This window comes from Jaculus jaculus, chromosome 8, assembly GCF_020740685.1.
Source record: "Jaculus jaculus isolate mJacJac1 chromosome 8, mJacJac1.mat.Y.cur, whole genome shotgun sequence".
NCBI classification, from domain to species: Eukaryota; Metazoa; Chordata; class Mammalia; order Rodentia; family Dipodidae; genus Jaculus; species Jaculus jaculus.
In genome coordinates, this window is record NC_059109.1 from 135,665,210 (window position 1) to 135,736,108 (window position 70,899).

At 49.0% G+C, this 70,899-nt stretch overlaps 2 protein-coding genes across 2 annotated transcripts; both read right to left on the reverse strand.

Moving 5' to 3' along the window:
- Positions 1-4,258: 4,258 nt before the first annotated feature.
- On the reverse strand, positions 4,259-43,185 carry Ctcfl (CCCTC-binding factor like). The gene is made up of 14 exons (XM_045157073.1): positions 42,763-43,185; positions 40,664-40,883; positions 34,131-34,301; positions 32,716-32,849; positions 28,895-29,015; positions 27,717-27,866; positions 24,240-24,400; positions 15,949-16,131; positions 8,741-8,861; positions 7,187-7,248; positions 6,874-7,030; positions 6,353-6,500; positions 5,886-6,007; positions 4,259-4,407 (listed from the first exon to the last, which is right to left on the reverse strand). The coding sequence occupies exons 1-14, from the start codon at positions 43,183-43,185 to the stop codon at positions 4,259-4,261; spliced, it is 2,322 nt and encodes a 773-aa protein (XP_045013008.1).
- An 18,766-nt stretch (positions 43,186-61,951) lies between these two features.
- On the reverse strand, positions 61,952-63,845 carry LOC101617043 (NEDD4-binding protein 2-like 2). The gene is given in 4 exon segments (XM_045156907.1): positions 61,952-63,167; positions 63,353-63,444; positions 63,446-63,503; positions 63,505-63,845. Coding segments are annotated over 4 exon segments (1,707 nt in total).
- Between the last annotated feature and the right edge of the window lie 7,054 nt (positions 63,846-70,899).

Sequence of the window (70,899 nt, forward strand, 5' to 3'; positions counted from 1 at the left end):
GTATCCCAACCCAGCATTTTATTTTTTAAGTAAGGTCTCTCACTAGCCTAGGCTGACCTGGAATTCACTATGTAGTCTCAGGCTGGTCTCGAACTCATGGCACAACCCTCCTACCTCTCCCTTCGAAGTGCTGGGATTAAAGGCATGCACCCAAGACGAGTCTTTTCATTGCCAATGTTTGGTTTGTACTCACAGTCACGCGTGCTCTGGCTCGCAAGAAATGACTCCACAGCGAGGCGCTCTTTCAGCCCATTCTGCTGCTCTGGAGAGACCGTTTCCCTCTCCTTGTCCTCCCTCTCCCTCAGGTCGCCTTCCATCCACTGTGTGAGGGAGATTTTGACTGCACTTGGGATGTGGAGAAGGCAGGAGTTGAAGTCTTCCTCAGCCTCCTAGTGAGTTGCAGGATAGCTTGGTCTACATGAGACCCAGCCTCAGAAATAAAAAATAAAATAAGATCCATGGTTGTCAAAACAACCAAACCAAACAGTATCTGGGGAAGAAATTCTTGCCGTTTTTCCAGAAGCCCACAGTGCATCCCCTGGTCTCAGGTTTGCAGACTCGGGCGCCCTCTTCTGGCAACATGGAGGATTTACACTGGGCAAGAGGCGAGCGCTCCAGACCCACTTCCTGCCCAGTCGCCAACTCTCCAAATTGTTTATTTTTAAAAAATTTTTGTTTGTTTTTTTCGAGGCAAGGTCTCACTCTAGCTCAGGCTGAACTGGAATTCACTCTGTAGTCTCAGGGTGGCCTTGAACTCACGGCGATCCTCCTACCTATGCCTCCCGAGCGCTGGGACCTTTTTGTTTTTTAAAGAAATATTTATTTATTTAGAGAGAATGAGTGCACCAGGGTTTCTTACCACTGCAGACACATGTACCACTTTGTGCATCTGGATTTATGTGGGTACTGGGGAAAGGAACCCAGGCATTAGGCTTCACAAGCAAGTAAGCAAGTACTCTCCCGAAGGCAGGTCCGTTTCCAGGCATCCTTCCTTACTTAGAGCCAAGGAGAGCATGCTCACCCGCAGGTTCTGCGAAAATGAAACCCCTCTTTTAGCAACCTCAAGTGCAAGGAGTCCCTGTTACTGTCAACGCAAGGCCCCTTCATTTCTTTTATTAATGCGCAAAAGTTAGCTACAACTTTGGACCCGGCGTGGTCATGGCTAGTGAGGTAGGGAGCCTGCCTCTGTGTTCTGGAAGGAAACGCCTGCCATCTAGTGGGCAGCGCAGACACTGCTATTGTCTCTGCACAAATGCAGGGTGTGTGCATGGTGTGTGTGTGGACACGCACTCGTGTGCACGTGTTGATGTGGAACGAGATAAATGTCGATGATCTCAGCTGAATCTCTCTCCACATAATCTCCAGGTGTCACATTTGCAAAACATGCCTGGAGACCCTTCAACTCACTATGTAGCCAAAGATAACCTTAACTTCCATCCTGCTGCCTCCACCTCCTGAGCGCAAGGATTACAGACATGCACCAGCACACCCAGTTAACGCAGCGCTGCGGACTGAATGCAGGGATGCATGCTAGGCGGGCAGTCTACCCCTGAGCCACACCCCCAGCCCCATGGTAGCTCTAATGAAGGGTACATCGGGGGGTTAAGTGTGTTCACACAGGTGTGCAACCATCACCCCACTCGCCTCCAAAACTCTTCATCAAATACCATCAAATACCTCATCAAATACCAAGTGTGCTCCCCCAGTTCCTGGCCACCACTGCCTTGGCTCCCCGACCCCCAACAGCCCGTGGCCTCAACCTCCCCTGGGAAACTCACATGCTGTGCGAATGGCTCCTCCCACTCTGCAAGATTCAGCCAGGCTGTGTGGCACGGTCTCCCTCCTTGTCAGAGCTGCGCAGTGCCCTGCTGTGTGGCCGCGTTTCACCCCTGCCGCTGCTGAGCCGCCTGAACTGTATTACTTTCTGAGGACTTTTGTAGTGGCCACACCCATTTCCATTCCCATCCACAGTGCACCAGGACTCCAGTCCCTCCCCATCCTCCCAGGACAGAGAAGACATTTGCAAAGACCATGTGGGGGGGCGGGGGGCTGGTGGTTAAAGGTACTTGCTTCTTGCAATGCCTGTTGGCTCAGGTTCAACTCCCCAGAACCCATACAATGCCAGATACACAAAGTGATGCATAGATTACCACGTTGGGGAATTGCTCAGTAGTTAGAGGCCTTGGGTTCAATCTCCAGTACCATCAAAACAAGTAAAAGTAAAACAAAACAAAACAAAACGAAAAAAAGGCTGAAGAGATGGCTTAGTGGTTAAAATGCTTGCTGTGAAAAACAAGGACCCAGGTTCGAGTACCCAGTATCCACATAAGCCAGATGCACAAGGTGGCACACGTGTCTGGAGCTCGTTTGTAGTGGCTGGAGGCCCTGGCATGCCCATTCTTAATCTCTCTACTGGCCTCTCTCCCCACCCCACTTCTTCCCTCTCTCTCATAAATAAATAATTTTTTAAAGTAAAAAAAAAGGACACCACAGAGAACAAAGGTAGCCATTTAAAGTCAATTTTATTGAGTTATGCAAAACAACTTTAGACAACAGATATAAAACAGTATAAAATTCAGTCAATGACAGCACAGAGCCGACCACAGGGTCAAGGCTGCTGCACACTGTGTGTGTCACACTGGCCTTCCTACTGCGGTGCTTCCCGTCCACACGGGCCGTTTTGAACAGTGCCAACATTTCTGGAGCTTGAACACGGGGACTATGGGAGATTCTGAAATGTGGGAGTAGGGGAGGGTCCACAGGAAAGCTAGCAAAGCAAGGAGGTGGCTCTGGGCCACTAGGAGGTAGTAAAAAAAAAGTGCATGTTGCTCAAAAGTACGCATCTCATTATCAGACTTTCAAATTTCCTTTCATAACCAATTATCAAAAATGTAAAAAAGGCAGTTTAGCAAAAGGGTTATAAATTAAAATGCACAAAAGAAGCAGTACACATACATTACATTTTGCTTTTTTGGGGGGGAGTTAGGGAGTCTCATGTTCCCCAGGTTGGCCTCAGATTTGCTCTGTAGCCAAGGGTGACCTTGAACTTCTGATCCTCTTGCTTCCGCCTCCTAAGGGCTGGGAGCACCGGTGTGCACAACCACACCTGTCTAAGAAATAGTACTAATAATACAGGACATTTTCATATCCTCCAAAGAGCGTAATTAAGAAAGAATCCAACCCGGGTCTGATGATGCAGGCCTGGAATCACAGCACTGGGGGGACTGAGGCAGAAGAATTGCAAGTTTAAAACCTGGAATCACACTACTGGGGAGACTGAGGCAGGAGGATTTCAAGTTTAAAACTTGCTTAGGTTACAGAGTAAATATAAGGCTATGTAGTGAAAGACAGTCTCAAAATCAAAAGTAGGACGCGGGCTGGAGACGTGGCTCAGTGGTATAGCACTTGCCTAGCATGTGCGAGGCCCTGGGGAGGGGTGGGGTCTAAATTCTAAGGATGAGCCTTGCTGTACACCAAAGAAAGACATAGGACTTATTTTCTTCTGTCTAATATGTTGTTTATCAACTTTACTCTGTTTTCTCTTTTTATAACATTAAGGTCATTCTAGTTGAATTTAGAATTCACTACAAGCATTCTGGTAGCTTTATATTATATGAAAAATTCATATTTATATAAAATTCATATAAAAAAGATATAAAATTAATCTTTAAGCTTTGAAAAAACATATCATTAGGAATATCATGGGTTTGTATGATTCAATAAAAATTTAACTTGTTTTGTTACTTGTTTTTTGAGGCAGAGTCTCACTCCTGCTCAGGCTGACCTGGAAGGACCTCAGCCTCCCAAAGTGCTGGGATTATAGGTGTGAGCCACCACATCTGCTTTACAAAATTTTTTTTTAAGTTTAGAGAGACTTCATTTGTTTAAGGGAAGGAAAGAGGGCATAGTATTGAAGAGCTTCTGCCCATGAGAAGGCAGGAGGGTAAAGCCACAAAACATTATTATTAATATTATTTCAGCTGCCCAGCTTTGAGTGCTGTGGTACTCGCTGGTCTAAATGCTTACAGAAGTAAGAATTATCCAAAGATTGTCCCTCGTCATTGTAGGCCAGTATGGAGTGAATTCACAAGGTCAGGATAACCCCTTCAAGGTTTACATCATCTTTCCTGAAATACCTACACTTTTAAAATTTTTTGGCTAACAGTTGTACACACTACCTCAAACTCTGGGAAGATGGCAACGGCCATGCGGTGAATGAACTTGCTTTGAGGACTGATGCTGCAGCAGGAAGCAGCTGTCACTTATCCATCATGTTGAGGATCGCCTCACAGGTCATGCCTTCACAGGGGTCCTCGCTGCCAGCCTCGCCTTCTCCGTGGTGGGTGGGAGTCGGCTCTCCAGGGACGGGGGCCTGCCTCGCCATGGCGCCCTCCTCAGCAGCAGCATCTTGGGGAAAGACAGGGATAGAGAATGTTGAGCGAAGGCCACGGCTCTGAACTACCAGCCAGGCAAAAGTCGCCTGGAAACGTGCTTTACAGTTAACCCGCAGCCAGCTGGGCACACAGCCAGACTCCGGACGGAGCTCGCCTTGTGCCCTCAGACCCCTGCTCTGAGTCACGGCTTCGCAGTGCCATCCCAGGGGCCAGGGTCCTCTGTGGGACATTGTGGGACGCCAGCAGCTTCCTGCTCATGAGATGTTCGGGGCACACTCCTCCTCTTCAGCTGTGGCTATCAGACTCGTCCCCGGAGAGTGCCAACCTGTGGGGACAGGTTGGCTGAGAGGCACCGTGTGAGCAAAGTGTACAGGTTCCACAGAGCCCGTGTGGCTGCACTCATGTTCTGGTGCCTAGTGACACTGCCAGGTGGGAAGAGCCAGATGCTCGCAGGACGAGTGTCCCCTCGGCCATCAACACAGACGGAGGACTTACTCTGGTCAAGTGTCCTGGGCCGGGTGGCGACAGGGACAGATGCAGGTCAGGGGATTGAGTCTCACATGCGTGGGTGGGAAACGCTGTCAGTTATGGGCATGAGCCTGTCTGCAGGGGACAAGCAGAAGTCAGTGGGCAGTGGGGAAGGCCAGCTCGTGTTCTGTTTTGGATGGACTGAGGCCAAGGCATGGAGGCCAGAGGCACCCTGCAACCAGCATGCCCTGAGCCATGCCCAGGTCCCTGGCCCATCTGCACCTGCTAACCAGGCAGGCTTGCGAGCTTGGGCAGGGCAGAGGTAGAGACCGCCGCTGGAGACTGAGCGGTTCCGCCCTGCACCGCGGTACACGACCCACCCAGGACACACAGGGAGCCCACACTTCCGAGTGCTACTCCTCAAGTGACCTCCACGAGGCCAGTGGTCATTTCTGCCTGGGACTCCTTGAAGCACTGCAGGGCAGGGGACAGTACCATTTCAAAGGAATGCAGACAGATACAGGGGCTCACGAAAGTGGAGTCTTTAGGCGGTGATGCATAGAGCTCTGAATAGGCTAGTGAGAGGCCACCAGCGAGGGACTCGCCAGCGAGGTGAGAGAAGTGACAGCTGCAGACTGACAGCGGAGGTCACACAGCCCTTGGAGTGAGGACTCGGCTGTGGAGGTGGCTGACATTAGCCAAACCGTGCGATCCATGGGTCTCTCTGGCGCAGTAGTGGACCACCTGAGCGCCAAGACACTAGGATGTCCAGTCACATCGGTGTCAGTTTCCAACCCACAGGGGCTCTCTCACCCCTGCCCTTCTGGGACTGAGGACAGGACGAGGCAAGCAGCACTTCCTGGCACCTTTCTCACGGTCTGTCATAAGTGACACCCCACCCCACCCCCACACGTAGGTAGAAACCCAGAAGCAGCATCTCGGCCCGCCTCCCTCTGCTTCGTCCATGGCTCCATGCCAGTGGCCAGGATGTACACGCGGGAGCTCAGGGCACGCTGGACTCACAGGTGGAGGCGGGTACACCCCGCCTCCCGCTCCCACAGCTCCAGCCTGCCGCCTCTCCGAAGTCGTGCCGAGCCGCGTGCTGCTGCTTTCGGCTGCAGGGCTGGAGAGGACCCTGGGCCTTGCTTGTGGGAGGGCAAGCACCCCAGCACGGAGCCGGCTCACCTCACGGGGTTACAGTGCACACCTCCATATTTGGTGAATACCACCATCACAATCTCTCCAAAGGTTTTTAAGGCCTATATTAAGACAGAGACAAGCCAGCTATGCTTAGCTGGGTTCTTTGAGCTGCAGGAGAGCCCTTTAGGCGCCTCTATCTGCCCTACACGGGAACCGAAGGCCTAAGCCGGCCTCGGAATCACTGCTGTGGTGGCTGAGGGACGATACCGACTTCCGCTTGTCTTTTCCATTTAAGGGCTGACTCTCTTGTCATTTTGTGCTGCCTGGATGAGCAGACAATTCTGGGGCACCTGTAGTGGCCGGTGCTGTCAGCAGGGAACAGCTGATGGTTCAGCTCAGCACTGCGGGTCATGGGAGTCTGGAGGTGCCGGGACGGGCCAGAACCTTGTCTGAGGATAAGGGGAGCAGTGGCTGGGGGTGGGTCCTGGCCTTCAGATCCTTTCGTAGCAAGGAAGGTGTTGGTGGTAGTCAGGGAGGGTGCAGGGGAGGTCCCAAGACTGGGTCTTGCAACAGTGAAAGATGGGGTGAACACAGGTGCACATGAGCTGAATGAAGGTCCATGCTAGGGGACAGGGCAGGAAGGGGCTGTCAGTGAGTCATGTGTGGTCAGTTTGCAGGGTCCTGGCTGAGACCAGGGAACAGTGGGGAGAGTTTAATTCTAGATGGTCTGAGCCCCAGAGAGCGAGATGTTCCCCAGCCAGGGGCATTCTCACCAGCCTTCACAGCACTCCTGTGAATGTCTAGAGGGAAGAGCTCCGGGCAAGGCTGTGGTCACCTAAGGTGTGGGTGCCAGGCCAGCTAGGTCCCCTACGAATGCCTGGCTGGCGGTGGAGGCAGAAGACGTGGTGGCAGAAGAGGTGTTCCGGGAGGCTGGGCGGGGCGTGGAGGTCGGGGGAAGGGTGACAGCGCAGCGAGCGCGCGGGCGGCGCAGTGAGAGGACAGCTGGCGGCACACAGGCCACGGAGCGGCTGGAGGACAGAGGCAGCCGGGGACTGGCTCAGGCTGCCTGGGGTGGGCTCTGCCAATGATACTGTGACATGGTTGGGGTCGAAATGAACTGTGCCAGGCTGCACCTATGACATTACCCACTATGGTGACAGTCACGTTCCCTCTGCTGACCCTACAGGGCTGCTGAGAAGACCCCAGAGCTGGCGGATGGTAATGGGGAGGAAGAGGCCGGAAGGTCCTGGCAGAGGGAGAAGGCTGCACAGGGCGCCCAGGAGGGAAGGCATCAGGAAATCCAGGGACAGGTCATGGTGTGCAAACTCAGCATTAGGATTTAGGGCTCAGACACAGCTCATCCTCCTGGACCAGGTGACGCTGAGCCTCTGCCACCCAGTTCTATCCTGAACATGTGAGGACAGTGCCCAAGGCCCAGGGGCTTCTGTCAGCATGAAGGACGCCCTTGAGCCCTCCTGGTGAGTGTGAACTCCCAGGGAAAGAGGGTGCTCATGGGACTGGTGATGTGGCCCCTCTGACAGGAGACCCCTCCCTCACTCCTGTCTAGTACCCTCCCAGCAGGGCTGGCTGCACGGCACAGGAGGATCTGGGAGCCTCCAGGGTGAGTGTGGACAAGTGAACGACACTCAGGTAAGAGCTGGGGGCAGGGGCTGGCAGAGTAAACTGGGACCCAGGGCCTTATCACACCAGGTTAAATGCTGAGTAGTGTTTAAGGCAAGTATATTCCAAAGAGTGCCTGAGGCGCACTTATGCCAGCTGTTATTTGGTGTTCATCTGCAGTTCCAATCACGAGCATCCTGGGTGTGATGGGGCCACTCTGAAGGAAGGGCGGGGGGGGGGCGGGGCTCCGGGGACATCCCCGGTCGGGTTCTGAGCTTGCACTTTAGCCTGAGTGTACAGCTCGGGGAGGAGTAAGAGTCTTCTGTGTTAGGTCGCGTGCTTCCCGTCTCCTCAGTGCTAGGGTTCTCCCAGGAAAGGATCAAGGGAGAAGGGGACAGAATCTACGTGATGCCAGGCCTGTCCCCAGAGCAGTCACTCAGGGCACATGGGTGACAGGCAATCTGGGGCCACCATGGGGATCATATCAGCTTCCCGGGGCTGGAGGGCAGAGACTATGATGCCCAGAGTGGGCGCAATGGTATCTTATGACACGTTCCTCCACCCCACGACCCCATCCCGAGCCTTCTGCTGTGACCTTCCATGGAAAGCAGAGGTCATGTTGAAGTTCCCAGACAGGCCCCACTTCCAACGACAGACTGAAGACAGGACAGGCAACCCCCGTGCAAGGGAAGGAGAAGCCAAGTGAGGGAGATGGAGGTCAGAGCAAGGAGGCCACTCGCAAGGACAGCTGGTGGCCACTAGAAGCAGGGCAAGCCGGAGACGAGCCCTGTGCATCCCAGAAGACCTGCTCTGCTGGCCCGCGCCGTGCCTTTGCACTTCTGGCTGCTGGGCTCAAAGGACATCCACGTTTGTTACTTAGTGAGTAGATCAGAGAGGACTCTAAGGTGAGGGGGAGCAAGGGAGGGAGGGAGGAAGTGTGTGTATGCGTCACGCGCACACGTGGGGACATGCAGAGGTGTGTCTGTCACACACAGGGATGTGGCTCACACTCCCATGTGATGGAAGTTGTGCTCACTCTGACCTACTGACTTCCCGGCAGGAATTTACAACGAGGAAATTACTGTCAAGTTAAAACAGAAGTGTCTAGAATGGAGTACCGTGGTCCTGCCCCACGTCCCCCGGCGCTGCCTGCTCTCTCTCCTGTGTCTGATCTTTTTGGGGAGTGGCTGGTTCCTCTTGCTTCAGGTCACACTTCTTCTTGTGTCTCGTCAGGTTGCTCTGCGGGAGATGACAGATCACATGTGAACATCACCGCCCCAAATGCAGTTTGTAGCACTCTGTTAAAACATGGGCTTCTGGCCGGGTGTGGTGGCGCACACCTTTAATCCCAGCACTTGGGAGGCCGAGGTAGGAGGATCGCTGAGTTTGAGGGCAACCTGGCCAGTGAGCTTCAGTGATTTGCTGTCTCCTCCCCCCACAGTGTTTGGATCACAGGCACTCAGCACCACACTGGGATTTTATGTGGGTCCTAGGGTTCAAACTCAGGCCCCATGCTTGCATGGCAAATACTTTACTCACTGAACCATCTCTCCAGCCTGAAGATGACCTTTAAAAAATACTTTTAGGGCTGGAGAGATGGCTCAGTGGTTAAAGGCGCTTGTTTGCAAAGACTGATGGCCTGGGTTTGGTTCCCCGGTCCCTGTGTAAAGCCAGATACATAAATTAACACACACGTCTGGAGTTCGTTTGCAGTGGCAGGAAGCCGTGAACACCCATATTCACTCAAATAAATAAAAATATATTTAAAAAGTATTGATTTGTGAGGATGGATACATAGATATTGGGTGTGCCAGAGTTTCTTGCATTATTGCAAACAAATACCAGACATATGCACCACTTTGTGCATGTGGCTCTACATAGGTATTGGGAAATCAAACGCAGGCCATCAGGCTTTGTAAACGACATCTTTAACCACTAACCCATCTCTCCAGCTTGAAAATGCACCCCCCCTCCATTTTTTTTAAGGCAGGGTCTCACTCTAGCTCAGGTTGACCTGTAATTCATTACATAGTCTCAGGATGGCCTCGAATTCATGGTTATTCTCCTATCACTGCCTCCCAAGTGCTGGATTAAAGTGCAAAGATGACTTTTTTTTTTTTTTTTTTGGTTTTTTTGAGGTAGGGTCTCACTCTGGTCCAGGCTGACCTGGAATTAACTGTCATCTCAGGGTGGCCTTGAATTCATGGCAATCCTCCTACCTCTGCCTCCCGAGTGCTGGGATTAAAGGCGTGCACCACCATGCCCGGCTTGATGACTGTTTTTTTTTAAAGGGGATTATTTCTGCTGTAATTAGGACTAGCTAAAATCCAGCATGTTTTTTATTTTTTAAAATTTTTATTGGCATTTTCCATGATTATAAAAAAAATTTCCCATGGTAATTCCCTCTCATATTTTAAAATATTTTTTAATATTTTTATTTATTTATTTTTTAATTTATTTGAGAGCGACAGACACAGAGAGAAAGACAGATAGAGGGAGAGAGAGAGAATGGGCACGCCAGGGCTTCCAGCCTGTGCAAACTAACTCCAGATGCGTGCGCCCCCTTGTGCATCTGGCTAACGTGGGACCTGGGGAACCGAGCCTCGAACCGGGGTCCTTAGGCTTCACAGGCAAGCACTTAACCGCTAAGCCATCTCTCCAGCCCTCATATTTTAATTTTTTAAAACTTTCTTTATTTCAGAGTGACAGACAGGCAGAGAGAGGGAGGGGGGATGAGAATGAGTGTGCCTGGGCTTCCAGCCACTGCAAATGAACTGCAGATGCGTGCGCCCCCTTGTGCATCTGGCTAACGTGGGTCCTGAGGAACTGAGCCTCGAACCCGGGCCCTTAGGCTTCACAGGCAAGCGCTTAACCACTAAGCCATCTCTCCAGCCCCTTAATTCCTTTTATACTGAATACCATTGAAAAGAACAACCTTTTGTTTGTATTTTTTTTCCTTTTTAATTTTAATTTTTTTATTAACAATTTCCATAATTATAAAAAATACCCCATGGTGATACCCTCCCTCCTCCCACTTTCCCCTTTGAAACTCCACTCTCCATCATACCCCCTCCTCATCTCAATCAGTCTCTCTTACTTTTGATGTCATGATCTTTTCCTCCTCTTATGATGGTCTTGCGTAGGTAGTGTCAGGCTCACATTGTTTTTTATTTTTATTGATTTGAGAGAGAGAGAGAGAGAGAGGGAGGGAGGGAGGGAGGGAGGGAGGGAGGGAGGGAGAATGGGCTCGCCAGGGCCTCCAGCCACTGCAAACAAACCCCAGACGCGTGCACCCCCTTGTGCATCTGGCTAATGTGGGTTCTGGGGAATAGAGCCTTGAACTGGGGTCCTTAGGCTTCAGAGGCAAGTGCTTAACCACTAAGCCACATCTCCAGCCCCCCCTTTTTAAAGCAGTGAAGCTTGACACTCAACCAGATGCTCAGCGTGTCATCAGTTTCTATGTCAGCACACCGCGGAGTGGAGACTGACCTGCCCGCTGCTCTCCTGAAAGTCCTGAGCACAGGACAGGGTGGTCCTGCGCACACCACCCAGCACTCAGCGAGAAGGAAATGCTGGCGTGGTGCCTGTGCCCACAGTCCTAGCACCAGGAAGCTGAGGCAGGACTGCCATAGATCAAGGCCAGCTTGGGTTACACAGTGACACCTTGTCTCAAGAAAGAAAACAAAATGAAACAAAACATAAAGGAAAAATTAAGAGCTGGGCATAGAGGTGCACAGCTTTAATCCCAGCTCTTGGAGGCTGAGGTAGGAGGATCTCTGTGAGTTTGAGGCCAGTCTGGGCTGCAGAGTGAGTTCCAGGCCAGCCTGGGCTAGAATGAGACTCTGCCTGGGGAGTGGGGGGAACTAGAAGGAAAGCCAGGTTGCCTCAGCCACACTTGCCAGCCAGGACTTATGAGCAAAGGCAGACCGCCCCTGCTCAGAAACTCACCTGCAGCAGAGGCAGGCCAGCGGTGGGCAGAGCGTAGCAGACACACGGGCAAGTGCTCCCACTCCCTGTCGGAGCTGCAGGGTCTGTCCTGGCCAGCGTGTGAGGGAATGCTGACTCCCGTTTAATGCTTGGGCTGGGGTCAGCCTAGCTGCCCAGGGACCTCTACAAACCAAGATTCCTAGAAGCACAGCGATGTCTGTTCATTTGCAAGCTCTAGAGACAATGGAAGACTGAAGTTTGGGGGCAAAGGCTGGATAAAGCAGCTGAGGGCAATCTGAGGCTCTTCACAGAGAAAGTCCGCTGAGCCTTTACACAATAGCGGAGCGTAAGAAAGCTAAAACAACTGAATGAAGCCATACGGTGGTCCTTCTGGCCCAGAGTCCTACTATAAAGAAAAGCCTTTGTGAACATGGGGTCCTTTGCGGCCTTGTGAGGCAAACCAGCTCCTATGCTGCGTTTGTAGGTTGCAGCAGCTAAGTCAGTGAAAAACTGAGCGAGCTGTGTTAGGGACAGCCTTTAAAACAAGGCATGGTGAGGTCCCTTGTGCTGCTGAGGCACACTTTGCTGGCTACCCTCTTGGCCTGTGTCTGGCACCTATATCCTTAATTATTCTTTCTGATCCATTCTGGATTTAAAAAAAATAAAATATGGAAAGAAAAAATTAAAACAAGCTAGGGCTGGAGAGATGGCTTAGTGTAAGGGGCTTGCTTGCAAAACCAAAGGACCCAGGTTCAATTCTCCAGGTCCCATATAAGCCAGATGCACATGGTGGGTCATGCATATGGAGTTTGTTTGCAGCAGCTGAAGGCTGTGACACACCCGTTCTCTCTATCTGCCTCTTTCTATCTCTCAAATAAATAAAATAAAACCAGCTGCTTTTGAGGGGGATGGGTTCAAGGATTCCTGGGGATCTGAGACAAGCAAGGCTGCACTGGCTCAGTGCTTAGAGCAACTCTCCATCTGCTTGCAGAGCCCCTGAGGACCGTGAATCCCCAGACAACAACCCTTGTAGCAGCAGCAGAGCATAGCAGCTAAGCTAAGAAGTCAGGCTCCTCTGAGACAGAAGGTAAAATCTCCCCAGAAAGGAGCTGCCACCCCAGGTTGGGATAGGTGGGGGATAGCAGTGTTGACTGTTACCCCTGTGTGCTAAAGAAAAGCTTCTGGATACTTTTTAAAAGTCAAATTGGGGAGAGGTTCTGGAGAGATGGCTAGGAGCTAAGGAGCTCACCTGCAATGTCTAATGACCTGGGTTTGATTCCTCAGTACCCATATAGAGCAATATGCACAAAGTGGCGCACACATCTGGAGTTTGTTTGCAGTGGCTAGAGGTGCTGACCCACTCATTCTCTTATTCATTTTCTCTCTTCCTCCTTCCCACACTGCAAATAAATATTATATATACATATATATGGTTCTTTTTGTTTTTTCAAGGTAGGGTCTCACTCTATGTTGGGCCCTGAAAGGCCCGGGTGTGAGGCCTAGTGGAACTTCCTGAGCCTAGCTGAAATTTGGCGACCTGTCTCTGGCCAGCTAGGACTCAGCAAGACGCCTAATGGCTTCTTGCCTGCTATTTCTGCGCAGGAGTTGGAATTATCATTTCAATAGTCACAGTTTACTTACCTCTTCCCCCATCATAAAGTCCCCACCTTCGTCCCCAACATTATATAGGCAACTGCTTCAACAATAAAGAGAGTTCCTCTGAGTCCCTGCTTCCCTAAGACTCCTGACTCTGTGGTTTTTCTCGGGTGAATAGGAGAGGTTTCTGAGTCATCCGACGCTCATCTTCCTCCTCAACCCCTTGGGAGGAACCAGCGGGCCTGGTCCTTCCTTCAGCACTACCTACCTGCCAGAGAGGAGCCCAGCCACTCTAGCACAGCCTGACCTGGAATTCTTCAGTCTCAGAGTGGCCTCCAACTCATGGCAATCTTTCTACCTTTGCCTGGTCCCAAGTTCTGGGATTAAAGATGTACACCACCATGCCTGGCTGTGAACACATTTTTAAAAAGTCAAATTAGCCAGATGTGGTGCAAAAATGTCTTTAAGCACTCGAGAGGCAGAAGTAGGAGGATCACTGTGAGTGTGAGGCCAGCCTAGGACTATAGAGTGAGTTCCAGGTTAGCCTAGGCTACAGTGAGACCCTACCTTGAAAAAACAAAAGTTAGATTGGATCCACTTATCTAGATTTTCTTTCAGATTTTTTTTAGAGGGACAGAGAGAGAGAGAGAGAGAGAATTAGTGCACCAGGGCCTCAGCCACTGCAATTAAACTCCAGATACTTGCACCACCTAGTGGGCATGTGCGGCTTTGCACTTTGCCTCACTTTTGTTGGTCTGGTTAACATGGGATCTGAAGAGTTGAACATGGGTCCTTAGGCTTCACAGGAGTGGTCAGATTCAGGTGTCCCCCATAAACTTAGGTGTTCTGAATGCTATGTTCTCAGCTGTTTGGGACTTGACACCTCTTGGAAGCAGTGTATTGTTGGGGGCAGGCTTATGGGTATTATAGCCAGTTTCCCCTTGTCAGTGTTTGGCGCACTCTCCTGTTGTTATTGTCCACCTGACCAGGCCAGGGGGTGATGTACACCCTTGGCTCATGCCATTCTTTTCTCCTGCCAGGGGCAGAATGTGGTGGCTTGATTCAGGTGTCCCTCATAAACTTAGGTATTCTGAATGCTATGTTCCCAGCTAACTGGGAATTAACACCTCCTGGAGGCAGTGCATTGTTGGGGGCTGGCTTATGGGTACTATAGCCAGTGTCTGGCACACTCTCCTGTTGCTACTGTCCACCTGATGTTGGCCAGGGGGTGATGCCCATCCTGTACTAATGTCATTCTTTCCCCCTGCCATCATGGAGCTTCCCCCTCAAGCCTGTAAGCCAAAATAAATCTTTTCCCACAAGCTGCTGTTGGTTGGGTGATTTCTACCAGCAATGCGAACCTGACTGCAATAGCAGGCAAGTGCCTTAACCGCTAGGCCATCTCTCCATCTCTCAATTTAAAAAATATATTTATTTACTTGAGAGAGAGAGAGTGGCTGGTAGAAAAGGAATGGGTTTGGCAGGGTCTCCCGCCACTACAAATACACTCCAGATACATATGCCACCTTGTGCATCTGGCTTTATATGGTTACTGGGAAATGAACCTAGGTCTTTAGGCTTTGCAGGGAAGTGCCTTAACTGCTGAGCCATCCAGCACTTTCTTTCAAATCTTAATAACTTTGTGAAACAGAGTTCATCTACCATCTTGTGGGCAACATATGCCTTTTCTGACCTTGGACAGAAAGAAATGTCTTTTCTTTTTGCATGTGTATGCCGTGTGTGGTATAAGCATGTTTGTGTAGGTGTACACTGTTGTCCATCTACAATGTATGGTTTTTAAGCTTATTCAGAGCTTTAAGACCATCACCACCATCTGAGAACACTTCATCACTCCAAAGAGAGAGCCCACCCTTGGCAGGCCCCTGCCGCCTCCCTCACACGCCCTCCTGGCAGCCCTCAGGCCTAGTTTCCACCTCGACTGGGAAACAGAATCGTTCAACATGGGGTTCTGTACCTGGCTTTTCTCAAGGTTCATTCTGCTGAAAGCAGATGCCAGCTTTCCATTTACTTCTCCCAGCCGAGTAACACTGTCCCGCGCAGACAGACATGCGCACAGCTGTTTGTCCACCCAGGGCAGGGCGGCTGTCTGTGCGCCCACAGTTCTTCTGGGCTTATAGGGGCTCCAGCTGCTGGGTCATGGTGGGACACTGTTTGCATTCTGAGGACCTTTCGCTTCCCCAGGCAGCAGCTTCATGGTGAAAACCTAGCAGTGACCTAAGAGACGCCATTCTCCCATCTTCACCCTCCTTAACAACGAACTAAGGACTTACACTGCTGGGCTCGGGCAGTAGCTCAGTGGGTAGAGCACTCGCCATGAAAGCTTGAGGACCCGAGTTCAGATCCCCAGGGTCCACGTAAACTGCCAGGCATGGCGGCCTGCCTGTAATCCCAGAACAGGAGAGGCAGAGACAGGAGGACCCAGAGGGCTTTCTGGCTAGCGAATCATGCCAACTGGTGAGCTCTAGGATCTGCGAGAGACCTTTTCTCAAGTGGTGGCAACTGCAGAAGACCCTGACACTACCTCTGGCCTTCATGTGCACAGGCACACATCCACACTCACCACACAGCCTGCTGGAGCTCTGTGCTGAGGACCGAGAGTGTGAAACCTGGAGGGACCCCTCACTCAGGGCCCCTCCCTCAGCCCGAGATCAAGGTGTGCCACCATGCCCAGCTTTCTTGGCCAAGTTTCCCAGTTATGTCACCTCCTCCCCACTCCCTGGTGTGACCGTGGCTTGTGAGTCAGGCGCTTCTAAGGGGCTCTCTTGCAGCCTGGGATGCTCACCATGCGCGAGAAGCCTTTGCCGCATGCGAGGCATCCATAGGCGACGGGGACGTTGCCCGAGTCATGCTGCTTCCTCAGGTGCTCCCTGAGCAGCTGCTTCTGGAGGAAGCCCTTGTTGCAGGCGAGGCAGGTGAAGGGTCTCTCCCCTGTGTGGGTGCGCATGTGCGAGGTCATGCACCGCTCCTGGGGAGAAGGGGGACACAGCTGATACACAGGCTGGAAGGGTCTCTCAGACTGCAGGTTATTACGTAGCCTGTGCTCCCCTCACCCCATGGGGAGCACAGTGTGAATCACTCAAAGGTGGCCCTGCCATCCAGTTACAGAGTTCTCCCCACAAGCACCTGGCTGGTTCTCAGTGCCGTGAGGAGAGCGGGCCTCCCACATTGGGACCAACATGACCACCATCCATACTCTCCAAGAATGAAGTCTCTGGAGTCCCACTTAGGGACCAGTCTCCCGAGGTTACACAGGACGGGCAGAGCGGCAAAGGCTGAGTCTACTGCGGCGGACACGCTGGGCTGGAAGTGTGGTGGGACTTCCAGGCCTTTCCACTTCCCAGCAGAGGGACACTAGATGCCCATAATGACATTTTGTGTGCGTGTGCATGTGCGTGAGGGGGGGGGGAGGGGGAGAGAACTGGCACACCAGGGCCTCCAGCCACCGTAATCGAATTCCAGATGCATGTGCCACCTTGTATACATGTACATCCTTGAACATCTGAGTCACCTTGTGTGTCTGGCTTATATGGGATCTGGAGAGTCAAACATGGGCCCTCATGCTTCACAGGTAAGCATCTTAACGGCTAAGCCCTCTTCTCCAGCTCTTGATTTTATCTTTTTAAAAATATTTTTATTTATTTCTGAGCTGGGTATGGTGGTGCACACCTTTAATCCCAGCATTTGGGAGGCAGAGGTAGGAGGATCACCAAGAGTTTGTGGCCACCCTGAGACTACATAGTGAGTTCCAGGTCAGCCTGAGCTAGAGTGAGACCCTACCTCAAAAAATGAAAAATATTTTTATTTGTTTATTTCTACAAGAGGAGAGAGAGAATGTGAACAAGTGAATGAGGGCATGCCAGAGCCTCTTGCTGCTGCAGATAACTCCAGACGCATGCACCACTTTGTGCATCTGACTTCACGTGGGCACTGGAGACTTGAACCTGAGGTGGCAGGATTTGTAAGCAAGTGTCTCTGAATCATCTCCCCAGCTTTCAATACTGCATTTTAAGTATGATGGTGAGTGTTTTCAGTGAAAGAACCACCACCAGAGTTTGAAGGATGCATACAAGTAACGCTCTTGAGCACCCGGCCCCAAGTTGGTCTGTAACGCACATACTTGATGTTTCACTGAACTCACTGTGATTATTCTAATTAAGTGTGTGGTCACTTCCGTGTGACTCTGTTTCTGAATATTTAATTTTTATTTATGTGTGCATGGTGAGAGGTAGAGTATGGGCACATCAGTACCTCCAGCCATGGCAAGCAAACTTGAGAAGCCTGCACTACCTTGTGCATCTGGTTTATACGGGTTCTGGGGAATCGAATCTGGGTCCTTTGGCTTTGCAGGCACGCTCCTTAACCACTAATCCATCTCTGGAGCCCCTGTGTGAGTCTTAATTTACCCACTGTCCTCTCTTTCCTCAGGTCCTGGGACACCTTCTTTCCATGATATCTCCTGGGGCAGTTCTCCAGCAGCAGGGCTGAGAGCCCCCATCTGCTGCAGCCACAGCAGTATGCCCAGCTGCTTCCTGCTCCCCAAGTTCACAGGGTTTAGTTCCTCATCTTGCATCCCTCCTCCCTACCAGTCTCATCCATGTTTCAGAAAACCCTCCCAAGCTTACCTAACACACTGGTCTGTGGCCTCATGATAACTGGAAACTGAGACACTGTCTAAGCTGGGCATGGTGGTGCACACTTGTAAACCTAGCAGTTGGGAGGTGGAGGCAGGATAATCACGAGTTAACAGTCAGCCATAGGTATGCAGTGAATTGGAGGTCAACCCAGGCTGTGAGATTCTGTCTCAAAAAAAAATTTTTTTTCAAAGGTGGGGGATGTAGCTCAGTTGGTAGAGTGCTTGCTGGGGTGTACACATCTTTAGGCTTGGTCCTCAGCACTGCATGAACCAGGCATGGTGGCACACTAACCCCAGCACTGTGGAGGTGGAGGCAGCAGGGTCAGAGCTCAAGGGTGTCCTTGACTACAAAGAATGTATTAAGGCCAGCTTGGGATATAAGAGTCTGTGTCAGAAAAAAAAAAAAAAAGTCTCTTAGCTGATCTCAGTTTGAAGCACTATGTATGGAGTGGCACCTTTGGTGGCCAGCAGTCACCATGTCCCAAGACACCTTGGGGCTGCTACAGCAGTAGAGACTACCACAGACATCAAAGTGCTTTTGTGAGTGACACACCAATAGTCACCATGTGATAAATCCAAACTCAGGAATTTACAAACATTTTGAAAAGTTAAGCGAAAGCTTATCTCATTTAAAAAGAACAAACTAAGGGCTGGAGAGATGGCTTAGCAGTTAAGGCATTTAGGATCCTGGTTCGATTCTCCAGGACCCACATAAGCCAGATGTACAAGAGGGCACATGCATTTGGAGTGTTTGCAGTGGCTGGAGGCCCTGGAATGACCTTTACTCCCTCCCTCTCTCTCTCTGCCTCCTTCTCTCTCTCAAATAAATAAAAAAATATTTTTTTAAAAAATAACAAACTAGGGCCGGGTGTGGTGGCGCACACCTTTAATCCCAGCACTTTGGGAGGCAGAGGTAGGAGGATGGCTGTGGGTTCGAGGCCACCCTGAGATGACATAGTGAATTTTCCAGGTCAGCCTAAGCTAGTGCAAAAGAAACAACCAAACAACAACAACAACAACAAACCCCCTCAAAACAAAACAACCCACAAAAAACAAACTAGGGCTGGGGAGATGCCTTAGTGGTTGAAGCACTTGCTTGCGAAGCCTAAGGACTCATGTTCAACTCTCCAGATCCCATGTAAGCCAGACACACAAGGTGACAAGTGTGCAAGGTCACCTATGTGCACGTGGTGGTGCACACGTCTGGAGTGCGACTGCAGTGGCTAGAGGCCCTGGTGTTCCAGTTCTCTTTTCGCTCTCATAAAAAAATGCAAAAAACAACAAACTATATCTGTGGTAGTTTAAATAGATGACCCCAATATATTCAGGATTTTACTGAAGTTTGTAATTTACATCAGCAGCCACCTGGCTGGAGGTGTCACTGGGCGGATCCTAGGTTCCAGCCCTCAGGTGTGGGGGTGGATTTAGAATTCCACACTAAAGACAGGCAGAGTACCGTAGCTCTGCCTGAAGTTCCTGCAGTGTGTCGGCCTGTGCCGTTGATGATGCTGGTCTCTCTGCTTGGACCCGTGAAAGTGGGCGGCTGCTGCTTCTTCCATTACAGAATGTCCCCTGGGCCTGTAAGCCTGGATTAGAAGTTCATCTCAGCTGCCTGAAGCTGTCAAGTACATAATTATTGCCAAGAGTAGGGTGAGGTGCATCTGACCACCTGGATTTTGGTCATTTTTTTTTTAGTGTTTTAAGGTAGGGTCTCACTTTCTAGCCCAGGCTGACATGGAATTCACTATGTAGTCCCAGGGTGGCCTTGAACTCACAGAAATCTACTTGCCTCTGAAGGGACCAAACTGATGCCATGACAAGCTTCAATAAGGTGCTACCCTAACTAGGCCTAAGTTTCAGTTTCCCGGAGAGGCAGGCAAAACTTCTGGGAAAGGGCGAGCTGTTACTCAACAGAGACCCTGCATGTGGCGGAGAAGATAGCCGCCCAGGGGCTGCGTCAATTCCTGGAGACATGTCCAAATATGCCCAGACATGTCCTTTTTGCGCCTTTCGCCCCAACCAATCAAAGATGTACAAATGTAATTGCTGCCTGCCTAGCCAATCATGATAAAGGGTTACCCAATCTGCCTGGAATTTCCCCAGACCTAGCCCACCAAAACTTTAGGACCAATCAAAGAAATACAAGTACAGTTACTGTTCAAATTAGCCAATCACGTTAGAAAAGACTAAGCGCGCCAAAATTCCTGCAGCTGTGCTTAAAAGGAGCCTGTGGGCTCCTCTAAGGGTCACCATTTTGTATGAATGGTTGACCCCCACGTACTGTCTGATTCTGCAGAATAAATGCTCTTTGCTTTTACATACTATTAGAGTCCGGGGTCTTTCTTCAGTGATTTTCGGACCCTTATACCTCTGTCTCTCAAGTGCTGGGATTAAAGTCATGCATTATCATGCCTAGCGATTTGGGTCTTTTAGAACTTTGTTTTGGAGGAATGGGCATGGACTTGTTACTTGCAACTGAAGATGCCTTCTGGAGAGGTGATCCAAGTATTATGGAGTAGTCTGATGAGAGTTTGAAAATGCTAAGTACAAAGAAAAATGAACTTGCAGGCTTTGCTTACAAGCTTTCTAAGGGAAAGAAAGACTGCAGAAAACCTTGTTGGAACTGGGCTACTGGCATAACGGCTGGCTGCATTTGGTGGCCCTGGCCCAGAGAGTTTGATCAAGGTTAAATTTGTAATAGACTGATGTGCTTGGCTAAAGATATCAGACTGAGAGATTTAAGATTTTAAGTTGGGAAATCTCAAGCAAGTTAAAATTACTAACACAGAAACTGGCTGGAAGGTGCTATTGTCAAAAACATTAGCAATTGGAAGGAAGAAGGCCAAATTACCTGTGCAAAGACTATGGTAGACATGCAAATTGTTTTGTAAAGAGCTGACTGAAGAAGGAACCTGCTTTTGTAGATTACAATCTATTTCATCTCTGAATTAGGAATACGGCTGTGTCCTACACACCTGGTATTGGCTTCAGAAGCATGAAAAATGTATGGAGTGGGTCATGAATTACACATGATGCCAGGAGCCCCTGCTGAGATGTAGTATGAGGCAGGGCCTGATGACCCTGAGAAAGAGGCTGGCAAAGCCACTGAAAGATACACTGTGGTTTGCATGGACACCCAAGGATGTTCGGATATACCAGGACTGTGCAAGGGCTACCACGGAGGCTGGAGGGGTAGAACTGGAAAATCCAGAGACTGTCAGTCACTAGTTACATCGAACTTGAACTGGAGGTGTTTGATGAGTGCTTGGTGTTTACAGAGTTTGCATTGTTCCAGTCTTTCCTTGCTATGCCTTTTAGCAGTTGGAAATGTTTACTCTGGGCCTTTATGTGTTGAAAGTATATAACTTGTTTGATTTTATAGGAATCACAGCTAAGAGACAATCTTAAATCTCAGATGAGACTTAGGACTTTGGAACTATCTTAAGTTGGTAAAGACTGTGGGGGACCTTTGAATTTGACAATATACAATGTGAGATAGTTATGAATCTATTGGGGACCAGGGGCTGAATGTGGTAGTTTAAATAAATGGCCCCCAATATATTCAGGATTTTATGAAAGTCTGTAATCTACATCTGCAGCACCTGCCTGGAGGTGGTATTGCTGTGGGTGGATCCTAGGTTCCAGCCCTCAGGTGAGATGAGGAGCTGGAATTCCAGTCTGAAGATACTCAGAGTGCTCCAGCTCAGCCTGGGGTTCCTGGAGTGTGCTTGCTTGTGCTGGCGATGGTCTCTCTGGGCCTGTGAAGGCAGGCCAGCTTCTTCTGCCATTTATGGAACTTCCCCTGGATCTGTAAGCTTCAATAACTATCCCTTCCTCCATAACTGTGCCTGGTCTGGAAGTTCATCTCAGCAGCCTGAGACTGTCTACTACAACATCCTAACTTACTTATGTAAAAGATGTCATTTTTAAAACTGGTATTTTATTTTTATTTGCAAGATAGACTGTGGTTTGCATGGTGATCCAAGGATGTCTGAACATACCAGGGCTGTGCAAGGGCTACCATGGAGGCTGCTGGTGGGGGAGTAGGGAGAGAAAAATGGGTGTGTCAGGGCCTCGTGCCACTGCAAATGAACTCCAGATATATGCACCACTTTGTGCATCTGGCTTTATGTGGGAATTGAGCCCAGGCCATCAGGCTTTGCAAGCAAGTGCCTTTAACCACTGAGCCATTATTCCAGCTCCTGCAAGTCTATTTATTTGAAAGCAGAGAGAGATAGAAAGAAGAGTGACAGAGAGAATGGGTGTGCCAGGGCCTCTACTGCAAATGAACTCTAGCTGCATGTGCCACTTTATGCATCTGGCTTTACATAGGTACTGGGGAACTGAACCTCAGATGTTAGACTTTGCAGGCAAATGCCTAACTCCTGAGCCCTCTCTCCAGACCCCCCCCTTTTTTTTGAGGTAGGATTTCACTCTAGCTGAGGCTGGCCCTGAGCTAGCATTCACTATGTAATCTCAGGGTGGCCTTCAACTCACAGTGATCCTCCTACCTCTGCTTCCCCCAAGTGCTGGGATCAAAGGTGTGCTCCACCAAGCCTGCTTGCATGTCTATTTATATATATATATATATATATATATATATATATATATATATATATATATATATATTTTTTTTTTTTTTTTATCAGAGAAAGGGAGGGGGTGGAGGGAGGTAAGGAGAGAGAGATTGGGTGCGCCAGAGGCCCCAGCCACTATAAACGAACTCCAGACGCTTGTGCCCCCTTGTGTATTGGGCTAACGTGGGTCCTGGAGAATTGAACCTGGGTCCTTTGGCTTTGCAGGCAAATGCCTTAACCACTAAGCCATCCCTCCAGCCCCACATGTCTATTTTTAAAGAGCAAAACAAAGAAAAACTGAGTGTCTGCCTTAAAAATTAGTTTTCAATTGTGGCTGTAGTACTTGGGGCATACAAAACCATTCACTATCTTTTAAATAACATTTAATTTTTTAAAACAATTTTTATTAACATTTTCCATGATTATAAAAAATATCCCATGGTAATACCCTCCTCCCCCCCACTTACATTTAATTTAAATATACTTATTTGAAAGAGAAAGGGGGGAAAGAGAGAGAATATGGGTGTGCCAGGGCCTTCAGCCACTGCAAATGAACTCCAGACGAGCGCACCCACTTGTGCATTTGGCTAATGTGGGTCCTGAGGAATCAAACCTGGGTCCTTTGGCTTTGCAGGCAAATGCCTTAACTCCTAAGTCACCCTTCTAGCCCCCCATCTTTTTTTTTTTTAATTGACAACTTCCATAATCATAGATAATAAACGTAATTCTCTTCCTTCCTCCCTGAATGGTCAGGCTGTAAAAGCAAGTACCTTTAACCTTTGAGTCATCTCTCCAACCCCTAAAGCCTGGCTTTCTTGAAATGATCCCAGTCACCTCAGAAAATTCTTTCAGGATTAGAGAGCTGTAAAGCTCTGATTATAAATTTTCCAAAATCTTTATTTTCTTCTGAAAGATGAAATTCTAACAGTGATAACATGCTTTCTGTGGGTGGCACCACTCATTTTGTGAAGAAAATGTCTTCCCAATTCCCACAATCACATGCACAGTTTGCCTCCCATGTACTTGCTCGCATGAAAATGGTGGTCTGTGGGCAGTGGCTAGTTGAGCTGGTAACTCAAACCATCCAAAGTTCTTTTCCTCCTGACAACCCCAGGACTGCAGGATGTGCTTGATGAAGCTTCCATCTCATCTCACAGCAGTGTGTGTGTGTGTGTGTGTGTGTGTGTGTGTAGACTAGAGGACATCAGGTATGTCACCTGGTCTCTCTCCCACTTTCTCTTTGATACAGGGTATCTTGCTGAATATGGAGTGCACTAATTCAGTGAGACTGGCTGCCCACAATTCCTCAGGGATCCTCTTACCTTGGCCTCCTCAGCAGCTGGCATTGCAGGCATGCACCATTACATTTGGCTTCTTGGGATGTGAACTCAGGTACCCACTGCTTGCATGGCAAACTTTTTACCCACTGAGCCATCTCCTCAGTTCATGTCTCACAGAATACTAAAGAGAAGGTTTGTTGGCTCAGGACTTAGTGAGGGTGGAAACTTTTACCATTTACAGAAGACGTCCTTGAGCAGCGTGGCTCTTTGTTTCTGCTTCCTGGTGGGAAGACCTTGGCCACAGCCAATGGGTCAAGGCACACATCTGCTCCGACACCAGATGTGCTCCGAGAAGGGCAAAGGTCACCTTGGCATCACTGTAATGAGGGCCAGGCTGAGGTGACCTTGACTGGTTTCAAAGTCCTTGTGGGCCTTTGAACACTGTGGCTTCCAGCAGCGAGCCTGGAGCTGCTCTGGTCAAGCCTGAGACTTTCATGGTTTCTAACAGGAGGACCCCTCTCTAGCCTCCTTTCTACTGGCAACACCACCTCCTGTACTTCCCCAACCCACTCAAGCACCATACCTTCCTGCAGGTGTAGTCACACTGTTCACATCTGAACTTCTTCTCGTTCTTATGGGACTTCTGGTGCTGAATGAAGGCACAGCGCTCATGGAAGACGGCGTCACAGTAGCGGCACTTCAGCTCCTTGGCGGTGTAGGTGTGCATATTGTGCAGGTGGACGCCTGGAAGGGTGGCAGGGGACAGTGCTGAAGACTTGCTCCTGTTGGGCCAGGTTCAAGCTACATCTGGGTATCCCACCTGTGGTACGAGTTTCTGGAGCCTTCATGGGTGGGATGCACAGCAGGTGCTCTGCAACACCCCCTCAGGGACTGCAAAGAGTCTCCAAGCACAGGCGAGTGTCCCCTAGGGCACAAGTGTACCTGGCTGAGCACCACTGCTGTCAAGGAACAGATGGCTGAGACCTTAGTCCACACTCCATAAATACGGGGCTGAAGGCTACAGGATGGTCATGCCAGCCCCAAAGTGTATTCTGAGAACCTTAGCATGGTCCAAGTTCAGGCTAACAATGAGGGTTTGTGTACATGTTTGTATGTACGTGTATGGGGAAGCCATTGTGTGTACAAGCGCGCGCACGCATAAGGAGGCCATAGGTCACTGTTTGGTAGCTTCCTCAATTGTTGCAGATCTTATTTTTGTTTTTCAAAGTAGGGTCTCACCCTAGCCCAGGCTGATCCAACACTCAGTCTGTAGTGCCAGGCTGGCCTCAAACTCACTGTGATCCTCCTACCTCCTGAGTGCTAGGATTAAAGGTGTGAACCATCGTGCCCAGCTGGACCTGTTTTTTTTTTTTTTTTAAGAGTATTTTTTGTTTTAGTTTTTTGAGGTAGCATCTCTCTCTTGTCCAGGCTGACCTGGAGTTCACTATGTAGTCTCTGGGTAGCCCTGAACTCACAGCGATCCTCCTACTTTTGCCTCCTGAGTGCTGGGATTAAAGGTGTGTGCCACCACACCTGGCTGAAGATTTATTTGATTTAGAGAGAGAGAGACAGAGAGAGAATGGGCACACCAGGGCCTCTAGCCACTGCAAGTGAACTCCAGATGCATGTACCATCATGTACATCTGGTTTATGTGGGACCTGGAGAATTGAACCTGGGTCCTCAGGCTTTGCAGGAAAGCACCTTAACTGCTAAGCCATCTCTCTAACCCTTTTTTTGGTTTCTCGAGGTAGGGTTTCACTCTAGTTCAGGGTGGCCTGGAATTCACTATGTAGTCTCAGGGTGGCCTCAAACTCATGGTGATCCTCCTAACTCTGCCACTGGTTAAAGGTGTGAGCCACCACGCCCGCTGGACCTTTTTTTTTTAATGATGAGAGAGAGAGAGAGGGAGAGAGAATTGGCACATCAGGGCCTCTAGTCACAGTACTAACTCACTCCAGATGTATGTGCCACTTTGTGTATCTGGCTTACATGGTAAATTGAACCTGGATCCTTAGGCTTTGCAGGCAAGCACCTTAATTGCTAAGTCATCTTTCCAGACCCTGGATCTTACTTTTTGATAAGAGTCCCTTGCTGAGTCTGGAGCTCACTGACTTGGCTAGACTAGCCAGCCAGTAGCCCCCAGGGATTCTCCTTGTCTCCTCCCTGTACTGGAATGGCTTGGGTGCTGGGGTCTGAACATGGGTTCTCCTGCCTGCAAGGCAAGAACGTTACCAACTGTCATTTTTCTCAGCCCCCGAGGAGGTTAACGTAACAAGGACACAAGCAATGTCCTGCTGACCTGAGAGAGGTCCACCCTGCTGGACTGGGCACTCTAAGATACACTTCCCTCAACTAAATGCCAGGTCTGGTAGGTGTGTGATGTATTCCCACGTGGACACCTCCAGATCAAGGATTCTCACAGGGAGGAAAACCAGCATCTTGACATGGCTCCTACAGAGGCTTCAGAGTGTCACCCCAGCACACAATCCCATGCCATTCCTTCCTTTCTTTTTTGAGGTAGGGTTTCACTGTGGTGTAGGTTGACTGGAATTCACTCTGTAGTCTCAGGGTGGCCTCAGATTCATGGTGATCCTCCTACCTGTGCCTCCCAAGTGCTGGGATTAAAGGTGTGTACCACCACACACCACCCATGTCCTCTTTTGGCAACTGGCTCCTGGTCTTGTGTCCTACCAAGTCCCACTGGGCTATGTTTTGTGATGTTCTGGCAACCCAACCATGGCAACACTGACAGAATATTCCAGATGAAAGAACAAGAAGCTAAGATCTGTCAAACACCTTTACAACTTTAGAAATATTTCCAAGATCTCTCAGGGAAAATGGATTTTTAGTTTTGCTAGCACATTTTTTGTGTGTAGTGTGCAGTGGTGTTACCATATGTGTGGGTGAAGCCAAGTATGGTGGCACACACCTTTAATCCCAGCACTGAGGAGGCGGAGGTAGGAGGATTGCTATGAGTTCGAGGCCGCCCTGAGAGTACAGAGTGAATTCCAGGTCAGCCTGGGCTAGTGAGACCCTACCTCAAAAACAACAACAACTGCATATATGTGTGGGTACCCGTGTGTAAATGTGCATATGTGGGACAGAGGACAACCCTGGGTGTCATCTCTAAGATTTGTTAACATATTTTAGTGTCTACCACAATTCCAAATGTTTAGGAAAGAGAAAAAGAGAGAAAAGAAAAAAAAAAAAAAAAACAACAGGTGTGGTGGCACATGCTTTTTATCCCAGAACTCACATGGCTGAGGCAGGAGGATGACCATGAGTTCAAAACCACCCTGGGGCTACAGAGTACATTTGAGGTCAGCCTAGGCTACTCGAATGAGGGGGGTGGGGTGGGGAAAGGAGAAAGAGAAAGAAGTAGTGAGGGGCCGGGGCTCCGGAAGCTTTCCCTCCCTTCATGGCAGGCTCCCAAGTGCACGCAGAGCCCTCTGTAGCAAGCCCCTCCTCTCCTGTGGTGTTCCTGGATGACAAGGGCTCACCACAAGAGAAAGTGGACTTCATCACAGTGCCTCCTCCTGTTCCTGAGGGAGATCCATGGCTTGGTTCTCACTCTGTACCCTCAGCTCCCAGCAGAGTGTACATAGGCCCGCGGAGGTGCTGGAGGGAACATGGGTAGAGTGAAACTTACAACCCAGCCACCTTGTTATACCTAGGTATGCTACCCTGGCAGGTCACTGTGTCTCTGAGACTCAGGGTGCTTATCTGTGATAATAATCTGAACATGGGATAAAACCATCTCCACTAGCATTCTTGTGAAGTCACATGTCTGGGAAATCTTACATGTATGTGAACAAACAGGTCCAGGCCAGGACTCTTGTCTGCCACAGAGCTGCACTTACTCATCTTGACCACCAGATGGCGCCACATGACCACTGGAAAAACCATCCTCAGGAAAACAAAACAAAACAAAACAAAACAAAACACAAAACTGATCCCAGTCAGTCCCTGAGAGCTGCCTCACAGACCCAGACCAGTGCTGTGGATTTGCAGGCATTGGAGTCTAAAGGGCAGGTCCACACTAGCCAAAGAGACACTCACGCAGGTCACTCTTCCTTTTAATGACGATGGCACAGTGGGGACACTGGTGTTTGGGCACATTCTCGCAGTGTTTCTGAAGGACATGTGTTTTCATGGTCCCACTCTGGCTGAACCGGACGTGGCAGATGGTGCACTCGTAGGGCTTCTCACCTATGACATGGATGACAAAGGACACTCTAGAATGTGGCTTCCCTTTAGCCCCAGTCTTCCTCAAAGGACACCACCTGTGCTGGGGGCTTTACCCGTAGCAACCCCTTCCTCAGAGGTCTCAGTCCTGTTGGCAGACAACATGATGGCAAGCACAGCAGTGCCCACGGGGTCAAGACACAGCACAGACACTCCCTGACACCCCTCATCAGCTCAGGAAGGTACAAGTTCTCAAGCTTGGGGCACACAGAGAACAGATGTACACACATTCTTCACACAGCAAGCCAAGCTCACCATGCAAGTCTGTACCCGATGCTGTGATGCTCTGCTATGTAACAGTGGAGGATACATTGAGGAGTGAACTCTTAAAACCCCCCAAAACCAGCTGTACCAGGTGCAGGCCTGTTCTCTAAGCTCCTTGAGAGCAAGTTCAAGGCCTGCTTGTGTTACAGGCTGAGCTCAAGAGCAGCCTGGGCAACTTAGCAAAACCCTGTCTCAAAGTAAAATGCAGCAAGACGGGGCTAGGGATAGGACTCAGTAGGAGAGCCCAGGCTTAGCAGCTCAAGTTGGGGTTCAGTCTGCAGGACTGCAAAAACAAACAGGCACCCTGAAAAGCTGAGAGGGCAATGCTTTCTGCATTGGTGGGTCTCCAGGGGTGGTCATGTAGTACTGTGTCTCCATGACTGCTTATAATCACAACATTATGGATCAAACCCCGTGTTAAGAAGGCTGGAACAGGGCTGATGACATGGGTTAACAGTTCAGGCAATTACCTATGAAGCCTAAGGACCCAGCTTTGATTCCCCAGGATCCACGTAAGCCAGAGGCACAAGGTGGCGAATGTGTCTGGAGTTTGTCTGCACTGTGGCCACAGGCCCTGGCGCACTCATTCTCTGGCCCCCTCCAATAAATAAATATATATATTTAAAAGTCTTGGACAGGGTTACACTCCTGACTCTGCCTGGAGAGTGGGCTCTGATGCTGCCACAGCCAGTGGCAGCGCTGTGCCCACCATGGGGCGGGGCGCTCACCTGAGTGGGTCCGCATGTGGCGCTTCAGCTTGTAGGCGTCCTTGCTGGCGTGGCTGCAGAGGCTGCACTGGAAGGGGCGCTCACCCGTGTGTGAGCGCATGTGGCGCCTCAGCTTGCTGGCCTGCGTGCGTGAAGAGAGTCATTCAGTAGGAGCCCAAGAGGGCTTTGACAGTGGGCTCAACAGAAGAGGTATGGACAGAGCCACGGCCGTGGCTCACGTCTGGAATGCCAGCACTTTGAAGCTGAGGCAGGGGGATTGCTGAGAATTCAAGGCCAACCTGGCTACAAAGTAATGTTATGTCTTAAAAAACAAAACAAAACAATAAAAAGAAATTTAAAATGGATGAAAATAAATTCAAATTTGATTAACTATATACTGCAGGCTATTAAATAACAAGCAGTGTGAGGCCGTTCATTCACGCGTGGGACCTTTCTGGCTCTAGAGTGACTCTCGGGCCATACTCCTCACTGCAGGCCCTTGCCACATGTCCCAGGATGCAGAGTGGTCAGTCACGCCTGGGCTGGGGGAGCAGGAGCCCACACTGTGCTGCTGACCACCTCAGGAAGAGAGAATGTGTCTTCCTTGGTGTGTGGGAAGCACACTTAGGTCTGAAGAACATTCAGGAAGAGAGGAAGGTTTAGAATGAAAAGTCAGACACCCAAACTGGGCAACTTAGCAGAGACTTTTTTAAAAAGGTCTCACTCTAGCCCAGGTTGGAATTCACTATGTAATCTCAGGGTGGCCTTAAACTCACAGCAATCCTCTTAACTCTGCCTCCCCACTGCTGGGCTTAAGAGTGTGCATCATCACGCCTAGCACACAATTTTTATTTTTTTATTTAAATTTAAATTTTTATTCATATTTACTTATTAGAGAGAGGAACAGAGAGAGAGAATGGGCTCACCAGGGCCTCTAGCCACTGAAATGAACTCCAGGCACATGTGCTACCATGTGCATCTGGCTTATATGGGACCTGGAGAATGGAACCTGGATCCTTAGGCTTCATGGGCAATATTTGTAGGGATCAAAGCCAAAAGAATTTTTTGGCTGGGGAGCCAGCTCAGTGGATAACGCACTTGCCATGCAAGCATGATGCCTGTGGTTCAAAGCCCCAGTACCCACAGAAGTGCCAGGTGGGCACTGGATGGGGAATAGAGGATCACTGGGACAAGCAGACTTGCTGAATCTCCCAGCTCTGAAGAAAAGTGAAGAGGAGAGTCACTGAGCATGGTATCTGACATCAACCTCTGGCTTTCGGATGTACACCGCATACGTACACATGCAAAACATTTTTAACATTACAGCACGGGAGGTTTTGGTGAGGGAAGATGTGAACTGTCAAGGCACAATGTTAAGGTCCCCACATCGGCTCTCTGAGGAAGTGGGTGCATGCTGTGGCATGGAAGCTTGAGAATGGTGCCTCTTTTGCTCCTGCTGGCTCCCTTGGAAGGGCCTGTCACCCTGTCTCAACACTGTTCAGCAGGCAAGACTAAACCCGCTCACACCAGGGGCCCCATGGCAGCAGAGGGACCAGTACCCCAAAGGACCGTCCTTGGGCTTCATAGTCATTCTGCCATAGGGCATGGTCTCCAAGCCTGCATACTTTTTGTTTTTTCAAGGTACGGTCTCACTCTAGCCCAAGTGGGAAGTGGCCAGCCACCAACAGCAAGTGCCTTTCTGGCTGAGGCTCCTCAGTGTGCTTTATTGTCTAAAACTTCTCGTGTCCTCGTCTAACTGCCACAACCTTTCCCTCAGATGAGAAATAGTCCTTTAAAAATAGCCATGACCAAAAAGTTTCTGGAACGAGATTCTGAGCTTGTGTGTGAAATCTAATTTATGAAACACGGTTGCATCACGTCTACAGCTAGACTTTCACCATCCACTTTTGCTTAGTTTCTATTTGAGGTCTTTATTTATCCCTTTTCTGGACTTGCAACCAGGACCCCACAGGCCTCCTCTCACACAGAGGAACCTTTGAAAATGGACTGCTACAAAACCGACCTCAAAAAGAAGTCGTGATTGGGCTGGAGAGATGTCGCAGTGGTTAAGGTGCTTGCCTGGGAAGCCCAAGGACCCAGGTTCGATGGCCCAGTTCCTACCCACACAAGCCAGATACACAGGTGTTGCATGCGTCTGGAGTGGCTAGAGGTCCTGCATGCCCATTCTAACCCCCCTTAAATAAGTAAATATATAATAATAAAAAAGAATTCATGACATGCCTCTGTTTTATTGGGAAGTCTGATACTCCTGCTGGATGGGAGAAGTCAAGTAACCTGGCTGAAAAGCCAGGCCTGGAGACAGAGGCCTGTCATCCAAGCTACTCAGGAGGCTGAGGCAGGAGAAGTAAAATTTCAAGGCGAGGGGCTGGAGCTCAGCAGCTAAGGCACTTGCCTGCAAAGCCTAATGACCCCAGAACCAACACAAAACCAGATGCACAGTGGCACATGCATCTGGAGTTCATTTGCAGAGGCCGGAGGCCCTGATGTGCCCATTCTCTTTCTCTCCCCCCTCTCTGCTTCAAAATAAATAAATAAAATTAAAAAAAATTATTTTAAAAAGTTCAAGGCTAGCCTGGGCTAGAGAGAAAGTTCAAGGGCAGCCTGGGTAATTTAGTACAACCGCCTCAAAATGGAAAGTAAAGAGAGGGCTGGGGGTGAGGGTCAGTGGTAGAGCGTGTAAGATTCTGGGTTCTATCCTCAGCACTAAACAGACATAACCAGGCCCAACAGGATCTCTCAGGAGGCAGAGTGGCTGTGTTTACGGCTTCAAGCTCATTGCGTTGCTTCTGGCCGGCGGTGCTGGGGTAAGTTCAAAGTTTCAGCCCGCATTCAGATTAGATCCACGTTAGACCAAGTGCACTTGGACTCTGTGACCCTGAGTGTGACATGACATATGGAGGGAGACTCCTTGACCGTGAGCTGTACGCCGCTCAGTCCTGCTTTCACTGATGAGTCACCAAGGAAACTAAATCCAGTTTTCTTACTTAGTTCTTCTTCCTCTTCCTTGGGTTCTTTTATTTATTTATTTATTTATTTGGTTTTGCAAGATAGGGTCTCACTCAAGCCCAGGCTAACCTGGAATTTGCTCTCTAGAGTCTCAGGCTGGCCTTGAATTCACAGCGATCCTCCTGCCTCTGCTTCCGAGTGCTGGGATTAAAGAAGTGTGCCACCACGCCCAGCCCTTGGATTGTTTCTGGTGTGTGCGTGTATGTGTGCACATGCATATGCAAATGCATCCACCCCATACACATGCATGTGGAGTCCTGAGGAAGACGTCATGTGCAGTCCTGAGGATGATGTCATGTGTCCTCCATAGCTCTTCTACCTTATCTCCCTGAGACAGTCACTAGCTGAACCTGAACTTGCTGTTTGTCAGTCAGCCCGGTTGAGCAGCAAGCCCTAGAGACGCTCCTGTCTCCATTCCCGTCCGCAATGGCGTTGCAGGCGCGCACATCCGCCGCCGGTGTTTCACTTGATGCTGGGCTCACGCTCAGCTCCTCACGCGTGTGTAGCACATGCTGTTACCCAGCAGCCATCTTCGCAGCACCTATTCATCTGGCCTTTGTGACAGGCATTATTATGTAGCCCTGCTGAGCCTCGCACTTGCAGCAACCCCCTGCCTCAGCCTCCTGAGAGGTGGGATTATAGGTGTGAGGTATCATGCTCAGCTTGTTTTCTATTTTGAATTTAGAAAATGAGTCTGTTACTTCCAGCCCAGATGCTGCAAGAGTCACAGCTTTAGTAAAACCCACTGTGTGACAAGTGTCCCAGGAAGGACTTCGTGTTACGTGGTGAGATCTTGCAAGGGTGCAGGGACTTACCTCCACACTGGCATACTTGCACATGGAGCATCTGAAGGGCTTCTCATGCGTGTGCTTGTAACGCTTGTGCCGGACAAGTTCTCCGCTGGTGACAAATGCCATGTGACAGTCCCTACACTTGTTGGGCCTGGTTCCTGAAAAAAAAAAAATCACACAGTTGACACTTTAAAAAAAGTTTTCAAAACTTTATAGCTTTAAAATCACACTCAGTCTGAAAAGGTTTCAAAAATGAAGAAGTTCTCTGAACTATAAATACCACAGGTGCATGTGAGAGAACTCTTTGTAACAGTCAATGCTGTTAATTGAAATTCAAGGGGAAAAAAGAGTAAAATGAAGCCGGGAGTGGTATGGCAGGCTTGTCACCCAGCACTCAGGAGGCTAAGGCAGAAAGACTGGGAGCCAAGAGGTCAGCCATAGCTACACAGTAAAACCTTGTTTTAAAAACAAAAACCAGACAGGTGTGGTGGCACACACCTTTAATCCCAGCACTCGGGAGGCAGAGGTAGGAGGATCACCGAGAGTTCAAGGCCACCCTGAGATTACATAGTGAATTCCAGGTCAGCCTGGGCTAGAATGAGACCTTACCTCAAAAAGAAAAATCCAAAAAGCAAACAAGGAAAAGACAAAATTATGTAAGTATAAAACACCATGTGACAATCGTCCCCCCATCCTTGGAGGGAGGCTCCAGATGCACCTCAGAAGCCTGCAGCAGCACAGAATGCCAGACCCAAGGCAGATCCTGTTTTCCCTACTCACATATACTTATGATAAGGTTTAATTAATAAATCAGAGATCAAAACAAGAATTAACAATAAGAGACAGACAGACAGTAAACCAGGCCTGTCATTCCAGATCCGTGGGAGGCTGGGCAGGAGGATGGAAAGCTTGAGGCCAGCCTGGGCTCCTGAGTGAGTTTAAGGCCAGCCTGGACAAGTTAGTGAAACCATGTTCCAAAATAAAAAGTAAGAGAGGTGCTGGGGTTCTTCTAGCCCAGTGGCGGAGTACTTGCCTAGCAGGCTTGATCCCTGCAGGATCACAACCACAACCATAGAGAACCTACAAGTAACATCAGCAACCACACCTACCGGTTAACACGTGATATGAGATCAACTACAAAAAACAATTGATAGAAGAATAATTCATAGAACAAACTGAACTAAGAGTCATTCAAACTTATGTTTTGTTTATTTCTGAGATTTTCCTTTAGTTTTGCAGTGGTGAGGAAAAATCCTCATCTTCACCTTGTACATGCTAGGCAAGTTCTCTTCCAGTGGCAGACTGTGGCTGGTCATCAGTTACTGACACCACAGAGATTGAGTGAGGCCTCAGGTGAGGGGACCAAGTGTCTTAATGTGGAAGCAGGCGGCTCTCCATTCTTACTGGGCCTAGGGACATGCTCCGGGAAAGCACCTCACCTGTGTGGGTGTTGATGTGGTTCCGCAGAAGTGTGACAGTGCGGAAACCCTTCAGGCACAGGTGACACAGGTGAGGCCTCTCATTGGTGTGAGTTCTCATGTGACGCTTGTATCTGGAGGACTTGGATGAGGTGAACTGGCAGACATCACAGCTGAAGGTTTGCTTTGTTCCTATGGGATGACACAGAATGCACCGTTGAAAGCATCTGTGGGCTGGAGAGATGGCTTACCAGTTAAGGCACTTGCCTGCGAAGCCTAAGGACCCACATTCAACTCTCCAGATCCTACGTTAGTCAGATGCACAAGATGAGGCATGCACAAGGTTGACATGCTCATTAGGTGGCATTAGTGTCTGGAGCTCAATTATAGTGGCTGAGGCACTGGCACAGCAATTCTCTCCTTTTGTCTCTACCTGTGTCTCTAAAATTTCTTTTTTAATGCTTCCTGTAAGGGGAAGCTTATCTGAGAAAAGCTCTGCACAGCCCCACCAAGCCTCACAGGCTGAATTAATCACCAACACACTGCTTACCACTATGAACTGGTCTGAGCCACTCAAGACACTGTGTTCCTGGATAAAGAGCAATGGACGCTCATTACCCGACAGCTTCTGTTTATGGCCACATGGTGATTCAGGTTCCCAGCCCATGTGGTGGTATGAAAGGTGCAACACTTAGAATGCCACTAGATCAAAGGGGACAGGAGAAAAAGTGACTGAGCAAAACAGGGGCCTAAGAAGTGAATCTCCTATCAAGATGGGCCCTGAAGATATCTAGTCCCTTCCTCTTCCTGGCATTTTCCACCTCAGCCAGGAGACCTGGAGGTCACTGTCTAGATGGTTCTATCTAAAATCATAGTCACCAGCCACGTGACTACTTAAATCCAGGTCTAAGACAATTAGAACCAAACTGTGTCCCTTCTGTTGTTGTAAGCCACATCTCAACTAAGTAGCTGCTGTGGGCAGCACAAACACTGACCACTGCCAATGTCACAGAAAGTTCTAGTGGCCAGTATCTGGCCAGTACAGAACAAGGTGAGAAGAGGCTGAAAAGAAGGGATTCAGCACCAAGTAATTAAGATTTTCTAACAAAGTCCATGGGGAAATCTGGTGTGGGGCAGTTTCTGACCATCACTGACTGGCAGGAGACCAATACATAGTACCACTCCAAGAGCCTGCTTTTGCCCCAAACTTTGAAGAATTCCCACAGAAAACACTAAAAATTCAAGTTCCGAGTGAATCAGTAGATGCCAATGTACAAGCCAGCACCAACCGCACTGTGCTGCACATCAGAGCCGGAGTGCCACCCTCCAGTCAAGCAATGCAAACTCTAGCAGAAGCTACCAATCAAAACCTCAGGACATTCGGGCTGGGTAAATGGCTTAGCGGTTAAGGCGTTTGTCTGCGAAGCCTAAGGACCCCGGTTCGATTCCCCAGGACCCACATAAGCCCAAATACACAAGGGGACGCAGGTGCCTGGAGTTCATTTACAGTGGCTGAGGCCCTGGTATGCCCATTCTCTCTTCTCTCTTCCTCTCTCTCTCTCAAATAAACAAATAAATATTTAAAAACACACTTCAGGACATTAGAAATGATCAAAGATTTGTAGCAACCAGAAGGCTTAGTAAAATCTCCTAATTCTCAGGAATAAGAGATCTTGTATAACTGTAGTGCAGTTTGGTCCCAATCTCCACTCCCTAGTTTCGTCTTGAAAGTAAAAATCTCAGTGTGGGCTGGGGAGCTAGGTCAGTGGTTAAAGGCACTTGCTTGTAAAGCCTGACAGCCTGGGTTCTAACTCCCTAGTACTCACATAAAGCCAGATGCAATCTGAAGCTTGTGGTTATGGCAGCAAGAGACCCTGTCTCAGAAGGTGGAGCCCTGATACCTACCTCTAAGTTGTCCTCTGACCTACGCATGTGCACAACGGCATGTATGCACCCACACACGTGCATGCACACACTGACACACACACAACGAACACCTCATTAAATTTAAAAAATCTGGGCTGGAGGAATGGTTTAGCGGTTAAGACGCATGCCTGCAAAGCCTAAGGATCCAGGTTAGATTCTCCAGGTCCCACCTAAGCCAGATGCATGTGGTGGCGCATGAGTCTGGAGTTTGTTTGTAGTGGCTAGAGGGCCTGGCGCGCCCATTCTTACTCTCTCTCTCCCCCCTCCCTCAAATAAATAAAAATAAATAAGTCTTTAAAAAAATCTGAATATGCCAGGCGTGGTGGCATACACCTTTAATCTCAGCACTTGGGAGCCAGAGGTTGAAGGATTGCCGTGAGTTCAAGGCCACCCTGAGACTACATAGTGAATTCCAGGTCAGCCTGGGCCAGAGTGAGACTCTACCTCGAAAAACCAAAACAGAAAAAAAAAATCTTAATAATGTGAGCTGAGACCAATGGCTCACACCTTAATCTCTGCATTTGGAGACAGAGAGGCAGGAGGATCGCTTTGAGTTTGAGGCCACCCTGGGACTACATAGTGAGTTCCAGGTCAGCCTGGGCTAATAAGTGAGACCCTACCTTGAAAAACAAAAACAAAAAATCCCCAAGCAACAACAATAAAATCTAAGTGTAGTCAAGCAGCATGGTGGCACACACCTTTAATCTCAGCACTCTGGAGGCCAAGGTAGGAGGATCACTGTGAGTGTGAGGCCAGCCAGAGACTACATTGTTAATTACAAGTCAGCCTGGGCTGGACCCTACCTTGAAATACAAAAAAAAAAAAAAAAAAAAAAAAGTCTGAATGCATCATACCAGTACCCAAGAGAGGATGGACATCAATCACAAAAGATGATATTTATTTTGACCTGGAAGGTAGCTTCCTAGAGAACCTTGTCAACTGGTTTGCCCTATTTGCTTGGAATTCACTCAGTGCTAAAGTGGCTTCCTGGGGTGGGGTAGGTCGGCGCTGGCTGGGAGATTTGTCTACGCGACAGGAAACGAAATACCGACTGCAATGCACTCTGCAGAGCGTGCCAAGGAAGATGAGCCTCGAGAACAGAGGTCATGAAGAGCTTCCCATGTGCCTGGAGTCGAGAGGCCCTGTGTATGCCCAGGGTGTAGGACTGGGCTGAGAAGGCTCTAAGCTCTCATCTCTGACCTGTAGGCTCTGACGAGGCAGGAAATAAAGGTGAAAGAGATGTCAGTTTCATGCATGGGCACTGGGAGACCAGATCCAACAAACACTGGTTTCAGATGTTGGAAGGAAATTAGCAGAGATTTTAGTTGCCACCAAAAACAGTGACTACAGTTTATAAAGTTAGTCCAAAAAAGCTGATTAATACATAGCAGGTAGCAACAATCCACCCTGGGGGAAGAATTTTATTTACAGAGTTTCAGAGCTGCCTACTGTGAGACTCTAAACATCCAGTTTTCAGCAGAAATATATAGCATATGTATATTATATATATTTATATATATATATACATATAATATTATATATATATATATATATATATATATATATATGTATGTATGTATACAAATTACAAGTAATGCCCTCCCTAAATCAAGCAAATGTGCCAGAGAGAAAAATGAAGAGAAACTACACCTGAAGAAGTCCAGATATTGGACACAGAAAATAATTTATTTTAAATTTTATTATTTATTTGCATGGAGAGAGGGGAGAAGGTTGCAAGGAAGGAGAGGGAGAATGGGTGCCCTAGGGCCTCTTATCACTGCAAACAAACTCCAGATGCATGTACCATTTAATGCATCTGGCTTTATGTGGGTCCTAGGGAATCAAAGTCAGGCCATTAGGCTTTGAAAAGCATGCTTCTTTAACTGCTGAACCATCTCTCAAGTCCATAGGAATGCTTTTATTTAAAAAAAATATTTATTTAAGCTGGGCATGGTGGTGCACGCCTTTAATCCCAGCACTCGGGAAGCAGAGGTAGGAGGATTGCCATGCGTTTGAGGCTACCCTGAGACTACATATTGAATTCCAGATCAGCCTGAGCTAGAGTGAGACCCTACCTTGAAAAACAAAACAAAACAAAAAAAATCATTTGCAAGAGCAGAGAGAGAGAGAGGGAGGGAAGGAGGGAGAGAGGGAGGGGAGACAGAGAGAATGGATGCACCAGGGCCTCCAGCTGTTGCAAACGAACCCCAAATGCATGGAGGAGCACTTTGTGTATCTGGCTGGTAAGACCAGCAGCTGACTTATTATCAGAAACAATGGAAGTCAGCATGTACTGGAATACAATATTAAAAGTGCTAAAAGAAAAAAAAAAGTCAAATGAGAACACTACTTTTGCCCAAACTATCCTTCCAAAATGGAGAAACCCTTTGAAGTTCCTGGATAAAAGCTGAGAAAATCTACACTGGTCAGCATGTGCTACAGAACATGCTAGAGAGACACCTACAGGCAGGTCAGAAAGGACCCTAGTCAGAAACTTCCAGTGAGACACTGGAAGTAAGGAACACTGCTGGAGGTTACTACACAGGTAAGCATGAAATCAGTTTCATTTTATTTGAAAGTCCTCTTTTCTCCTATTTGCTTCAAAAGACAGTACCAAGCAGAAAAACCTATGTTGCTGGGCACAGACTGTATGAAGACTATTTTGTGATAGTCACAACAAGAAGGGTTGGGGAAGAAAATTATACAGAAATAGGTGTTTTTTAAAAATATACTATCGAGCCTAGCATGTACCTGCATTCAATACTCAGTACCATGAAAAAAAAACACTAGTGAAAATAAACTGGCTTTAATCAAAACTATATTGTTAAATGTCTGCCAAAGGGCAACTTAAAAATAACTGAAAACATTAAGTAAATGAGGCAATACTTACTCAACAGGAAGTATAGTAGTAGAATCATCGAAGAAGAAAAGGCTGGGGGGGGGGGTCTGAAGGGCAGAGGATTCTTTTGAGGGGTGACAAAAATATACTAAATATATGGCTGGAGAGATGGCTGGGCAGTTAAAGTGCTTGCCTGCAAAGCCAAAGAACTTCGGGTCAATTCCCCAGGACCCACGTTAGCCAGATGCACAAGGTGGTACATGTATCTGGAGTTCATTTACAGCGGCTGGAAGCCCTGGCACACTCATACTCTCTCTCTCAAATAAATAAATAGAAAATAAAAATGAAAATATAAACGAATTAAAATATATATACTAAATATAGATATCCTCACTATGTAAACTAGATATATTACATATAATATATATACTAAATACTTATGCAAATATTCTAAAACCCTGAAAGTGAGCTGGGAATCAGGAATGAGTGTGTATGTGGGGTGTAATTTCTCAAGTGAATGTGTAAAAAACTCCACACAACAAGGCACAAACTCTACCTCCAGAAGCTAGAGGCAGGACATCTATACACACGGTCCTGACCACATGTAAAAGGAACAAGGCAATGACAGTGTAGCTGGTCCCTTTGTAAATGGAGTCACTTCCCAAGGCCAGTCACCTGGTACTAGAAGGAACTAGAAGAACACCGTTGGTTATTATCAGTTGATGCCTTTGGCGTCCCCCGATCCCTTCTTTGGATAGTTTTCTTATAGTGCTGAGGATGGAACCTAGGGCCTCATGGAAAGTGTTCTATCTATCACTCAACCACATCCCCAGCCAAATGTGACCTTCTAAAAGTAGATACTGGAATAAAACCTCTTGGTTTAAGTAAGTGAAACATGAAGATTTTATTATTTATTTTTCTTTTTTTGTATATTTGACAGACAGAGAGAAGGAGGGAGGGAGGGAGGGAGGGAGGGAGGGAGGGGTGTATATGGTCTCAGCAGGGTCTCTTGCCACAGCAAAGGAACTCCAGATGCATGAGGCACTTTGTGCATCTGGCTTTATGTGGGTACTGGGGAACTGAGCCTGGGCTGTCAGGCTTTGTAATCAAGCACATTTAACCACCGAGCTCTTTCAGCCAATACATGAAGATTTTAAAACAAACAGTCTAACAATTCATGGTGACAAACCCTCCCTGGGGGGCTACTGGGTGTGACCTATCGTAACATGACACTAGTGTTTCCACAGAACTTCTGAGGAGCTGACCCACCTGCCCCTGATCATCCATCTTGCTCTACCCAGACAGAGCTGTATGTCCACATAAGCAGCCCACCCTTGCGGCAGCCTGGACCTGTGTTCCCAGCTCCCAGGATCCCCAAGCCCTTCTTCCTAGCCCCCAGCTTCCTGCTGGCAGGACTTTGTGTCCCAGGCCATGGAGTGTCTGGTCTTCCTCTAGGGGCAGGGCTCAGCCCTCTCTCCTGAATTACCTGCCTTTTCTAACTCCCCAGGGGTTGCAAACCACAGAGCAAAAAAGCAGGGCCCAGTCTGCTATTTATATGCACAGTGCTTTTTGGAACATTTTTTACCGTGCTTTTAAAATGTCGTGTGGGGGGAAAAAACCCTTTTGAATGTGATTCACAATACTGAACATTAGTTTAAAATTTCTCCCATCTCCTGACGTTTTAAAAGCAAGTAAAAGTCAACCACTTAAAACTTCAATTACTGCCACTTTCCCCCAAAGACAAACAGCAGGAAGTTTTATGACGTCTTGTGCAGGACCGCCAGCCTACCCTTTGTCTTTTTTACGGCATTGGCTTTTCCAGTGTCTTCTGGCCCCTGGGCCGGTTTAGGGTTAGCATGCTGTTCTTCCATGCACAAATTTGAAATGGTCAGAACGATCTGGTCTTTTCCTTCCTCTCCCGATGTCATTTCCACAAGGAAGAACTGCTCTTCTCTTTTAGCCAGTGCTCCTCCTGGCAACAGCTGGTCCTCCTCCTGTCCTCCCTCAAACTGAGCAGCAAAAAAATTAGTTACAAGCCGATTAATGCTTTGCTCTGGTGAACTATGCAATACATAAAGAAAAACATAAATGAAGGGTTATGCATTGCCATGAAATGCTTAAGCTGTAATTATTTAATGTCAAGGTTTTGGTGGCAAAACAAAACTACCAACCTACCTATTTGCCTCTGTCTATCTACCTAATCATCTGTTTATCTACCTATCATCTATCTATCTAATCATCTGTCATTCTATCAATCCATCCATTCATCTATCATCTATGCATCTCCCTACCATCTAGCTATGTATCTACCAATCAATGGACAGAGGTTCACGTAGCATATCCTAGTGGCTATATAGCAGGGGGTGACCTTGAATTTCTAATTCTGCCTCCACCTCCCAAGCACTGGGATGACAGGCACTACCAGCAGCTGCAGTTATGTAGCGCTGGGGATGGGACCCAGCACCTGGTGCCAGCTGAGCCCCAGCCCCAGCCCACCATTTTCCTTTTTTAAAACACAGCACACTTTATAATACTCCGGTTATTTAAAACTCTTTACACAAGCATAGTATGGAAAAATGTTTTTTTTTTTTTCTGTTTTGAGGCAGGCCCAACAGACTGGCCTTTACGGTTGTTTTTTTTTTTAATTTTTAAATTTTTATTAGCATTTTCCATGATTATAAAAAAAATCCCATGGTAATTCCTTCCCTCCCCCCTGACACTTTCCCCTTTGAAATTCCATTCTCCATCATATTACCTACCCATCTCAATCATTGTACTTACATATATACAATATTGTGTGTGTGTTTTTTTAAGTGAGAGAAAAAGGGGGAAGGAGAGAAATGGCATACTAGGGCCTCCAGCCATTGCCATTGAGATGGAGAAGTGTGCACCCTCTTGTGTGCATGTGTGCGGGGCTTACAGGGGGCGTGGAGAGTAGAACATGAGTACTTAGGCTTCATAGGCAAGGGCCTTAACCGATAAGCCATCTCTCCAGCCCTAGGTTTTTTAAACATTTTTATATTTTCATTTATTTATTTGCAAGCATACAGTAGAGAGAGTGAATGAGAGAAAGAATGGGCACACTAGAGCCTCCATGTGCTGTAAACAAACTCCAGATGCATGCGCCACACTGTGCCCTCTGGCTTTATGTGAGTACTGGGGAATTGAATCTCGGTCACTAGGCTTTGCAGGCAAGCACCTTGACTGCTGAACCATCTCTCTTGTTCTGCTATTTTATTTATTTGCTTTGTTTTTCGAGGTGTTAAGGTCTCGCTCTAGCCCAGGCGGACCTGGAATTCACTACATAGTCTCAGGCTGGCCTCAAACTCCTAGCGCCCAGTGGGAATTTTATTTTTAAACTGTAAACATACATAACATTGCACAAAGGCTGAGGTTAAAAATCTTGTTTTGGTCTAGAGAGATGTCTTTGTGGTTAAGGCACTTATCAGCGGAGCCTAATGGGAAGGGTTCAATACCCCAGATGCATAAGGTGGGGCTCATGCGTCTGGAGGTCGTTTATAGTGGCAAGAGGCCCTGGTGCACCCATTCTCTCTCTCTCTCTTTTTAAAGCCAGGCGTGTGGGTGCACACCTTTATTTATTTTTTTATTTACTTGAGAGCGACAGAGATAGAGAGAATGGGCGCGCCAGGGACCCCAGCCACTGCAAACGAACTCCAGACGCCTGCGCCCCCTTTTGCATCTGGCTAACGTGGGTCCTGGGGAATCGAGCCTCGAACCAGGGTCCTTAGGCTTCACAGGCAAGCGCTTAACCACTAAGACATCCCTCCAGCCTCATTCTCTCTGCTGACAAGCAGAAACATTTTGTTTTTTTAAATCTAGTTTTATTGTCCTTTTCAGCGTTAAGGCGGCTCGTAAAAACCTTGGTACCTTGGTCAGTGGCGAGCTTCCGCTCAAGGCCGGTGGCGAGTGCGGGTCCTGCAGGGCCACGGCGGCCGCCACGTTCTCCACCAGCAGGTGGAAGCGCATGAGCTGCAGCTCCTCCGGGGGGCACGGCTCCGGGGCGGCGGGCGGCTGCGCGAGCTCGTCGGCCAGGGCCACATGCGCGGCCTGCACGCTCAGGACGGGGCCGTCGCCGTCCGCCCGCTGCCCGGCGTCCCAGGGCAGCGCGGGCTCGGCGCCCACGGGCCTGGCACCCGGCGGCTGCCAGTCGGCCTGGGGCTCGGCCTGGCCGGCGCCCTCCGGGGCCTGGGCGCGGGGCGCACCGCCCTCCCTGTCGGCCGCCGCCTCCCCTCGGGGCGCCTTGATTTTGGTGAAGGGCTCTGACGGGCCGCGGGCCTCGGCGGCCGCCATGGCGACGCGGGGCGGGCGACGGGGCGGCCGTGCTGGGGGGCCCGGGGCCAGCGCCGCGGGCTCGGCCTCGCACTCCTTCCTGCCAAAGCAACAAACGACAGGCGAAACGAAACGTGAGGAGGGAAGGGGCGGCAGCGCGCGGGCGCCCGGCGTTCTAGAACCCGGCCCGGGCCCGCGCCTCCCGCAGCCCAGACGGCCGCCGCGTGCCGAGCCGCCCGCGCTCCCCGCTCACCGCGTGCTGCTCCTCGCGAGGCCGCCACCGCCCCGCCGCGAGGGCGAGGGCGAGGGCGAGGGCGAGGGCGAGGGCGAGGGCGAGGGCGAGGGCGAGGGCGAGGGCGAGGGCGAGGGCGAGGGCGAGGGCGAGGGCGAGGGCGAGGGCGAGGGCGAGGGCGAGGGCGAGGGCGAGGGCGAGGGCGAGGGCGAGGGCGAGGGCGAGGGCGAGGGCGGGCAGGGGGCCCGGGGGGCGAGGGGAGGGAGGCAGGGAGGGGGAGAGGCGGGTGAGGGGAGCGCGCGCGGCCGCCCCGGGTGGTGGATGACGAGCAGCGAGGAGGAGGCGGGCTCTAGGACCCGGCGATGGAGCTCTGGGAAGGGAGGGCGATGGTGGAGGGGTCCGGAAGGGGCGTGGCCTGAGCTGGGTGGGGGCGTGTCCTGAGCTGGTGGGGGCGTGGCCAGAAGGAGGACAAGGAGCTCTGGAGGATGATGGACGGAGGGGACGGGGGCGATGGAGCTCTGGGAAGGAGAGGAGATGGTGGATGGGTGCAGAAGGGGGCGTGGCCGGAAGGAGGACAGGGAGCTCTGGAGGATGATGGACGGAGGGGAAGGGAGGGATGGAGCTCTGGGGAAGGGAGGGGAGATGGTGGATGGGTCTAGAAGGGGGAGTGGCTGGAAGGAGGACATGGAGCTCTGGAGGATGATGGACGGAGGGGAAGGGAGCCATGGAGCTCTGGGGAAGGGAGAGGAGATGGTGGATAGGAGATGGTGGATGGCTCTAGAAGGGGGCGTGGCCGGAAGGAGGACATGGAGCTCTGGAGGATGATGGACGGCGGGGACAGGAGCCATGGAGCTCTGGGAAGGGAGGGGAGACGGTGGATGGGTCTAGAAGGGGGAGTGGCTGGAAGGAGGACATGGAGCTCTGGAGGATGATGGACGGAGGGGAAGGGAGCCATGGAGCTCTGGGGAAGGGAGAGGAGATGGTGGATAGGAGATGGTGGATGGGTCTAGAAGGGGGCGTGGCCGGAAGGAGGACATGGAGCTCTGGAGGATGATGGACGGCGGGGACAGGAGCCATGGAGCTCTGGGAAGGGAGGGGAGATGGTGGATGGGTCTAGAAGGGGGAGTGGCTGGAAGGAGGACATGGAGCTCTGGAGGATGATGGACGGAGGGGAAGGGAGCCATGGAGCTCTGGGGAAGGGAGAGGAGATGGTGGATAGGAGATGGTGGATGGCTCTAGAAGGGGGCGTGGCCGGAAGGAGGACATGGAGCTCTGGAGGATGATGGACGGCGGGGACAGGAGCCATGGAGCTCTGGGAAGGGAGGGGAGACGGTGGATGGGTCTAGAAGGGGAGTGGCCGGAAGGACAGGGAGCTCTGGAGGATGATGGACGGAGGGGAAGGGAGGGATGGAGCTCTGGGGAAGGGAGGGGAGATGGTGGATGGGTCTAGAAGGGGGCGTGGCCTAGGGTGGGTGGAGGAAGGGTCCGAAGGAAGGGAGCTCTGGAGTATGAGGGGCCAAGGGGAAGGAGAGGGCCCTTGGAGGCGGCGCTGGAGCCTCGGGGAGGGTGGGGGATGTCTGCAGGGCGCCGATGGAACTCTCAGTGTCGCATGATGGCTGCATCACGGGGTGGAGGAGGGGCCCTGAAGGCAGCTGGCCGGGTAAGGTTTATTAGCACCTAAGTGGATGGGACCTGCGTGGTTTTGGAACCAGTGAGGAGGAGGCCCTGCAGGAGGCAGAAGAGCGCGGGGTGTTGGGAGCCTAGTGATGGAGCCACTTGGGGGTGTGAGGTGGAAAAGGAGCTTTAGAGGGTGAAGGATGCGCCCAAACAAGAAACCACCATTACAGTTTTGGAATAAAGGAAGAAAATGAAGAAGCGGGGTGTGGTGGCGCACGGCTTTAATCCCAGCACTTGGGAGGCAGTGGTAGGAGGATCGCTGTGTGTTGAAGGCCCCTGAGACTGCAGAGTGAATTCCAGGTCAGTTTGAGCTAGAGCGAGACCCTACCTTGCAAACAACAACAAAAAGTGGGGGGAGAAAAAAACAAAGGCTTTGTTCACCTGGGGGAGGGCTTCAAACTTGCATTTTGCCTGGCTTTTTCTGGCTTTCATTTGGCCTTTGCTTAACTGAGTCTGCCTTCTGCATTTCCAGCTCTTTCCAGTAGATAAAAATTCTTTCCTGGGGCTGGAGAGATGGCTTAGTGGTTAAGCGCTTGCCTGTGAAGCCTAAGGACCCCGGTTCGAGGCTCGGTTCCTCAGGTCCCAAGTTAGCCAGAGGCACAAGGGTGCATGCGTCTGGAGTTCGTTTGTAGAGGCTGGAAGCCCTGGCGCGCCCATTCTCTCTCTCTCTCCCTCTCCCTCTATCTGTCTTTCTGTGTCTGTCGCTCTCAAATAAATAAATAAATAAATATTTAAAAAAAATTCTTTCCTGAAAACATTGTATTTTTTTTTTTAATTATTAGAGAGAGAGAAAGTGTGTGTGTGTAAGTGTGTGTGCCTGCAAACCAGTTGCAGACACATGTGTCACTTTGTCCATCTGGCTTTCCAAGGCTTTACTGGAGACTTGAATTCCGGGTGGCAGATTTGGAAGCAAGTGCCTTTAACTGCTGAGCCATCTCTCCAGGCCAAGTAGATAAATTTCTTTTCTTTCTTTCTTTTCTTTTTTTTTTTTTTTTGAGGTAGGGTCTCGCTCTAGCCCAGGCTGACCTGGAATTCACTATATAATCTCAGGGTGGCCTCAAACTCAAGGTGATCCTCCTATCTCTGCCTCCAAGTACTGGGATTAAAAGCGTGCGCCACCACGCCTGACTTTAGATAAAACTCTTAGCAGAAGCATCACTTGTGGGCAGGTGGGAGTTGACTAAGAGACATGAAGTTTGGAGAGGATTGAGGAAGCGCAGTTGTAAACCCAAAGGCGCTGTTTGACAGACCCGCTGATTGTTTGCTTTGAACTGGGCAGTTTTAGGGTTGGAGATGTCTTCTTGGTGGCACAGCTAAACAGCCCAAGGTCCTTGGTGCCATCTCCAGCACTACAAAAAATAAAAGTATTTTCTGTATTGCATTGCAGAAAGTCATTTTGAATGGAAACTAATCATTGTGACAGATTCCAAGAAAAAGTTTGGCCATACTTCTAGCTAGATGATGATGATGATAATAATAATAATAATAAATTCGAGTTTGAACTGGGATGAAGTTCACTGCTCCCTCCTCCCGTTCTTTGAGGCAGGGTCTTGGTTTAGCCCAGGCTGACCTGGAATTCACTGTGTAGTCTTAAGTTGGACTTGCACTCACGGTGATCCTTCTACCGCTGCCTCCTGAGTGCTGGGATTAAAGGCGTACACTGGGCTAGAGAGGTGGTTTAGCAGTTAAGGCGTTTGCCTGCAAATCCAAAGGGTGTGGTTCCATTCCCCAGGACCCATATAAGCCAAATGGACAAAGGGTGCATATATCTGGCGTTCATTTGCAGTGGCTGGAGGCTCTGACATGCCCATTCTCTTTCTCTCTCCTTCTCTCTCTCCCTGCCCCCCCTCCCTCCCCTCTCTCTCTCTATATATATATGTTTTAAAGGTGTGTACCACCATGCCTAGTCCTTTTTGAAGGTTTATAATTTTCCAAAGTTATATTTCAAAGGATAATGGAATTTTCCTTGTCCGTGGTGGTGAACTTGTCTCTATGTTGGGAAACTCCAAGGAGGAAGCACTGCTTGGGGCTTAGGCTTCTGGATGAAAAGGTCCTCCATGCTTCCCAAGATCTAGGTGGGGGTTCTCCTCCCATCCACAGCCAGAGAAATTTTCTCCCTTCCAAGTGAGAGCCAGGCCTCACCTTGCTTAGCTTCGGAGCTCAGAGGAGGTCGCCCATGTTCAGGGTGGTGCTGTTTCCTGTGACCATGACCAAGCTCTGTCTATCCCAAACTCCTCCCCCAGCTGTTCTAGGTCTTTCCCTCTTATTTGCCTCTAGTACATATGCAGCGCTTCCCCCCTCCATCTTCATTACTACAAAGGATAGAACTAAATTCAATTTTAAAAGAAACTCTTGGGCTGGAAGGATGGTTTAGCAGTTAAGGTGCTTGCCTGAGAAGCCTCAGGACCCAGGTTTGAGTCTCCAGATCCCATGTAAGCCATGTGCACATGATGGCCCATAAATCTGGAATTTGTTTGCAGTGGCTTAAGGCCCTGGGGTGCCTATTCTGTCTCTCTTTCCTTCACTCTCTTTCTCTCTCTCTCTCTGATAAATAAAAAAGTAATTAAAATAAAAGAAGCTGATATACTGGCAGTCATGTGCCTGTGAGTCAGGCTCTTGGATAGTTTTAACATGGTGTCTGGGATTTCTGTTACATGGTAGGCACTGTACAGGGAAGATAAATATTTGAATGTCACTGGAAAGACAGTGTGTTATAATAACTTCTTTTAATGAGTTTTTCTGCTTGAGTACTTGCCACCTATCCCGTGTCTTCCTGGGTCACTTCACAGCTGGTGTGTTTTCTTAGGGTTTATATTATGGGTTCACATTTGGAGAGCTCAGAACTCAGTTGAAAGCCTTTTTCTCTCTCTCTCTTTTCCTTCCTTTCTTGTCTCTCTCTTCCCATTCTCCTGCCTTTCTTCCTTCTCTCCCCTCTCCCCCCCCCTTTTTTTTTTTAGACAAGGTCTCACTGTATAGTCCAGACTGGTCTCTTAACTCATTTCAATCCTCCTGCCTCAGCCTCCTGAGAGCAAGGATTATATATATGCTTGTAGGTCATTCACCCTGCTCAAGAGAACATTATTCAAAAGAGATACAAGATTGGGCTGGAGAGATGGCTTAGCGGTTAAGTGCTTGCCTGTGAAGCCTAAGGATCCTGGTTCCAGGCTCAATTCCCCAGGACCCACGTTAGCCAGATGCCCAAGGGGCCGCATGCATCTGGAGTTTGTTTTCAGTGGCTGGAGGCCCTGGCGCGCCATTCTCTCTCTCTCTTTCTCTCTCTGTCTGTCTCTCTCAAATGAATAAATTAAATTGAATTAAAAAAATTTAAAAAAGAGATCACAAGATCACAGTAGGCAGTGGTGGACATGGAAAGGAGTCACACTTGGAGGGGCAGAGTGAGGTTTTGCTACAAGCAGAAGGCTGGCCTGGGGGGGAGGCACTGGAGAGGGTCCCGCAGTAGAGGGGCAAGGAGGCGGGGGTGAGTCTTCGAGGTTGTGACTGTGTTTATCTTCCTGTGGTGCTAGAAGATGATATTTGGGGACCTCCTAAAGATATACTACATTCCTTCTAATAGACCAAGGACCTCAGGAGACTGTTGAGAAGAGTGAGCTGTGACCCTGTTTGTACTGGGCATGGAGTGGTTTCTGCCAGTTCTACTGTTCAGCTCTGCATTTTAGGGAATTGAGGTCCATTCACGACAAGGCCAAGTTTCTTGCATGTCTCCCAGGGTGTCAGGCCCAGCATCTCATACTGGCTCCAGGCTCTCCTTGGTCTGCCCAAGCCTATTTATAGCCTTTTCTCCTGGGAAACTCCATCCATGCCTTGTCCACCTGGCCCCTTCTCTGGATGGAGTGGGACTGTCCCATGATAAGCAGGAAGCTGATTTGAAAGCAAGTGTCTTGGGATAGCAGCGGATGTAGGAGGCTGGTGAGTTCTGTCATGACCTTTAGTGGTTTTGGTATTGAGGCAGGGTGCCATTCTGTGACCTGGGTGCCCTCAAACTTACTCTGTAGCTCAGATTGGCTTCCAATTGACAGTGACACTCATGCGTTGGCCTCCTGAGTGCTGGAATTACAGGCATGTAAAACCACTACATCTGGTTGTCCCAGTCTTTAAAAACCTTTTTAAAAACCATTATCAGATGCATGCATCATTCTGTGCATCTGGCTTTACATGGGTTCTGGGGAATCGAACCATGGTAGTTAGGCTTTGCAGAAAAGCACCTTAACTGCTACACCATCTCTTCGGCCCTCAGTCCCAGTCTTAAACATTCCCATTTGCTCTTTGCCTCCAAAGGAAGTACCTCAGAGCTCACCACCTAGCTCTTCCCATCCCCTACCTGGTACCTGCTCTCTCAGCGGCGTTTGGTAAGCAGGGAGAGTCTGAGCTCCTTAAGTGAGTGAGGAGCTGGATGACGAGGGAGCGAGGGCCGTACGCCGGAAGCTAGCACCCTTCTAAAGACCCTGTGAGGACGTGCCTTAGTCCTCCTCTCACAGAGAAAGGACACAAAGGTGGGGACCACAATTCATAGCATCTTTATCTTTTCTGTGTGTCCATTTAAAAATTATTTTAAAAATATTTTTATTTATTTATTTGCAAGGAGGGAGAGAGAAAGAGAAAAAAAAAAAGAGAAAGAACATGAAAATAAATGGGTATGCCTGGGCCTCCAGCAGCTGCAAACAAAATCCAGATGCATTCCCACTTTGTGCATCTGGCTCTTTGTGGGTCCTGGGGAATCAAACCCGGGTTATTAGATTTTGCAAACAAGTACCTTAAACACTGGGCCATCTCTCCAGTCCTCACTTTGACATTTAAAAAATATATTTATTTATTTACTTATTTGACAAAGAGAGGGAAAGATTGAGAGAATGGGAGCGCCAGGGCCTCCAGCCACTGCAAATGAACTACAGACACATGTGCGTCCCCTTGTGCATCTGGCTAATGTGGGTCCTGGGGAATGGATCCTGAGTCCTTTGGCTTTGCAGGCAAGCACCTTAACCACTAAGCCATCCCTCCCGCCCCTTGACTTTTTAATACATACATATCATTTGCCCCTTACTGCCCTCTCTATCGCTCTTCCCCCCAAATACCCCTTTCTGACTTCATGTCCTATGTGTAGTTAAATGTTGATTTGTACATAAGGGAATATTCTGTGATAGTCTGTCTTTCTTACCAGTACCCACACCCTCTTGCTCTCCCTCTTTTGTTTTTTTAATTTTTATTTATTTATTTGAGAGTGACAGACACAGAGAGAAAGACAGATAGAGGGAGAGAGAGAGAATGGGCGCGCCAGGGCTTCCAGCCTCTGCAAACGAACTCCAGACGCGTGCGCCCCCTTGTGCATCTGGCTAACGTGGGACCTGGGGAACCGAGCCTCGAACCGGGGTCCTTAGGCTTCACAGGCAAGCGCTTAACCGCTAAGCCATCTCTCCAGCCCGACGCCTAGTCCCTCTTACCCTCCTTCCAGCATCTCAGTCTTACACACTGGATAAGGCTTACGTGTTTCTTGCTTTATTGCGATCATGGAAGTTGTAGATAACATTTTAATTTAATATCTACAATTATGTATATTTAATCTAACATACTTTTCTTTTAATACATAGTTATGGGAATTAAACTATGCAAATGTATATTTGCATGCAGTGTGCATGTGCAGAAACGGCCCCATCTTACCAGTGTGGAATGAGCAGGGCAGGAAAGTTCTTGGTGGACAAGAATTTCTGCCACTTTTGCTGAATGCATACTGGCGGCCTGGGCAGTGCCTGGGACTGGCCCCGACAGCTGTCAGTGGGGCAGCTGAGCTCTGGTGCCTAACCTGGGTTCTAGCCTTGAGTCCTTTCTTGTCACCTTGCATGAAGAGTGCAGACTCTTTGCATATCTATAGTCTCACCATTTCATAGTTAGCTTACTCTTGTCCTGTGGTGTATTTTTTTTTTCTGGAGCTATTTTTAAAATATTTATTTATTTGCAAGGAGAGAGAGAGAGAGAAAATGAGCAAGGCAGGACCACTAGCCTCCACACATGAACTCCAGATGCATGCACGACTTTGTGCATCTGGCTTTATGTGGGCACTGGGGAATAGAACCCAGGTGTTTAGGCTTTGCAGGCAAGTGCCTTAACTGCTGAGACATCTCTCCAGCCCCCTTTCTGGAACCATTTGACAACATCTCTGACCAAGTGTTCATTTTAAGAAGACTTCCAGGAGCACCCAGCTTTGCTCGGTAGCCGCTTGTTCGGGTGCTAGGTGGGGTCGTCACCCTGGGTGTGGACTGTGGGAAGTGGGAGCCTCGAAGGCCAGTCTGCAGAGTGCTGCGGCAGCCAGCGCCTCCAGCTTGGGACTCTGTGTGTGCCGTTTCCTGAGACAGACTGCAGATGTGTGTACAGTGGACTGTGCACACCAGGCCAGGAGGGTGTCCTTAGGGTTAGAATTTATTCTATTTCATTATTTAAATCAAAACTTAAAAAAATACTTTTATTTGAAAGAGAGGGATAGAGGAGAGAGAGAGAGAGGGAGGGAGGGAGGGAGGGGGAGAGGGAGAGGGAGGGAGGGAGGGAGAGGGAGAGGGAAAGGGAGAGGGAGAGGGAGGGGGGGGAGGGGGAGGGGGAGGGGGAGAGGGAGAGGGAGAGGGAGAGGATGTGTGGGTGGGCCAGGGCCTCTTGCTACTGCAAATGAACTCCAGACACATATGCCACTTTGTGCATCTGGATTTATATGAGTTCTGGGAAATGAAAGCCAGGCTGTTAGTTTTGCAACAAAGTGCATTTAAATACTGTACCATCTTTCCAGTACTCAAACTTTAAAAAAAAGGCTGGAGAGATGGCTTAATAGTTAAGGCACTTGCCTGCAAACCAAAGGATCCAGGTTCAATTCCCCAGGACCCACATAAGCCAGATGCACAAAGTGGCGCACACAGCTGGAGTTCTTTTGCAGTGGCTGGAGGCCCTGGCATGCCCATTGTCTCTCTCCCTTGCTCTTTCTGTGTGTCACATAAATAAATAAAAATTAAAAAACTTTTTATTGACAACTTCCATAAATTTATGCAATATCCCATAATCATAAATCCCTTCCTTTTCCTCCCAAATCTTTCCCCCACTGAATTCCTTCTTTTTTCTTTAAAATTTTTTTTCTGATTATTTTTATTTATCTAGGGGAGAGAGAAAGAGAGAGAGAGAGAATGGGCACATCAGGACCTCTAGCCACTGCAAACGAACTCTAGAAGCATGTGCCACCATGTGCGTCTGGCTTACATGGGACCTGGAGAATTGAACCTGGGTTCTTAGGCTTCACAGGCTAGTGCCTTAACCGCTAAGCCATCTCTCCAGCCCTCCATTCTTCTAACTATTCTCTCTTCTATTTTAATGTTATCATTTTTTTCGTCCTATGATGCAGGTCTTGTGTAAGTAGCATCAGTCACTGTGACGTCATGAATACTATGGCTACTTTGTGTCTAGAAGACAGCACTGTAAGCCCTCCTCCCCTTCCTTTGGCTCTTACACGCTTCCCGTCACCTTTCCGCAGTGTCTCAGGGCTGAGTACCTCACTGTCGCTTCTCTGCATTATGGTGTGTTGGGAGTCACCCAACCCAGTGGTCACCACCATCTGAAGAAAGAAGCTTCTCTAACCAAAAGTGAGAGTAGCATTAACATATGGGCATAAACATAAGTATTTAGAGGGCAGTTTCGTGGTCATAATATATCCATTTATCTAGACAACAGTAGTAGTTTCCCCTTTAGAGCTTATGACCTCCCCAGTCATCGGATTTTGATTAGGTTTCAGTACCAGGCACGGATTCCTTCCTATGAAGCGGGCCTCAAATCCAATCAGAGAGCAGCTGATTTCTCCAGTAACTGACATGCCACCATTGTACAAGTTGCTCTGTTTGGTCTGGCTGGCCAGATAAAAGGTTTGCCAGGTCCACTGCTGGTTAAGACCAATGATGATGACTTTTGCTACCGAGCAGGCTGCGAAGGTCTTTCCAGCACCCTCTCAGCTAGTCAACAAGGAGGTGGTTTTGGACTTGTTCTTGCTGCCTGGACTGTGGGTGCTCCGGTCGTCTGCTGGAGTCCGTGAAAAGAGCTGGAGCATTGGCTGCTATTTTGTGGTAATTGGAGATCAGATGTCAAGATTTTGTTTTGCATGATAGGTCATTTCTGTATTTACTTCTTATTTCTGAGTCTGATCAGCAGTGGGCATGTAGAATGTTTTCTCATCAACACTTACCTGGAAAATTTGGTTCCTCTTGGTGTTGAAGATAATTTGTACCAAAAAGGCAAATAGCCTAGCTCACTGTTGTCCAGAATGTTCCTCTGGGAACTCTGATTTCAGCCAATGGGTGGCCCACAAGTGTCCATTTTGGCACGTGTCAATGGCCTGTTGGGCAAGCATTGTTTTTATACAGGCTGTTACACTTTGAACTTTGGTATGAACATGGAGAGAATGTACTGACTCAACGAGCTGCTCAGCATTACTCTTGGACTTGGCTGTGGCACGGGGAGTTTGGGGACACAAGAGGCAAAGGATCCTTAAAACTGGAAAGTTCATGACAGGCAGAGACAGCATGTACCTGTGTTCCAGAACCCTCCAGAACTTTACTGGTGGAACCTCCATTTTGTCCTGTCCACATACGCAGAAGAAGCATTTGGGAAAGGCAGAAGGGTTTTGCTGCATTTAGATTCCAATACAATGGAAGGGGAATACAGAGACTGGAATGGGTTTCCCAGCCTGTGAATGGTAGGTAGTTTGAATGTTGGGGTCTAGAAGCTTCAGTGATGGAGGGAGATACTGGAAGCCAAGGAAAGGATAGGCCTCTAGAGACTGTAAATGATCAAAAGAGGGACTTTCCTGTCCTTCAGAGCCTCCAAAAAGAAAGAGTCATGGGTTGGAGAGATGGCTTGGCGATTAAGTCACTTGCCTGAAAAGCCTAAGGACCCAGGATCTATTCCCCAGGACCCACATAAGCCAGGTCTGGAGTTTGTTTGCAGTGGCTGGAGCCTGTGATGTGCCCATTCTTTTATCCCCCCATTCTTTCTCTTAAATAAATAAGTAAATAAATAAATAAAATATTTAAAAACATCATTAGTTTTTGCTTTGCTCTGTGTGTGTGTGTGTTTGAAGGAGAAAAACATGGGAGTCAAAGGACAAAGAGGTGAGAGGAGGGGCTGGCAGACAGTTCTGCAAACGTCTGTAATTCAGCTAATGACAGTTCATGAAGGAAGGCTTGCTTGTGTCTCCCGCACATTGCACGTGCATTACTGTGTGCCCAGGCCTTGGATGTGTGTGTGTACACCGGGCCTGCATGCTCATACAAGTGTCTCTCCCTTGTGTACCCAGCATAGTCAGATTAAAGAACAGCTTCCCCCCAAGCATGACTTATGCTTACCTCTATCCACATCTATCAACCTCCCCAGCCCCAACCCCAGCTAGAGGACAGGGGCATCCTGGGAAGGGCACTGGGAATTTCCATAAGACTCACAGGGGAGGTTCGCGCCTATCTTATCTGGCTAGGAGGGCCTCAAGGTTACTGTGCCATAACCTAGCACATGCTGATGCCACAAGAGATGACACTAATCTTAACCCCGAGGACTTCTGCTCCAAAGTCTTCTTATTCTATTAGTCAGTGGAGCCAAGCTTCTGCCAACAGGGCAGGTGAAGTGTGAGGGATGCAAAGAGACCAGGGCCCAGTGCCCATTGCCCAGTGTATCTGTAGACAGAGGTCCACCCTGGCAGGTGTGGGAGTCCCAGGGTCCCTCTGAGTAGACCCTTCCCGCTACAGCAGTACCCCGGCTGGCTCAGTGGGCAGTACCAGCACTTTCCTACGTGCAGAGGTGCCTGTGTTGTGGACAAGTGATATTTCTGAATCTAGGACAAAGGTTGCACAGTGATTTTCCTGGAGGGACCAGGCAAGTCACTGGCTACTGCTGGAGAGGGATGGGGTCTTCCTCGTGGGGGTCTCTGTAGGCTGCAGCAGGTAGGAGTGTCCTCATGCTGTTTTCTGGAGATGCAGGTAAAGTGTGTCCAGTTTGAAACCTTGGCAACAAATCAAAAGAGTGCTCATGTCAAAAATCAAAACAGCTACATGGAGCCCAAGCCAGTGGCTGACCTCTGCTCTGGATATTTCTCCGTTGGTCCTCTTTTCCCAAGTCACAGAGCAAGAAAAGTTGGAGGAAGCTGGACGGTGCCACTGAAAGCACTTTAATACTTCATTAAGTCATTGCTTCTCTGAAGCCAGAGTTCTGGAAGTGATAATGATTAACATGGTACAAAGCCCCAGAGCTTTCCAAAGGGGTGCTGGGGTCCACTTCCTTGACTAACCCCTTGGGGAGACGGGACAGGAATAGCATGTCCAAGGTCTGGGGCTTGGAGGCAGGTGGTGTCACTGGGACTCAGCCCAGAACGGCTTCAGAGCTTCAGAGCTGTGCTCCCAAGCTGCGTGCTGAGCTCTTCACTAGCCAGCGCTCCTGCCTCTCGCCTCAGGCCAGTGCACAATGGAGCAGCCCCTGGCTTTCGTGCTTTTTGACCCTCTTCAGTCAGCCATGACAGGGAGGATCCCGTCTATCATTCCATGAACTGTGCCCAAACCCAGCAGAGCGTGAAGTCAAGACCACAAACAGCGGCTCCCCTGACCATGTTCTTGGTGTGGGGTGCGTCGGTGTGAGGGGCTCTTGCCATGACCATACTAGCCACCGGTCATGGTCCTGCCTTTATTTGGGATGCAGGGTTAAGAGCTGAGGGCTTGATGTTGCCTCGTTATTCAGGGGTTCTAGAAGGATGAGAAGTGGGGGAAATGACACCTGGATGAAGGGCAGACCAGTGAAGGGTGGGTGATTGGGGATACTGGTTCCCTGGGGGAACCTGAGAAGCTGCCACAGGGACACTGGGTGTCAGCAAGGTGCAGGGGGCACCCAACCAGATGCCACAGTGATCATTTCCAGCTGGGGGTGAAGTTGTCCATGTTGAACCTTTTGTGTTGAAATTAAGAGGCGTTGTAACTGCTCAGGCCATTCCCCAGGCAATTGAGACTATCTGTCATTTTAACTATTCAGAACCTGACCCACACCTCTCCTGACGGGAAACAGTTAAGCACAGCTTACTGACACTGCTGATGGTAGCCATCTGTCGTGAGAAACTTCTTCCCTAGGAAGATGCGACCACATGTCTGGTCACCCCAGATGGGGCACAGACAACAGACCGAAGCGGGATTGCACTAAACACGCACACATGCACACACACCACACACACACTCTTCATTTACTCCCTGGGTGGTTTGCTCACTTGTGTCTCTCTGAAGCCTCTTTTAGGATGCCTGCAACCCCCCCATGTCTGTCTGGGCCACCTGAATGTCCTGCACCCCTGAGCCTCTGTGACCCCAGAGCCCACAGGAAGTTGGGAAAGAAACTAGGCCAGCTCCTTCAGGCTGGAGTCAGACCTCAGGAGGGGACTTGGACCCTATTTCCGTTTGCCAGGGGGACAGCCGCTACAACTTATGCTTCACAAACGTCTTCACTGCCATCCTGGACTATTTCCTAGTGAATTCAGAGCCTGCCTGAGCTGCACAGGGAGACCTTATCTCAAAAATCCCAGGGCTGCAGGAATCCCAGTGACAGAGTATTTTTGCCTAACATGTGCAAGGCTGTTAGTACAAATGAATAAATAAACAGAAAGTTCTTTGCTTTTTTATTTTTGGCATGTGCATGTGTGTGTGGTAAGCATGCATGTGTATAAGCATATTTATGTGTGTGGGTGCATGTGTGCTGGTATATGTGCGTGTGCGTGCGCACATGTGTGTAGAAGCCAGAGGACAACCTTGGTGCTAATCTTCGGTACACTCTCCAGTCCCTTCTTCTTCTTCTTCTTTTTTTTTTTTTTTTTTGTTTTGTTTTTTTGAGGTAGGGTCTCTCTCTGGCCCAGGCTGGCCTGGAATTCACTATGTAGTCTCAGGCTGGCCTCGAACTCACGGCAGTCCTCCTGCCTCTGCCTCTGCCTCTGCCTCTGCCTCCTGAGTGCTGAGACCAAAGGCGTGCACCACCACGCCCACCTCCAATCCCTTCTTCTGTCAGGTTGTCTCATTGGCCTGGATCTCATGAACTAGGCTAAACTGGCTGGCCACTGAGCTCCAGGGATCCCTCCATTTCCACCTTCCCAGCACTGGATTTCAGGTACCCAGATATCTGGCATTCTCCCATGGGTACTGGGGATCCAACAAGGTGCTCATGCAAGCACTTTACCGATGGAATCGCCTCTCCAGCGCTCCTGCTTTTCTCATCTGGTCTCATGGCTCTCTGGACACACACTTCTGCTCCCGTGGAAGGGGGAATGCGTGGGGTGAGGGTGAGGCTGCATGGGCACTGCTAGTGAGTGAGAGAGGTGGTGGCATCAAACTTCCTGACCTCGAGGTAGGTGGCTGGCATGACTACACTTCTCTCTGCCTGAATGGCAGTGACAGCCTCGGCAGTGGGAACTCCTTTTCCCAACCCTGGTATTCTTAACGACGGTACCCACGAGGCATCTAATTGGTCTTCAGTGTTTGAAACAGCTGAGGCTGCATGAGAAAGATTAGTCTTGATGTGTTGAAGTGAAAAATTTGGTCTATGAGGAGGTCAAGATGTTGGCTTCCTCTTGCACACAGGCTCACATGTCTAGGCGTCCCAACTCTGGCTGCAGATTCTAGGGTCCTCCTCCTCCTCATTCTTCCTCCCCGCAGCTCCTCAGCTGCAGCTTCCTAGCCCCCTCCTAGCTCCTCCGTGCCACACTCGGGCCCATTTCTGGAGGGTACCTCACTTCGGATGCACCTGTGGCCAGTACTTGTCCTCTGGGGCCGCACGATCCCCAATGTCATGGTGAGTTTGTGCTCCTCCCCTCTCACTTGGGGACTTTGCCTCCCCTGTGCTCTATCTTTTTTTAAAAAACATATTATTTATTTATTTGTTTGAGAGAGAGAAAGAGGCAGAGAGAGAGAAAAAGAGAGGGAGAGAATGGGCATGCCAGGGCGTGTAGCCACTACAAATGGACTCCAGATGTGTACACCCCTTCCTGTATCTGACTTATATGAGTCCTGGGGAATCAAACCGGGATCCTTTGGCTTTATAGGCAAACACCTTAACTGCTAAGCCATCTCTCCAGTTCCTGCTATCTTTTTTTTGTCTGAGTTCTCAGAGTTTGTTTCCCTGGGAGTTCAGACTGAGGAGGGCAGGGCTGGCCATCTCATTCTCTCCCTCCACCCCACAGCCTCGAAGCCCAACTTGCTTTCTCCCACTGAACAGACTCAAGGGTTCCACTACTGAGGACACTGGAGTCCCCAGTACCCCATTCCTGTTCCCGACCTTAACAGCAGCGGGCATGGAGTCTAGCAGACGAGCTCGGCCGTTCTGCACCTTCTGAGGGGCAGACATGGAGGTGGAAGGTTCTGGGCCTTCATGCTGCTGCTGTGTTCCCATGCACTTCAGATCAACCTTCGACATTTTTCCAAGGAATGTTCTCTGGCCATTTGCCAACAGTCTGTCAGGATGTTATAGACTAAACTACCCTTCCGCAATTAGACTGGACTTTAGCTGTTCTTGAAAGATGAGTTTAGAGGTAATTTTCTAATTACCAACAGTTGTCAGACACAGAGACAAAGGACTGGGGGGCCTCTGCCTTGGCACACCGGAGCCCGCAGTGCAACGGGGGCAGCTCGGCTTTGGTGATAAATGCAGCGAGGCAGCAGCTCAGAAACCAATTAGCTTTCGACTTCTTTAGCTCATGGGGCGGGGGGCACAGCGCCTGCCCGGCAGCGTTAACTGCTGCAGAGTGGAGTTCAAACAGGGCCAGCCCAGGAAGTTGAGCTAGTGGAACTGATGAAGGGACGCGCTTCAAGGACGTGCCCGTTCTCAGCCATCTCCACGCGTCCATCTTCATTTGATGGAGAGCTTTGGAGTTTGCATCGCCAGGACCCACGTTTAGGATGTAACAGCTGCCGATGGCTGTTCTAGCTCGTAATGCCTGGAGGTGTCACCAGTGCATTCCCCATAGAACTTTCACCTGCAGGGGAAAGTTTTTCTGAAGAGCGGCTATATGTAAAACTGTCGAACTCGGGCCTAGGGATGTTTATAAGGTGGGTTTTGTGTTTTACCTGCCTTTGTTTGTGTGACTTTTTTTTTTTTTTTTCCTAGTAAAGGAATTGAATCCAGGGCTTCTCACTCATGAGGCAAGTGCTCTCCCACTGAGCTATGTCCCGGGCCTCCTTCCTACTTTTTATTTTGAGACAGAGTCTCCTTGAGTTGCCCAGGCTGACCTTGAGCTTGTGATTCTCCTGCCTCAGCCTCCCAAGTTGCTGGAATGACAGGCCTGTGGCACAAGACCTGGCTGAGGTTTTGCTTTGTTAACTGATAGACTTGGTCTGGGGTTGATGTCACAGGGTCACTAATGCCACAGAAGGCCTAGGGGTCAGCTTGGTGCTGTTTATTGGCTCGGGGCCCAATTTGCAACTCTTAAGTGCCAGGAGCATGAGTTTTTCAGAGGCATCAGCCAGGGGGCCAGCTTCTTACTACACAACAATGGCGCCAACTCTCTAGGGAGACCGAGGCCAACTGGTCATCAGGGTGCCCTGTCCTTTGCAGCGACTGCTAGAGACATGATTCCTTCTCAACTGCTCTGCTTGGCTGGGGAGCAAGGCTTAGTCTGGAAGGCTGGTCCTATCTTCACAATGACCTCTTGAGCCTCGGTCTCTGCAAACTAATGATGCTTCCTCCAGTGAAGGTTGTCAGAGGATTCCAATGGATGCGTATGTGCGCTGCTGTCTGCAAGCCATCGCTCTGAAGAACTGTGTAAAGTGGGCCAGGCAGGTACGGTGACAGCGAGCAGAGACTTGGAGTCAGCCTGTGGATCCCGTCTCTGTGGCACAAGCAGCTCCAGACGTCTAGGATTCGGTGTCTAAAACCCACCCTGGGTCCCCATGCCATCGCCCTCCTCAGCTCGGCAGTGCAGCTGGTTATCATATGAGCTGCCGTGGGGAACACGCCTCTGCGGTGACTTCCGGGCCTGGACTTGAGGAGGACACCCATGCGGGAAGCTGCCTTGTCTCTAGGAGCACACGTGGTCATGGGAGCAGCCGGGACACACTGGCCGTGAAGCAGAAGAGGCAGGCGGTGAGCGGCTGTCGCTGAGCATCGAGGGGGACAGCGGAGGCCTTCTCAGGGACTGATGCTGTGGATTCATTCTCTGTCATTCAGGTTGTCCTGGGCGCTCAAGAATGCTCTGTGGTGTTTCTGGCCTCTACTCACCGGGTAACTATAGCAGCAGCAGCTGTGACTACCAAAGGTGTCCCTGGACATGACCTGTGACCCTGGCAGGGAACAGAATTACCCTGGATTAGAACCACTGATCTAGAGGAATATTTCACCTTGACCCCAAACTGACATAGACTCTTCCCTGCCCAATGTGCTATTTTGATTTGCCTTTCTCCAAACATCACACACACACACACACACACACACACACACACACACACACACACACTTTTGTCCACTGGAGACAAAGGCTGAGTGGTTACTAAGAACAGGATTTGGGGCATCATCTAATGGGGAACAAGGCTCAACTTCTCCCTGTAGGAAACCTCAGACTTCTATTCACCCCCTTCTTAGTACCCCTTGACTGTTGTGGGTACAGCACATTGGTCCAGCTGACCACCTTCTGAGCTGGTCTGCAGCAGAACACTGCTTGGCCTCAAGGTGAAGAGACTTCCACAGCGAATCACTGCTCCTGAGAGCACAGGCCCATGCTATCTAATAGAATCATATTGTTGTAGGCAGGGGTGAACCACTCTGGCCCTCAGGCTCCCATGCAAATGGCAATGGTGCCATTCCCTACAGTGGGGTGCTGGTGAAGGGACCAAGACTCTCTGGACTCTTTTTCTATCCACTCCTCTGAACGATAAGTTGATCCCAAGCTCCAAGGCCGCTCACCCCAAGAGCATTTGAAGGACAGTATTTCCTCGCACGTATGTGTCTAGACTTAAGTGCTTCACTGTATTATCTCAATGGCTATATTTGTCTGCGTTACTGTCCAATTTAAAATGCTGAGTGTTTTACCCACAGAGCTCAGTGGCCTGGAAATCTCTCTATCATGACCGGAATGGTCTATTTCATTATCATCATTTAAACTGATGTCTGAGAAGGCCTGGCTGAATGAGTAAAAGTTCAAATTGCTTTCCAATTAAAAAAAAAGACATTTGGTTACTTTTTGAGCCAGCAAGAATAGGACTAGGAGACTATGACTTAGTAAAATTCTTTAGGGAAATGGGAAAGAGACATCAGAGTGATCCAGAGCTCTTTGCAAGGTTAATATTGACCGCACCCACAAGGATTTGTATCTCTAATCCCTGCTCCACTCGATGCACTTAAAAACATCTTGTGCTTTTTAAAGCCATTTCAAGAGGCACCAGAAATCCTGTTGACAGTGTTAATTTGCTTAGCAAAGGCTTTCTTAAAGATATTAAAGGGTAAACTTTAACCTGGCCCCTATCAGGATGACTATAAATTAGAAGTGTTCAGATCAATGAGTTTTGCTTGGCGCACATCCACTGTGTGTCCTTAACACGCGTAAGAGGTGTCTACACTGCTGGCGAGTGCAAGGTTGACATCCTGGCTCTCTCTCTCTTTCTTTTCTTTCTTTCTCTTTCTTTCTTTCCTTCCTTTTTTCTTTTCCTTTCTTTTCTTTTTTTTAAATACAAATTCATATAATTTTTATTTGTACTTTAAAATTTAAACAATTTGCTGGGAACATCCTTTTTGAGGCAACGTGGTCTTTTTTGAATTTGAACCTATTTAAAACTTCATGATAGGCTCACTAATTCCTTTTTTTTTTTTTAAGAGCAATCAATACGTTAGCTAAAAATAGCCAACTTAATGATTACTTGTGACACAGACTTGATTATGTGAGTCTAGAGAGCCGCCCCACTTCTGTGGCCCTGGTAGAGGAAGGGGTCTTTGTGAGTTTTTCTCTGTGGGTTCCACTGAGTTCATGACAATGGAGATGGACACATGGTACTCATAGCGATCCAGCATCTGAGCAATCTTCTTCCGAGACACACCGTGCTTATTCCTCTTTTCTAATTCTTCAGGATCAAATTTCCACCAAGTTTCAGGTTCATGAAACTCTACTCTGTATCCTTTTCCTATAGCCATTTCCACATATGGTTTCATTTCCCAAGCTTGTGTATTAGTATTGTCAATTATAACTGGAGATCTCCCCTGATTGATAGCCTGTTTCGCTCTGTTCTGGTTCCAGTCATGGGTATCACCAAGTTGATTAACATTATACCTGTACCCATCTTGATGGTGAAAATAGTCATCAGTGCTGAACACAATGCCATCACGACTCTGACCAAGCAGAATTCGAGACAACGTTGTTTTCCCAGAACCAGGCAGACCTCGCAAAAGAATAAGTAACTTCTGCAATTTATTTAACTTTTCCTCCTGAAGCTGCTGGTTCACAAACCCATCTGTTCCATTATGTTTGTCCAAGAAAGGATCTTTCCAATATCCTTCTCTGATTTCACAGAAACCATTGGTTACATATGCATCCTGCACACTGTGGCCATTTCTAGAGGGATGTGCACTACTGCTATTCTCAGTATAGTTACTGTATTCATTGCTGTGATCAAAAGTCAAACAATTCCTGTTATCCAGGTAACTATTTACACAACACCCATTTTGCATCCGAGAGTCATCTTGGGCATGAAAAATGTTTGGTGGTGGATGTGGTGGAGCACTGAATCTTTGAATATTTAGATGATAGTTCAAACTGGGAGGAGGAACATGGGGTATGATAAAAGGACGCACTGACGGCCATTCGGGTCTGAAGGGAGGAAATGAAAAATCACAGAACGTGGGTATTGGTGGTTCAACGCAGGGGTATTTGCCTGGCTCATTCTCAAAGTACTGTTGATAGCCACTTCCTGCATCAGAGCTCAGGACATCATTATAGCCCTGATACTGTGGAATGACTTGTTCCTGAGCAGGCTCCGGCTCCTTGCAGGTGTCTTGTGAAGCATCTTTTTCATTTTCAAGCTCTTCAATTTCTTTATAAAACTGGGATAATTCTGTGCCAAGCTCTGATTTTTTTTTTTTTTTTTTTTTTTTTTTTTTTTTGGTTTTACGAGGTAGGGTCTCACTCTGGTCCAGGCTGACCTGGAATTAACTCTGTCATCTCAGGGTGGCCTCGAACTCACAGTGATCCTCCTACCTCTGCCTCCCGAGTGCTGGGATTAAAGGCGTGCGCCACCACGCCCGGCAAGCTCTGATTTTTTTGAGTTAAATGTCTGTTTCTCCTCCCGTCTTCCTTTGCCATTGGTACTATTGAGAGTGTCTGTTTCGTTCTTCCTTTTATTACTCTTTTCTCCGCGGGGGAGGGGGGTTGTAAATGGGTCCTATGAATGCCTTACTTGTACTATATGTCATCATTGCTGCATATTAATGGAGGGTTTCCATCCCGTAACACTTTTGAATCAACAGCTTCAATAACATCTGGTCTATCGCCAGGCACCTCATCATGAGTAGGGTTTAGGAATTCTGAAGTTCTCTTACTGTCCTCCTGTGAACTACATCCTCTGACATCAGTGACAGTCATGGGGACCCAACTATTTCCAGTTTTCTCTTGGATTCTGTGGATATCTGGACCACCATGATGGGGGAAAACACGGGCATCTGCAGTTGACTTCAGCTTTTTATAGCATGGTTCACTTGTGAGTTTTTCTCCAGGTCCCAAGAACTTAGCTTCAACTTCACTATAAGGCATCTCAAGCTGGAGAGATGGCTTAGCGGTTAAGGTGTTTGCATGCAAAACCAAAGTATCCCGGTTCAAGTCTCCAGGACCCACGTAAGCCAGCTGCACAAGAGGGCACATGTGTCTGGAGTTCACTTACATTGGCTGGGTGCCCAGGTGCACCCATTTTCTCTCTTCCCCCTCTTTTAAATAAATAAATATATTAATTAATTTTTTAAAATATATAATTATTTTAAAAGTAAATACCTCCAGGTAAATACCTCCAGGCCAGCCTAGGCTAGAGTGAGACCCTACCTTGAAAAACAACAACAATAATAAAATAAATACCAAGCCAGGCGTGGTGGCCTACTCCTTTAATCCCAGCACTCGGGGACAGAGGTAGGAGGATCACCATGAGTTCGAGGCCACTCTGAGACTCCATAGTGAATTCTATGTCAGCCTGAGCTACAGTGAGACCATGTCTTGAAAAACCAAAAACAAAACAAAATAAAAGAGAGACCTCAAGAGAATCCCTTTCTTTTCTTTTCTTTCTTCCTTTTTCTTTTTTGAGGTAGGGTCTCGCTCTAGCCCGGGCTGACCTGGAATTCACTGTGTCGTCTCAGCCTGGCCTTGAACTCAAGACGACCCTCCCACCTGTCTGCCTACAGAGAGTGCTGGGATTTAAGGCGTGCCCCACCGTGCCCAGCTTATGACACTGTGTTTTATAGGTACCTCACACACACCTTGGAATGGGGGACACTCATTTTTAATTCTGTCCTGTTCACCTGTTGAATTTCCACTGGCCAGTAGATAATTTTGGAAGGATGTTTTAATTATTTTAAATTGGGAAAAGGGGTTTTAGTGGGAGTGGGAAGAGGATAAGAGAGGGGTAAATGTGTAATATAAACAACATACCGTGATCATACCCCTCCCACCACTTCCCCCCCGAGTCCCCCCTCCACTGGATTCCTTCTTTTTTTCCAGCTAGTCTCTCTTCTATTATGTTTTTACATTTTATTTTATTTATTTATCAGAGAGAGAGAGAGAACAAGAATGGGCATGCCAGGGCCTCGAGCCACTGCAAACGAACTCCAGACACACATGCCCCTTGTGCATCTGGCTTATGTAGGTCTTGGCTCTTACATTCTTTCCATCTCTTCTGCAATTATCCTTGAGCCTTGGAGGTTGTGATAGAGATGTCTCACTTAGTGCTAAACACTCCATCGTCACGTCTCAGCATTTTGGTGAGTTTTGAGTTTCCCCAGTGGTCACCGCCATCTGAAAAGAGAAGCTTCTCTAACAGAAAGTGTGGAGAAATGTTTAATAAGAACAAAATACATTCTATGGGGCTGTAGAGATATCTCAGTGGTTAAAGGCACTTGCTTGCAAAGTCTGACAGCCAGGTTTGTTCCCCATTTTTATTTTTATTTTCAGAGATAGAGAATAGGTGCACCAGGGCCTCCAGCCACTGCAATCACACTCCAGATGTGTGCATCACCTCATGCACATGTGAGACCTTGTGTGTTTGCATCACTGTGCATCTGGCTTATGTGGGACCTAGAAAGTCCTTAGGCTTCTCAGGCAATGCCTTAACCGCCAAGCCATCTCTCCAGCTTTGATTGCCCATTTTTAAAAATTTATTTATTTGAGAGGACAGACACAGAGAGAAAGACAGATAGAGGGAGAGAGAGAGAATAGGTGTGCCAGGGATTCCAGCCTCTGCAAACGAACTCCAGACGCATGCGCCCCTTTGTGCATCTGGCTAATGTGGGACCTGGGGAACTGAGCCTCGAACCAGGGTCCTTAGGCTTCACAGGCAAGCGCTTAACCGCTAAGCCATCTCTCCAGCCCTGATTGCCCATTTTTAAAGTTTTTTATTGACAACTTCCATGACTGTGAATAATATCCCATTGTAATTCCCTCCCTCCCCTCATTTTACCCTTTGAAATTCCACCCTCCATCATATCCCCCCTCTCATTTTTTGATTTGATTTCCCACAGAAATCCAGATGCGCAAAGTTGTGCGTGCATCTGGAGCTTGTATGCAGGGTTAAGAGGCCCATGTGTGCCCATACTCTCTCTTTCTCAAACATAAATTTAAAAAGCCCTATACACGCATCACATTATTAAAAAGTAAAATAAGGGCTGGAGAGGTGGCTTAGCAGTTAAGGCGCCTGCCTACAAAGCCTGAGAACCCAGGTTCCATCTCTCACGGGATCCCATGTAAGTCAGATGCACAAAGGTGATGCAAGCTCAAGGTTGCACCTGCCCACTAGGTGGCGCAAGCATCTGGAGTTTGTTTGCGGTAGCTGAGGCCTTGGCATGCCAATTCTCTCTCAAATTAAAAATGAAGAGAGAGAGTGAGAGAGAAGGGCCACCTGGATTACTCACACCAGCCCTCACATGGAAATAGGGCATGCGAATATATATCTCAGCCAAAGTATAATGGGGTGTGGTGAGAAACCATGGGCACGAGGGAGTTATGCAAGTGAAGGGAGAGAGAGAGAGGTTCTACTGATCACAAAGTGGGAAACCGGATGTCTTTAAATAATTATTTCTAATCATGAAAATTAGGATCTGGGGGCGGGGGGGGGCAAGGCTTTGCTGGGTATATTGCTTTTTAATATTTTCTTTATTTATTTGAGAGAGTAAGAGGCAGATAGAGAGAGGGAAAGAGAGAGAGAGAGAGAATGGGAGTGCCAGGGCCTCTAGTACTCCAGATGCATGTGCCACCATGTGCATCTGGCTTATACAGGTACTGGGGAATCGAACCTGGGTCCTTTGGCTTCATAGGCAGGAGGTTTAACTGCTATGGCATCTCTCCAGCCCTCATGTTTGTTTTTATGTCCAGTGGATCCAGAAGACATCAACTCCTGGGAAGGTGGTTAGCTGGCCTCACTCCAGATAACCGTGTTTTGAAGCCCTTCTTGACTTAGCATTTTTAGCCAGAACTTCATGCTCATAAGGAGTGATGGTGTGCTGGGGTTTAGGAGCCTAGAGATGAGGCTCCAGGATCAGGTATGCCCCTTAACCTCTCAAGGGTATGGTAAGTGATCCATGGGTCTCTTTCTGTCTTTTCAACCCTTTAATACAAGATTTTCTTCCCATCTACTTCCTTCCAGCAAATTCCATGTCGATAACTCTCTTACAGGCAATTTCTTATGTTGCATAACTTCAGATGTTTCGTATCTTGAGTGGAGCATCTTTCAAAAAATGTTCCCAGGTGCTCTTAAAGTGGTCCTTTGAGGGTGTGAAAACACTTAGGAGCCCTGCGCACGGCCACAGGAAGCTGAACCTTGGCCTCTTTTCTTGGGTACTGAAGACGCAGTCATGTGGTCAAGTCCAGATTACAAAGGGGAAAGTCCTGACTTTTGTCTTGGTCCAGGATCTGCCCAGGGGACCAATGTATCACCTTGCTTCCCTTCTCAAGTCCTGTTTATCTCTCTTGTTTTGATTCCAGGAGACCTGAGCATATTTGATTAAGCGATTGGTTGTGTGGAAAACCAGGCCACAGGGCTTGGGGCAGCCAATAAGTCAGCTCTGCCGTGCCATGGCCACACGGGTTCGAACAGACACTGACTTCAGAAAGTTAAGGAGTGAGGAGGCTGCTGAGGAGGAAAGAAAGTGGCAGAGGAGTTATGTTACAGCAGTAAAGGTTAGAGATGAATCAGAAGACCAAGGTAGGAAACCAAGTAATAAAATAAGTGTGTAATAGTGGGTTGCCAAGCAGACAGTGGGCTAATACGAATGTGACAGGTGAATGCAGTGAGGAGGCTGAGCGAAGAAACGAGTGGGTGACGTGGAAAAATAAAGAGAGAAATAATAAAAGCCAACACAAAGGGGGAGAGCTGGGGAGCCTGTCACTTTGTCTTAGGAGAAATTAAGAAGCCAGACAAATTATAAGTGTACTTGCACTTGGATACATGATCAGACAGTCTGGGAGTGGAGCTCCAGGGAGGGGTCCTGTGAGTGGCTTCAGCCGACTCAGTCTGGGAGCAGCCAGGAGTTGACAAAGTTTGCCGGGGTGATGCTTGGGGAGCAGGGAGGGAGACCCCATCTCCTTGATCTTCCCGCTCAGAACGAGGACAGTAAGTCAGTCGACATTAGCTCGACCCTCTGGCTGCCGCAGACAGCCTTGCAGCAGGCGCGCACTGTATTTCACATGGAGAAACTGAGGCCAGACATCTGTAGCAGGTCACACACGTGGAGGAACTCTGGCTTCTGACCTCCCAGCCCCTTCCTCCTTAGGGCTCCTTCCAAAGCCATCAGGTGTCTGGCTGGGGACACAGCCCCAGGGAGGGGACTTCATGGGCTCCTGGAGCTGAATGACCTTCTACGGGAGGGCGGCCTCCTCCCTGGCTTCTGGTCGCCTCTTTCCTCTCCGCTAGAAAAGGTTCCATCAGGCTCCCCTCACTGCTCAGCCAGGGCCCAAGTCGCCCTGAGTCGCAGGAATGAACTGAACGGCGCTCTGCCACTCGGGTGCAGTTCAGATCAGCTCTGGGGTGGTTGTAGTGACAGGAGTGAGGACCCAGGAAACCCCTTCGTGCAGTCAGCCAGTCACAGACCCAAATGAAAGGAAAGTACCTCTATGCTGTGACCAACACCAGTAACCTCCCCGGGGAACAACCTGCAGGGACAGCCACTGGTCAGGACAGAGAGCTGGGGCCTGGCCCCTGGAACGGCCTGACGAAGAAGCCCTGGGTTGGTCTTGGCCCAGCGTCGTGGCGCTGGAGGCACAGGTAGGAGGATCGCTGTGAGCTAGAGGCCATCTTGGAACTACAGAGTGACTTCCAGGTCAGCCTGGGCTAGAGTGAGGCCCTACCTAGAGCACCCCCCCAAAAAAAGCCATAAAGAAGCCCTGGAGGCACCAATAGTCAGCCCCAGATAAGAAAGATCCAGAAATACAGATTATTTCGGCAGCAAGGCTGACCCACCTTTTCCCATTTGGGGGAAGGGAAGGAAAAAGACTGCAATCCTAATTGAGGGTCCTAACCAGACTGACGGCCTCTCCTTTGGACCAATCAAACTTCCTTCTTTGTTCTCCAACATACATAAACCAGAGAGCTATTTGACAACCTGTTCAGGCCCCCTGTCTGCTCAGAGCTTTTTTTTTTTGTGTTTGGTTTTTTGAGGTAGGCTCTCACTTTAGCTCAGGCTGACCTGGAATTCACTCTGTAGTCTCAGGGTGGCCTCAAACTCACAGTAATCCTCCTACCTCTGCCTCCTGAGTGCTGGGATTAAAGGCGTGCGCCACCACGTCTAACTGCTCAGAGCTTTTTTATTCTTGCTTCTTTATAAACTTACTATGAGTTTTGTCTCTAAACTCATTTTCTCTGTGTCATAAAGTTCCTCCTGTTAAACACATCTTTGGTTATCTGTGAGATTCATTCTTTTTTTTTTTTGCTTATTTTATTCATTTGGGAGAGAGAAAGAGAGAGCAGAGAATGGGTGTGTCAGACCCTTCAGCCACTGCAAATGAACTCCAGATGTATGCGCCATCTTGTGCATCTGGCTTACATGGGTCCTGGGGAATTGAACCTGGGTCCTTAGGCTTTGCAGGCAAGTGCCTTAACCGCTAAGCCATGTCTCCAGCCCTGTGAGATTCATTCTTGAGTTTTACGAGACAAAGGACCTAGAGTCTCTGACTCAGGAAAGCACTGGTGACCACTGAGTCGGGCACCTTAGTTCCTGAGTCACCCACCTAAGAGCTGATACAAGGCTTTGATGCTCTCATAGAAACCCGTGGCAGTGTGAGAGGGTTCTGGAGGCTTGCCCCAGACCTGACCTGGAGCCTGTGCGTTCTCAGAGCAAGGAGGGATCCGTTGCTCTTCCAGAAGTTTCTTTTCAGGTCTCAAAAGTTGTGATCTAATGAAGGAAGGGACATTTCTTTTGAAATCAACCAACCCCTAAGCTGGCATTGGCGGAGCGATGGGTCTGTGCATGGTGCAGTGTGCTTTTCTCCCTATGGCCCAGAAACAAGACGTTAGCGTGTGCTCGAGAAGCCAGCAGCCTCTGGGCAGGCTCCTGGTGAAAGAAACAAACACCTGGCAAAACAATGGAAGCTTCTAGAGCACCGTCCAGGACTAGCTAATGTTTCATGAGCACAATAGAAGGCTTAATTTGTTTTCAGAGGGGTAATCTTATTATCTTGTAATGCAAAAAAGGTAAGATAAATTCCCTATTATTTCATAATAACCGTCTAAGTTTTATAATGCCACATTGCTGTAATAACCAGCCGCAGCGAGTGATGAATATGTAATTGCCTTTCTTCCACATTAGCATATTGTAATTTACCGCCTCCATTGTTGGAGATTTGGTTTTTTTTCTCCTTAATTTCAGCACTTTCAATATTGATAAACCCTGCATTCTTTTCTAAAGTGGCGCAGATGTAAACTTCTGCCATCGGCCTGTATTTCTGCCATCACCTCTCTTTTCAGATGGTAAATTACCCTGAAAGGTTTATTGAATAAATTCATTCATAATGACCAGGGAAGGGTCTCATCAGAGCAGCGCGTGTTGGGGGTGCTCAGCTGGCCTGGGGCGGATGGCAACTGATGGACTTATGATAAAAGATGAACTTGTGCCCCCCACATGCAGTCCTCCTGACTCCTAAGAGGTTTGCTAGCCTGGTTGTGTGTGTGTGCCAGGGTTGGGGGGCGCGGGCAGGAAGTTATTGTTTGATTTCAGAAACATAAATGAATTAATTGCTGAGAGGAAATGGATGCTGGCTTCATGCTTTGGAGCTGGGGGGGGCACTCATGGCGGGCATCACACTCAGCACAATGGGGTGAGGGCAACTGTGCCCTGGTAGAGACTGTTACATCCTTCTCAGAGTTGGGAAGAGTCTCACCCTGTGAGCAGTGCTCATCCCACAAAACCTCAGGGGTGCAGAGGCTCCTCAGGGGGGTTCTCAGGAGCTGGGGACAGGCCTTCGCTGGGTCAGGCCACTCTGCAGGAAGTGGAGTATCTCTGACCCTTGACCTCTCAATGTTCATAGCACTCTTGTGTCTCTGTGACAACCCCCAAACTTCCACGCATTCCCAAAGGATCCTGGGGAGGCTTCTGCTTTTGGGAGGGGTGGTCAGAGT

Coding starts and splice junctions, on each gene's coding strand:
- Ctcfl (XM_045157073.1), bottom strand. CDS start 43,185: ATGGCGGCCGCCGAGGCCCGCGGCCCGTCAGAGCCCTTCACCAAAATC. Junction 29,016..32,715: donor GCAAGTATGCCAGTGTGGAG/GTAAGTCCCTGC, acceptor TCACGCACGCAG/GCCAGCAAGCTGAGGCGCCA. Junction 6,501..6,873: donor CCACCGCCAGCCAGGCATTC/GTAGGGGACCTA, acceptor TTGCTACGAAAG/GATCTGAAGGCCAGGACCCA.